The 72,089-nt window shown below is 41.7% G+C and overlaps 2 long non-coding RNA genes and 1 pseudogene across 2 annotated transcripts; 1 reads left to right on the top strand and 2 right to left on the bottom strand.

The window, feature by feature from the left end:
• The first annotated feature begins 14,930 nt into the window (after positions 1-14,930).
• Positions 14,931-50,053, top strand: LOC120574296 (annotated as a pseudogene).
• On the bottom strand, positions 43,182-44,043 carry LOC120574306. The gene is made up of 2 exons (XR_005641857.1): positions 43,576-44,043; positions 43,182-43,532 (listed from the first exon to the last, which is right to left on the bottom strand). It is a non-coding gene; the product is annotated as an uncharacterized LOC120574306 (long non-coding RNA).
• Positions 50,054-62,335: 12,282 nt separating the features above from the next.
• Positions 62,336-62,975, bottom strand: LOC120574305. Its single transcript, XR_005641856.1, has 3 exons — positions 62,848-62,975; positions 62,509-62,633; positions 62,336-62,395 (listed from the first exon to the last, which is right to left on the bottom strand). It is a non-coding gene; the product is annotated as an uncharacterized LOC120574305 (long non-coding RNA).
• Positions 62,976-72,089: the final 9,114 nt, after the last annotated feature.

A 72,089-nucleotide genomic window follows, 5' to 3' on the forward strand; every position in this document is an offset into this window, starting at 1 on the left:
CAAGCCTTGGTAGACAATAGCTCAGATGCTACTGGTACTGGAGGGTTAGTTAATCTATCGACAGTAGCAAACAAAGCACGTGAATTATTGTTTCTGGCGATAATGTCAGAGAAAAAGGACCACCTTGCATTCCTTAGTTCCAAATTATAAATGCAAAGTTTCTCTTTATAGGTGTTATAATGGACCTGGAGATTAGTTTTTCACCAACTGCGTTCAGCTTTTTGACACTCTCTTTTTTCTGTTCTCACCATTATTAAATTTCTCCATGGAGATCTTTTCTTACCAGAGACAGCTTTAATCTTAGTGGGAGCAATGGCATCAATAACATTTGTGATTTTACAGTTGAAATTATCTACAAGCTCAGTGACTGAGGCCCCAGTGAGGGTGGGTGTAGAAGAGAAAAGCTGAATGAATGATTCACTGGTGTTTTCAGTGATATACCGTTTTCTGATTAACTTTGTTTGAACACTTTTGGGCACCGAAATAGTGCCGTTAAAGAAAACACAGGAATGATCAGCGAGAGCAACATCAGTCACCACAACCTTGGAAATGTTTAGACCCTTGGAGATAATTAAGTCCAGTGTGTGCCCCTTATTGTGCGTGGGCTGTGTAACATGCTGAGTCAGTCCATAGCTCTCAAAAACACAACAGAGTTCTTTGGTCCCTCGGTCCTGGGGGTTGTCAACATGAATGTTAAAATCACCAGCAATAATTACACGGTCAAAGTTAATACAGATTATAGACAGCAGTTCAGTAAAGTCGTCAAAGAAGTTTGCACAGTATTTAGGTGGCCTGTAGATATTTAGAAGTATAGCTTGAGGGGAGGATCTTAGCTGAAGAGCCACATATTCAAAAGAAGCAAAATTTCCATAAGATAATTTCGTACATTGGAATGAGTCATTAAACAAAATGGCGACTCCACCTCCTTTCTTATTCACTCTATTCTCACTCATAAAACTGAAGTTAGGGGGGGCTGACTCAATGAGAACAGCAGCACTGTTATTATTGTCCAACCAGGTTTCAGTTAAAAACATAAAATCAAGATTGTGCTTAATAATAAAATCATTGATTTAAAATGATTTTCCTGCCAAAGACTTAACATTTAGTAGGGCTAGTGTTAGTGCGTTTTCATTTTTTGGGACAGACTGTGGCTGACGAGGAATGGATGCTAAAGAATCTAATACAATAATCTAATGCAAGATGGCGCCAGTGTGTAAGGCAAGCCGTCTGTCAGCATCACGCTGCGCTCATCATCTGTTTGCTGCTATTTTAATTCTGTGTCTTTGCTGCCGGGATGTAACAAGCCTTCTCGTATATGATCGCCAAAGTTTGTTTGACATTCGAGCGTCATGCGAAGCTTTGGGGCTTTCTAGAGATAGTTTGGGAGAACAGGCTGGAAGCCTACCTCCATGGTTGCATAACATCCCAGACCACCTGCGCTGTGTGCCGTGGGAATTTCCCCGAAAAAAGCGCCACAGGAGACGAGGAAGGCGTGCTGGAGTGCTTGTTCGCCTCAAGGCGTACCGGAGGTCTTCGGATGTGCCCGATCCCCGTTTTCCTCCCCCCGTTACCAGCGCTGGTGCTCGGAGGTCGCGCGTCTGCGATGGATCCGCCCCGTCTTCCCAGACAGTTTGGATTTAACTCTTTGTATGGCATTGATTAATGTCAGATCAATGGCCAACAAAACTTTTATACTAAATGACTTTTTTACATCTCATAAATTGGATTTTATGCTGCTAACCGAGACTTGGCTTCATGTTGGTGAGTCTGCATCCTTCTCTGAACTTCTCCCTCCAAACTGTACATTTTTTAACACTCCACGGACTACTGGTACAGGTGGAGGACTTGCCACTGTGTTTAAATCCACCTTCCAGTATCGGCTGTCTGTATTTGTTAATTACTCAAGCTTTGAGCTGCAGTTATTTGAACTAAGCGCCTCTTCTCCGATACTGTGTGCAGTTGTGTATCGCCCACCGAAATTCAACAAAGATTTTATGCAAGACTTTGCTGATTTTATAGCAGGTCTAAGGTTGAATTATGATCATTTTATAATCTGTGGTGATTTTAATTTACATGTGTGCTGTGAAAACAAACCCATGGTTAAAGACTTCTTAAATCTTCTAAACGCTTTTAATCTCACTCAGTCAGTGTCTGGCCCGACACATGAAAAGGGACATACATTAGATCTTGTGCTGTCTCATGGTTTGTGTGTTCATATAAATGAAATATGTAGTGCATGTATTTCGGACCACTTCCCTGTCTTGTTTACGATTACAGTTCCATGTTCTGTAATTAAGTCTCCTATTTCACAGTGCCGCCGTGTATTTAACAGTCAAACCCCGGCACAGTTCTCTGCTGTTTTTAAAGACTCTGTGCTTTATAAATTGGATGGAGGTGATGTTAATGGTGCTGATGGACTCATAACTCTTTTTAATTCAACCTGCACTCTCTCTTAGACTCTGTAGCTCCTTTGAAGGCGAAACGCACTAAACTGCTTTCAGAGCCTTGGTTAAATGACACTACCCGAGCGATCAGACGTGCATGTCGGCAAGCTGAGAGAAGGTGGAAGAAAGATAAACTCAGAGTGTCTTATGAAATTTTACAGCAATATCTATCTGATTATCAAAGTGCTTCAAAACTGGCAAAATCTGATTATTTTTCTAAACTGGTTGCAAATAACCATCACAAGCCACGAGTTCTGTTCAATATGTTTAACAATATTACAAATCCTCGCAAATCTTTTCCTGTTACACCTACACTGGACCTTTGTAATTCTTTTTTAGAATTTTTTGTTGAGAAGATTTCTGTTCTTCGATCTTCTGTAACCACATCCTGTGATCCTGATCCCTCTGCTCCTCCTGTATGCCTTGTGGTAGATTATATCCGTAGCTATCCGGTCCTTAAACATGCGGCCTACAAACTGTCCCTCAGATAGTATCCCCTCTCGTTTGATTAGAGAAGTCTTTTATACCGTTGGACCGTGTATTTTGTTATTGATAAATACTTGTCTTGTCTCTGGTCAGGTTCCGTCCATCTTTAAACATGCTTTTGTGCAACCGCTGCTAAAAAAGGAAAATCTTAATCCCGCTGTTCTTTCTAACTTCAGGCCCATTTCAAAACTGTCCTTCCTATCTAAAGTCTTGGAGAAAGTAGTTTCTATGCAGCTGCAAACCTTTTTAATTAGTAATAATATTTATGAAAAGTTTCAGTCCGGCTTTAGATCCCGTCATAGCACTGAAACTGCATTGTTGAGAGTTTTTAATGATTTGATTTTAACTGTCGATTCAGGAGCCTCTGCTGTCTTAGTGCTTTTAGACCTTACTGCGGCCTTTGAAACTGTGGACCACTTAATTCTCCTGGCACTTTTGGAGAGTTGTGTGGGAATCAAAGGTACTGCACTAAGGTGGTTTGAATCTTATCTAACTGACAGGAGCTTCTCTGTCCAACTCGGTGTTTTTTTATCTGAAACTGCTCCATTTACCTGCGGTGTCCCCAAGGTTCCGTCTTAGGCCCCATTTTATTTTCTTTGTATATGCTGCCCCTGGCCTCCATTATTGAAAGGCACGAGGTCTTCTTTCACTGTTATGCAGACGACATTCAAATTTATATGCCCCTGAACGTAAAAAATCTGCAGCCCCTGTTTGATTGTATGAAAGACATTAAAACATGGATGAATTTAAACTTTCTAAATTTAAATGGAGACAAGACAGAGATCATAGTATTTGGAAACCCTAAACCTCTTGATTTAAATTATCTTGGCCCCTTGGCTTCGAACAGTCGTTCAACTGTGAGGAGTCTTGGTGTTGTGTTAGATAGTGCATTTAAGCTTGATAAACAAATATCCGCCACTGTCAGATCATGTTTTTTCCAGTTGAGAACTATAGCCAAGGTAAAGGCATATCTCCATCCTAAAGATCTGGAAAGGGTGATAAATGCCCTTATAACCTCTCGCCTTGACTACTGTAACTCGTTGTACGTGGGCTTAGATAAGTCATCGCTTCAGCGTTTGCAGTTAGTCCAAAATGCGGCTGCACGTCTCTTGACAGGAAAGAGGAAGAGGGACCATATCACACCTGTGTTGCGTCACCTCCACTGGCTCCCTGTTCATTATAGGATCGATTTTAAAATTTTACTACTGACTTTTAAATGCTTAAATGGCCTGGCTCCATTATATTTAACAGAGCTTCTGCACGCTCATATCCCGGCTAGAGTGCTAAGATCCGCTAATCTCCTCCTCTTGGATGTACCGAGAAGCAGACTAAAAACCAGAGGTGATCGAGCCTTCAGTGTAGCTGCCCCTAACTTGTGGAACAACTTGCCAGTCCATATCAGAACCTGCCAAACTCTGGAATGCTTTAAATCATTGTTAAAAACTCATTACTTTTCTTTGGCTTTTCCTTCGAGTTAGGTTTGTTATTTCCTGGTAATTTTAATTTTATTTTAATTTCACTATACCTCGTATACTGTATATTACACATGTTTTATTGTTGTATAAAATGTATGAGCAGTAATTTGTTGTTGTTTTAACCTGTGAAGCACCTTGGTCAACCATGGTTGTTTTTAAGCGTGCTATATATAAATAAATTGATTGATTGAATTGATTAATACGCAGGGCCCAGGCTTGTCTTGGAAAGAGTCATGAGTGCTACTAGGCATGCAGCCTGGACCCGGCCCATATCAGTTCATGCTTGCTGCATTTTGCACACAAGCATCCTTATCAGTTTGGGGAGAAGGAGTTAACTGCCGTCCTTGAGGGGGCAGAGGTGCTGGTGTTTTACGATGGGATAAGGAAGGGGGGCATACTTGGTTCCAGCATTCACCAGCTGCCTCATCTGGTCAGTGAACTCCAACATGGGGATGGGGGAAAGAGGGGAGAGCGACGTATCCTCAAAGGCGTCCTCAAAGGTGTCGTGGTTGTCAAAGGGGTTTGAGGAGTGTTGGACGGGTGAGAAGGGGGGTTGAGATTTCTCATCTCCGCTCTTTGGTCTCCCATGGTCAAATCTTTGCTCAGGTGGGGGCTGTGGTGGGTCACTGCCACACTTTGTTGTGTCTTCCTCTTGTTTTGGTTCATCTTGTCTCGTGTCTCCTGGCTTATAAGGAAGAGTACATCTGCTTTAAAAAGATGTCTGCAGCCCCAGAAAATTTTAAAATTGTCAATGAACTGCAGAGAATGGTTGATACATGCAGATGAAACAGTCTGCCGAATCTCTCAGCTCCTCTTCTGACTGGCGGTATAGGGCCACTGATAAACACCTTATGCGTTTAGGGAGCTGACTGTGTTCAGCAGATTCATAAAGTCACGATTCAGCACTTCAGACTCTTGCTTTACAACATCCAGGGTACCCGCGGGGTCTTAAAAGCATTGAAAAAGTATTAAATTTGATAATATCAAATTAAGGCCTTAAAAGCCTTGAATTTGGTATACAAAGTCTTGGATTTTGTTACAAAGGTCTTATATTTTTCGCCTTTCCTAGGATTAAGTTCATACCGTAACAAAATGAACTGTTACTAATGTAGGCTAATTTAAAAACTTACCGGACCCCGTCTCTGGACGCACCGGAGGACCGAGACACAAAGTAAACACGCCTCTCTGACTGGTACGGGGGGGGGTTAGCGGTTAAACTGAGCGGCGGATGTGCGGAATGTTTCGGGTGTGTCGAGCCTGGCTGGCCACTCAGCGCCTTCAGACAAAGCTCAAGGTAACAGGCTAACGGCTTATTAGCTAGCCAAACACCGAGCGGCTCCATTAATCTGCTAGAACAAACGGAGCGAGCAGCCGCCGCGCTCTAACATCTGTTGATCCGTGCAGGACTTCACGGTGAGCGGACTGTTTAGAGACCATGTGACTACAGGTAACGTTAAAGGTTCGCTGCTACTGTAGCGGAGCTGCAAGTAAACCAGGGCTCTCAAGTGTCACACATTGAGCGTGACAGTCACCCATTTCGGTCTTTTGTCACGCAGTCCCGCCACACATTGTATTTCTCACGCGGAAAAACTATAATATATTTAATTAATTCAATTCATTAATAAATATATATTTAATATGCGCCGCCGCCAATATTTTTTCTGGCGCGCCGCTCTCACTATGAAACTGACAGGAATCCAGTGTGTGCTCCAGTGTGTGCTTGCCTGTCCTTAAAACTTAAGATCCCTGAGTAAACGCTGAACTGAGCTGTGTGTTTTCAGTGTTAAACACAGCTGCAGGTATTCATGCACGACTGTTGTTGGTGATACAGAGGTGGAAGACTTACTCAGATCGTGTATTGAAAGTAGAAAAAACAGTGTTGTAGAGTTACAAATTACTTGTCAGTTACAAGTCCTGCATTCAACATAACAACAAGTAAAAGTGCTCTTATGCAGTGTAATTATCTTATTTTATTGGATTATATTATAACCCAATAAATTGTATTAAATGACTGATACTTTAAATACAATGTGTTATTTAATTCAAGTAGCCTACTTGTACATAATTATTTTCTAGGTTTTGAAATTTATATAGATTTGACATTTTCCCCTCATACTTCTGTCGGAATGGGTACGAAGTTGGCATTGAATTTCATTTGAAATGGTATTAAAAAGGTCTTAAAAAGCCTTGAATTTAAGTTGGAGGATCCTGGGGGTACCCTGAACATCATTTGACCCTATATGCAGTATAATGTTCTTCACAGTTGGTGTGCTGCTATGATATCCTGGATTCTTTGGGCCAAGTCAGACACCATGTATTTGGGAAAACAGAGTATTTTGGTGTTTTTACTGCTTTTTATATCTTTCACAGCAGAGTCACGCACAGAGTTTGGGGCCCAGTCATTAGCTTTCCCTGTAGCTTTTTACTTTTAGAATTGCTCTCAGTCCTTACCCTGCTGTGTGACGATGAGACGCAATACAGGTCATATCCAGGGTGCTGCAGCAGAGGAGCAAATCTGTTCTTCACCTGCACACTCAGTTGTTGGGGAGGCATTTTGTTGGTGATTTTCCCTTTTGCAGTTGTCCACGGCTGTGTCCTGCTAAGTACAGGGGTTGAAGAGGCACTCTGCCTGGATGGTAATGCAGGCCAGCCGGTCGTATCACAAATCTCTGGGCGCTGTGCCCTGCCCGTTAGTCGTCCTCCCATTTCCCAAGAAAATGATTTACTCATAAGCTTTGCACCAAAAGAGTTCCAGGGAGGACTGCCACTTGTTGATTTATTATCCGTTCCACAGCCCTCCTGTTTCTTTGTGGTCTTGCTGGTGCTAGTTAGCCGTGTGTTAGCATGCTTTTGTCCATTGTTTTGGGTCACTGGTAAAGTGGTGTCATTTCCACATGATCCGTTCACTTCCACGTTTACTTCTAACCGGTAAATTTTGGTTACCAGAACTGCAATCTTCTGAAGGAGTTTGTAGTAGTCCTCCATGGAGAAGGGTGGCATCTTGCTGCTAATTAGCTTTAGCTACAGTCACATTAGGACAGGCTTGAGCTATTGGTAGGCCACGCTCACACAGAAAGATTTTCAAATATGACAATAGCCTACTATGTCTACAAAAAATGTTAAGTTTTATAAATTATCCAAGAGCCGCTGCTCATAGTTTCTCTCAGAGGAAAAGCAAGATTATCAGCAGAAATATGCAAGCAGAAGCAGGAGAAAGCAGTAGAGCGTCTGCACTGTAAGAAGCAGGAAGTAAAGGAGACAGACAGTATATGGTAATAATGGATATAGCTAATGGTTGTAATTCACCATGTGTTCTATTACGTCCATGGTATTATCTTATGAAGTTATGATACATCCGAGGGATGTATGTATGTTGTAAAGCCTGTGACGTGGATTTAACGTCATTAGCGTTTCACAAACTGGCGGGGCTATCGGCTAGCTAGTTGCTAACATCAGGGTTAGCTAGCATGGCTGTATTAAGATCATGCCTACATAACATTACTACAGACATAGTGATTACATGGCCTTGGTTCTCTCTTATGATACATCCGAGGGCTGTATGCTGTAAAGCTTGTAACGTGGATGAGAGATGAAGCCATGGATGAGCTCTGTTCACGAAACTGCAGGCTAACTGCTAGCACTAGCCCGTAGCTAGCTAGCTAGTAGCACGACATAATGATTAAATCTCCTTGGTTGTCTAGCTAAATACATCTATCGTTTATTTAGCTAAGCATGTAAACGATCGGGAACAACAAAAACGCAATGTTTAACGTTAATGAATATTTCAGACAATGAAAACGGCAAGTTCATGAGTTCGCCACTTTTAAGAGACGCGAGAGATAAGCTCATGAACGAGCATGTTGCTACCGGCTGCTAAGACAACACAAACAAATTGTTGCTAGTGCGCGTGTCCACCGTGACGTCATGGGCCAAGAATACGGAAAAGCCAAGCTCCATGTTGTCTTAATGCACTTTTGAGCACTCTCATTGGAACGTATGGGGCTTCCCGCCGAACACTGTATCCAGTTCTCTTAATACATCCATGGGCCAGGCCGGTCGCGTATGAAAAAAAAAAAAATATATATATATATATATACTTATTGACCACCGGCCATTTCGGCCTGAAATGGACAGGCCGTTCGGGATTGTTCCCGGTATTCCCGATGGCCAATCCGCCCCTGGACGTGACAGAGGCTGGTAGCACAGCCAAAGCAAAATTTTGAGAGCATTTTTAGCTTTGTGGCTTTTTGCTGGACGGCGCTCTGAGCCAGGCTGACGCAGAGTTGACAACCTCACAGATGGATGTGGTGGAGATAGCCTCATACATACACACAGCGGACCGCTGTGGACTTGTGTGGGTTGCAACTTGCTCGTTCATAATGAATCAGCCATCAAACTGTGAGTAGAGAATCCAGTCTGCAGTGTATTTCAGACACTTCATTGATAAAGAAGAGATTGGCTTTATGGTCAAAGATAGTAATGTAAAAGTAACGAGTAAAGTAAAACGTTACTTTTCCTACTAAGTAAAGTAATGGATTACTTTTTTAAGAAGTTACGAGTAATGAGCAAACACTACTTTTTAAAAGTAACTTCCCCAACACTGCATGTGGCACAAATGCCAGTATATGATAGAAAAATGGCATAATGTGAAAGACCGTCCAGTCTGACCCACCTGTAGCTGAGCCTGTCTGCTGGCTCTCCTTCTCACGTTCCTCCTCTTCCTCCGCAGAAGAGGGATCCTCTTTGTCCATAGAAGACATGTCTAGGGAGGCCAGGTGGGCCTTGCACATATTCTGGACAGCTGAAATACAAAACCGGATATAGAATAAAGGAGCACTGTGCCGATTTTACACATAAAAATCTGTTAATGGACAAATGATGGATGGATGGATGAATGTATGGAAAAGATAATTTATGTTTTTCTTTCGATATTCTTTTTTCTATTGAAATCTGCAAAGGTGGCGCAGGAAGAGCTGAACTGGAGTGTAGTGTCCTGGAGGAGGACTGGCAGACAGGACACTGCCTCGTACCTCAGCATCACCACAGGTTAGGGACAATCTCCTCCACATCAACAGATTCACACACTTTAACTGAAAATTATTTAAAAATGAAGCCATGGTACATGCAGTGACAGGGGCAAGCACGTTTGCGATGACACTTTATGAGAAAGAAATACAGTTTGCATGTAAGTTTGGCTTCTAACCATCTTACAGGCTGAGCTCTCAGGAAAACACTGGGAGATTCCTCTCGGGGGGCATCAGCAAGATCCCACACATCCCAAAACACAATCAACCAGACAACCCCATCAGCCTATGTCCGACCCCTCTGCCATGGGGCCGAAGGTGCAACGAGGCCCAGCTCATTTCCACAGTGACAGTCTGATGTGTGTGTGAATTTGTTTTTGTTTTTTTTCTTCATTTTGTTATGCCTGAGGCCTGTACTACGAAGCAGGATTTGGCGTTAACGAGCTAACTTCAGGTTCAACCCAGGGTTTTCTGTACTACGAAGGTGAATTAGTTGTTATTGGGTTCAATCACCGTGGTAACTCATGCTGAACACCTAACCTGGTCGGGAGCAGGTTAAATTGGAGATTAGAGATCAATCGTTCTTAGAAGATCAGGCGGAGCTCGGTAGAGAGAGAGAGAGAGAGAGAGAGAGAGAGAGAGAGAGAGAGATCGACAACCCTGTTAACATTCCCTGATTGGTATTTGTATGAAATATATATATATTTTAATGGGAGGGAATTACATATCGGCTTCTTGAGCCGTGTGTCGCCAATGCGCACATCGGTTTGAATTATGTTTTTATATTTTTTATTTGCTCTCACGGTCGCGTCCCACTGCCAGGGTTGCAACTGAAATTATAGGCTAAAGCAACGACAGTTTATGGAAAGCACAAGTGTAATTATGGTCAGATCTTGGTCCTGACTGATGAGGAAGTATTATTAATAAGCGTTGTGATTTAAACATCTACCGCGTCGGCTATTTTTTATTTTATTTTTTTGCCAGCTTTCCTTCCTGTTTTAGGAAGCAGTGACTGTATTGCGTTATGCCTGTAAAACTGTGTCTGTGTTCTTCATATTTATGTAGAATTATAGTTTGCTCTTCTTGTTTAAAATATGCTGCTCTGGTAGATGTTTCATTTCGATTGTTGTGCAAAACCCCGCCTCTTTTATGTGAGAGGGCCGCCTGGATTGGGAAACCCTGAGTTGACTGAACTAGTTGTTAACCAGCGTTGTAATACAGGTTATGCGGGACCGCGGTTGTTAGGTTAGGTGAAGCCGGATAACTTAAAGAAATCCAGGACATGTTGATCTTGCTTCGTAGTACAGGCCTCTGCTGTCTGATTGGTGTGTTTTGGTCTGTGTTCTGTGTTCACCTTTATTTTCCACAGTGTGTGGACTCGTCTCTAAAGGTGAAGTCACTTTCCCCAGGTGAAGTTTAAACACACATGTTTAACCTAAAGTTACATTTGTAATGAATGTAATGTATGCTAAAGACAATTCAGCATCAACAATAACAGCGACTCTATTACGTTAGCCAAAATCTCTCCCTCGTGATTTATAAGAGCACTCTGCCCTCTGATTAGTTTGAGTTTTAGTAAAGACAAGGACACCTTAATATAAAATATAAAATCTTGTTTGTATCCATAACGTTTACTGATGGTCACCGTTTCGCCGACATTACATTACAACATACAATACAGTGCCAGTTGGGAGAACGATCATTTTTATTTGATTACCTAAGCAGTCCTATAAAATCCACTTACTCTCACATATCACAGCAATAATGCTGCACAAATTAACCTAGGTTAAAACTGGGGAAATAACAAATACAAGGATTAAGTAGTCTAAACATAACTGTTGTGTACATGTGATCAATCTTTTCTGATTTTATATTTTTTATAGGCTACTACTACAGAGCCCTACAGTGTAATGTAATACAAGAATAACCAGAGCTTTTCACGTGTCGACTTTTGCAGGCCAGAGTAGCTGAAGAAATTAGCTGGAGCCTAACCATGAAAAGGAAGGCTAAAGGTGGGATATTGGCAGCTTTTTTGCTAAGAAAATTAAAAGAAGTACACAGGATGATGAGAATGAGGGAAAATGAAAGAGAAGGCAGTATACTGGAGGGACCATAGAGGGTCAGAAATAAGGAAATATGTGAAAGAGATGAGGAAAAAGAAGAATCAGTGAGGGATTAAGAGGATGCTACCGATTCAGAGAGAGGGACAGAGGCAGGGAGTGATCAGGAGGAGGAAGATGACAGAGAGGAAGAGGGTAGACCTGCAATTCCCCCTGGACCACATGGTATGTTTTTATTCTTCTTCCATATAAATTGCCGTACAGTAGGATAATATGTAATGTCACTTATATGCATTGGCTATGTCCATGTACTGTAAAATTGCATTATATAATTATATTTGCCACAATTGAAACATGCAATGGTTGCAACATTTCTACCATTGTCAAATCAAAAAGAACCAAACACACATCTAGGAGACTACATGACACTCTTGTAAGATCTACACTCGGACAGCAAACACATGTTGACAGCAAAGGTGCCTTTAGAATGCTGTAGGTTTGTTCATTCCCATCATAGACTCAATGATCAATGAGGTGGACAGGCGCTTTTGTAACTCTAGCAGCAAGATAATGAGGGATATACAAGCTTTAAACCCCCCTTAAAGAAATAATTGGTTTTGTTAGTGGCTGAGGAATGGCTCTGACTTGCAAGACTTGAAAACTGAGATACACCAGGCAAAAACAGAGCAAATGACAAAGTAAACCCGTCCAGTCTGACTGAGTTTGTGACGTTCTCGGCGCCTTTTAAGGAGGTTGTCTTGGAGCTTTTTGGCCTGTGCAAGATCGCTTTTGCAAGTTAGTACTACTAGGTGTGAGCAAAGCTTTTCAACTTTGAAGCTTGTATCACTTTAAATCACTTGCACTCAACCATGGCAGATGACCGTCTGAGAAATCTGGCTGTTCTCAGTATTACATTACATTAAATTACATGTCATTTAGCTGACGCTTTTATCCAAAGCGACTTACAATTAAGTGCATTCAACTGAGAAGGTCCAAACTCTAGACAACAAGTAGTAAGTGCAAGTACATTAGCTTTAAATAAGCTAAGCTACAAAGAAACAAAAGTGCAGGTTAAAGAGGTTTTTTTTTTTTAACGAGGTGTAGTCGGAAGAGATGTGTTTTTAGCCTTCGGGCGGAAGATGTGTAGGCTTTCTTTCAGCCATCCTGATGTCGATGGGGAGCTCATTCCACCATTTGGGAGCCAGGACAGTGAACAGTCTGGATTTGGTTGAGTGATTAGTTCTCCCTCGCTGTGGGGGACAGCAAGCAGTTTGGCTGATGCAGAGCGAAGTGGGGGTATATGGTTTGACCATGTCCTGGATGTAAGCTGGGGCTGATCCGTTCGTGGCCCTGTATGTAAGTACTAGTGTCTTGAAGCGGATGCGGGCAGCCACTGGTAACCAGTGAAGAGAAGCGGAGGAGAAGATGTTGTGGGAGAGAACGTGGGAGCTTGAAGACAAGTCAAGCTGCTGCGTTCTGAATGAGCTGCAGGGGTCGGATGGCACATGCAGGCAGGCCAATCAGCAGGGAGTTGCAGTAGTCTAGACGTGAGATGACTAGAGCCTGAACCAGAACCTGAGCCGCCTTCTGCGTTAGAAGTGGACTTATCCTTCTGATGTTATGCAGCATGTATCTGCCGCGATCGGGTGGTTGCAGCATTGTTGGCAGTGAAGGAGAGTTGGTCGTCAAGTGTCACACCCAGGTTTCTAGCAGTCTGGGTGGGGACTACCACAGAGTTGTCGATTGTTATAGTCAGGTTTTGGGTAGAGCGGCCTTTCCCTGGAAGGAAAAGGAGCTCAGTCTTGTCAAGGTTGAGTTTCAGATGGTTAGTGGACATCCAAGAAGAGATGTCGGTCAGACAGGCCGGAGTACGTGCTGCTACTTGAGTGTCAGACTCAGGAAAGGAAAGAATTAGTTGGGTGTCATCTGCGTAGCTGTGATAAGAAAAGCCGTCGCGACTGAATGACAGACCCAAGGGAGTTGGTGAGAGAGAGAAGAGGAGGGGACCCAGGACTGATCCCTGAGGAACCCCAGTTTTGAGTGGGCAAGGCTCTGAGCTAGATCCTCTCCAAGTTACCCGATAGGTTCGGTCTGACAGGTAAGATGTCAGCAAAGAGAGCGCAGAGCCTGTGACACCCAGATTCTGGAGTGTTGAAATGAGGATCTGGTGGTTCACTGTGTCAAAGGCAGCTGAAAGGTCTAGAAGGATGATGATGGAAGAGAGAGAGGTTGTTTTAGCAATGTGAAGCTGCTCAGTGACAGCAAGGAGGGCGGTTTCTGTTGAGTGACCAGCCTTGAAGCCAGACTGGTGGGGATCGAGAAGGTTGTTCTGGTTGAGATAAGTAGAGAGTTGATTATAAATGGCACGCTCAAGAGTTTTAGATAGAAAAGGAAGAAGGGAGACAGGTCTATAGTTATTTACATCAGAGGAGTCGAGTGTTGGTTTTTTGAGTAGTGGGGTCACTCTTGGAGAAACAGCATGCAAAAGCACTAGATTTAGATACGTTTGTGAAACATTTAGCTGGAAAGTACAAGAACTGTCGCCTTTCCTAAAAAAGATGGGTGATCATGGGTCATTTGGTGACTGTAATTATAAGTTTTAAATTACAATAAGTACTTGAGTATTGTCTGCTGTTTTATACTTGTAGTCCACTGCATCTTGGACACAATTATTGTACTTTTTATTTTATATTTTCATTTAGCTTTTTATGCTTGTACTTTTTAAAAGACGCACAGTTTTATTTTGTTTGAACACTGGGCTTATTCCTGTTGTGAATAAAAAAAAACGCTTGTAGTGTGTCAGGGCATTATTAAACAATAACTACTGTAGTTTAAAAGTATTTTTGTGTTTGTTAAAACATTCACATGTAGGGATTCCCACGTACCGTCTACCCATGCCACCCTGCCAAGACCTCTTGCCCCCCCCCCTCCCCTTTGCCACCCCATGTAACATTTTCTAGATCCGCCACTGCAAAGTCTGTTTTAATTACACAGCAGTGCAAATGTACATAAACATACTCAAACTGGATTATACCATTACCAAAACAAACCATGCGATGCACAGCTGGTCAGATGTTTTTCTTGGTGTTTAACTGGTTTCTCTGTTCTTTGTTTCCCTGCAGCAGAATGAGTTTGGCAGACTAGTTATGCAGTGTGCATAGCCAGTGTTTCTGGTCAGACCAGGTAGGCCCTGCTATCATTCAAAAAATGCGAAGAATGGGCCCATGTCTTAAATTGGAAAACAAAGAATTAAGCTACTGAAGAGGGTAAACTGGTTAGATAAGCTTGTTTTAGCGTTTTTAGGTGAACTAGCAAGCTTGTTCACGGATTAGACACAGTCTGGACAGTATTGCTCCCTGCAGTCCCTCTGCCCTTCAGTTGGAGTATATTTTTTGTTTTTCTCCGGTTTCCACATTTTTGTTCTTTCTGCGCCGCACCACAATGAGCGGTCACACCGGGGACGCTGGACCTGTGGAAGTGGAGCCCATGCCGGGATACTTGGACCTCATCACCAGAGCCTCCACTGTAATGCTGGGCGCATGGAGAGACTGCAGTCATTGTGGTTTGGAGCTCTCTAAACGGACTCTCCTGGATAATGCAAACATTACCTTGACCGAGATCACCCTGCTATTCTTTTGCGCCTTTTTGTGGACGCAAGTCAGGCGGGGACTGACAGAATGTCTGTTTCAGGTGGGTGACACACTAACATAATAATAAACAATACAGTACTTTTCCATTTCATACATTTGGAACATGGCAGCAAGGTCATTAATTAGAATTATGTCAAATACCAAATGATACAGACTTCCTTCTATCCCTTTCCCTTCCCCTCTGTCTCTTTCTCTCTCTATTTTACACACAAACTATGCTGAAATTAGGGGTGGGGAATGTGGATGAAATCAAGTTTTTCTAATTTTGTATCACAATATCCTAACATAATACATTTTCTAGAAAATGTATTAAACGGTTAAGAATATAATAATCAAAAGCAAGATGTGGATTTTGGCTAATCTAGTACCTAACCGTTCAAAGTGTTTCTTCACATTGATACAAAAATCATGTACAAATTAAACTGCCATCACTCATCGTCGTGCTCATTGATTTGCAACATTGCCCACAATGGCCAAATACACCAAGAGATGCTACATAAAGAAATGGCTAATATCTGTTTAAATGGATGACAAGATAACAAATCCTGAGCACACATACTTAATTAGTTTCTGAGATCATGAAACCTTATGGACATTTACACATTAGTGGACAAAGCATTGTGTAATCTGATGTGAGGAGTGCATGTTGGTTCTTCTGACATACTATGAAAACACATTTTGGACCTCAAATAATGTTGTGCTAAAGAAATGACATTAATATCAGGGCTTTTCCTTGCTCAGAATGGACCTTTGGGGGGCGGACTACGCACAGCAGTTAGCACGATTGGTCTGTGTAGTAAAGGCAATGAGTCTGTGTGACCTTAGTCACCTTGCTGTTGAATTTCAGAACACATCTGCCCCAAGAGCTGATGCGCGTAAAGGCACACAGCGTAAATGTATTATGTTAATGGGGACGCACTTGTCTGCTACAGCTCTGCTCTCTGTTACTTAATGAGTAATTGATATGACCCGACTGGCCCGATCCGCAGGTATAACTGCAATCCACATCACTACTTTGACTATAAAGTATATGTGTGACGGGTCACAACTGTATGTGATGAAATGCAGCTCCACACTACTGTCGCTTCTACACATCACAGGCGGCCAGGTGGACGTCTTTAATGCACTGTATTTTCCTTATCGTTCTGTAACACAGTACAGCAGTGGTATGTCAATCAGCATTGGTCTCAGGATAACAGTCACTGCGCTTCCTGTATCACTCTGTGTGATTTCATGACAAAAATACTAATAACACAACAGAAATTATCATAACTAGATGTGATCATACAGTGGATATTACCTAATATATTGTAATACATTACAATACCTTAGGCTACATTGTATTCACATTTGCACAATCAAATATATCTCCATATGCACTGACATTATACTGGTGAAAACACCACCCTGTAATCCATTTTATAATATAAAAAAAAGATAGAAAAATGACATTCACCATTTAGCATGAGGTGAGCATAAACACAGCACAGGTATACATCATACACACCTAATCGACAGACTGCTTCACTAAACTATGAGCTATCCAAACTAGCGTGAGCTACTTAAAGGGATACTTCACCGATTTAGCATTCAGCTTTGTATCAGTAGAAACCCGATAGTATTTCTGAATGACCGTGCCTCCCTCCCTCATGTCCCCCTGAGACGAGAGATTTCTGCATTTGGGGCCTGGAAAAAATCTTCCGATGACGTAAAATGACGATTTTTGCGTCATTGGAAGATTTTTGGGCCAGAGGCAAAGGACTACAGCCAGTAGTAGGATCTACTTCCGTATGTTTTCAACACGCCCACATGGGGGTTGGACTGCCGAGTCTGGCCAAGGTATTCCGAATGAAAACGACTGTCAGCCATCTTGAATCTTCGCTAAACAGGCTTTCGGTTTTCAGCAGAAAACATTTACAACAATTATCTGCATTCAAACTACCGGACGTGTGTACCACCGGGATACATCGGTACAGATCGGAGAATATGGAGGAAACGTTATTACAGACGCAATACTCGGCACACTACGCGAGCATCGCCTGCACGGAGACCAGCGGTGTCGCTCAATGCCGCTAGCCGGCTAGGGGACATCCTCATCGGCTAGGTGGAAAGCTAACGCTAGCTGTCCACCTGTCCCAGCCATCCTGCTTGCAAGTGTCTGCTCATTAAACAACAAGCTGGTCTACATCCTCCTTCAACGAAACTCCTGCTGTGTTTTTGTTGTTGTGGAAACATGCCTGAACAACAGTGTACCAGAACCGGGACTATCCAGCTACCAGGCTGCTCTCGCCGGCCCGTGGAGGTGGGCTGTGTTAAACGGACTGGTGTAGAAATAAAATCCAACTAGCTACTGCTAACTGCTGGTGGAGCTTGTGACTGTTAAATGCCGACCATTCGACATTCCACGCTAATTCACGGCTGTGTTTATACTCTGTTTAGCTACACCAATGCTAGTATGCGTTAGCTGAACTTTACGGATCCTGCTTGCAAGTGTCCGCTCATTTAGACCACAAACTGGACTACATCCAACTTCAACGACACTCCAAAACGACTGCAGTGTTTTTGTTGTTGTGGAAACCTGCCTGAATAGTGTACCGGACTGTCCAGCTACCAGGCTTGCTAGCCCTCCGAGCTAGAGATGCTCTGTCGCCAGGTAAAAGAGGTGGGCTGTGTTAACACCGAGTGGCGCAGAAATGTGGTGATTTGTATCCATTTAACTGCTAACTGCTGGTGGAGTTTGTGACTGTTAAATGCCGACCATTCTACATTACACACTAATTCACGGCTGTGTTTATGCTCGGTGTTTACAGCCCACCAAGCGCTAATGCTAGTATGCGTTAGCTGAACTTTACGGAGCCTATAAAGTGTGTGTACTAAATGTAGCCTGTTTCGTATGTTGTTTTTATATATGTTAAATGTGTAACACCACTTGAGTCACGATGAAACGTTGTTCCGTGTATATGGTTGAAATGACAATAAAACACGCTTGAGTTGAGTTGAATGCCTCTGTCGGTCTGTCAAGCGGTAGGCGTGGCTTGGGAGTGGACTCAAAGCAACGAAGCAGGTGCATTCTGGGATTTGGTGTTTTTCATCCATATAAGACCAAAACACATTTTCTGGCTTTTCTCGGCCTAGAAGGCACCAATTAAAATTTTCTTTTCACATTTCTACTACATAAGTGACCCAATTTAAAGATATATTCAGCTTTCCAGCGGTGAAATATTCCTTTAACTGAACAGTTAAAAAGAGCTGCTCACGCAGACAAACAATAATATGCAATTAAAGCTGCGAGCAGCGATGGACGGGCCCTCGTGCCTCGGCGTGCGTCGGGGTTACCGGCGGACGCCGCTCCGTGCGGCCGTGCATTTGCGCGGCACTCAGACGCCGCAAATCGTCAAAAATGAAAAGGGAACTCCCCGCCGAGTTCAACGACACCTCACACAAGACTCTACGTCATACGGTTCATTAGCTGTGAAAAGGGGCGTGGTAAAAGTATAGGGGGTGGGTCAAACCATCACCAATTAAAAAGGAAGTCTCTGCTGAGTTCAATGATACCTCACACAAGACTCTACCTTATGGGTCAGCATGTATGAATGGTGTAGGATTCTCGAAGGGTACAGATTTGATCATTGGCAAATTATCAAAGATGTTTTATCAATATTAATAAAGTTATGAATATGGTTATTAATAACTTTATCAAATCGACAAACAATCAAAACGGGGCACCACCCTGCTAGTCAGGGACCAATAATCAAACTGTGGAACAGTCTCATTTCTGTGGTAATCCTTTAGAAAGGAAATAAAGGAAGGGGTGAATCCAAGCAACGGACCTGATCGACCAGCAATTATTACAACAAGTACACAAATAATCACAAGCAACTGCTAATTAAGTATAATAAGATTTATTAACTTCACAATTATCAGTAGCTAAACAATAATCCTTCAATAATAAACTTATATACCTTTTTATAATATCACAACCAAAAACAAAGCAAAAAAAAGCAGCATGTGTCATAGACACGTCTGTGTGTTGTGTTTGTGAGTGTGTGTGAGAGAGAGTGAGTGACAAAGGGAGTGGTTGGCCGGTGTAGTTCTAAACACCAAAACAACTCCAAAGATGGCTACTTCTGTGAGCTGCACAAAACTATTTAGCCTCAAGGGGGCGGTAGTGGTGCTGCGTGCGCGAGAGGGCTGAAGAAGCCGGGGGTTGCTAGGCAACGAGAAGCGTAGCCGATCTGGTAGCTAGTTCCTGTTTTAGCTCTGTACCGAACGTAGGGAGATCCCGATGTGAAGCTACAGCGTTAGCTTGGTAATTCGGCGCGTCTAGCCTGTGGCGGTGTTGTGTGTGTGTGTTAGTAAAGGAAGAAAGAGAAGGAGAGTAAAGAAAAGGGCACTTCTGATCTTAAGATATTGATAACGGCCAGCTCAGTGGCTTAACAGCGGATTCATCGCGATTATCTCGCGGACAGTAACTAAAACTCCGGAAAGGAGTTAGCAGATAGCAATTACGGTTTTAACCCAGCTACTTTAACACAACCAGAATCAAACGATATAATGATCAGTTATATATTCACAGAACAGATTAATAACCAGATATGGCCCATACATGATTACAATCAGATCACATTCATGGCAACAGCGGTAGCGAGCCCTTTGCTCATTAGTAACAAACCAAAACGCACTAGTTCTAATATCTGCCCAGAACTGTGTAAGCCTCTTACTGTACATGCGTTGTTTGTCAGTTAAGTCTCTCGCCAGAGCTTAACGATCCGTTTCGTCCGAAGCAGAGGGGACGAACGTAAATCCAGGTCGACCAAACAAGAAACAGAGCGTAGTCCTTTTCTTGAATCCAGGCTGATTAAGCCCGCTGCAGATGAAGGAATACTTCTGCCAGTATTCCCTCGGATCCCCTTTGTATATCAGGCCGATATAAAGTTTGTACCAGCTCGAAACTCGACCAGCGAGGGTGATGCTGGTTAGCTAGCTAGTCCGAACTAGTGCTAACCGGGGTTACCGTGGAAAACGAAGAAACACACAGTGCCGACAGCTTTTATCCTCCCTCCGCCTCCTAGTGGCGGGGTGGTGCATTCAAGGACCCGACGACCAATGGGAAAACTGCAACCTGGTCACAGGTGTGAAGCAGTTCTTTGTCTCACCACCAGTCTGCCTTGTCCCACACTTTCTCCATCTTGCGAAGTGCTTCCAAGTAGCCTATAGCAGTTTCGTGAAACTGGCTTTGGAATTCACATGTAGGCCAAGATCCTTTGTCCTGCCTCTTCTGTGTCTCTGCAGTCAACTCAATCTGAGCCAAATCACTGTTTAACCAGCTTCTTGGTCCCCAACAATGGGGGCGTGGCTTAAACATGAAAAAAGAAGTCTGTGCTGAGTTCAATGATACCTCACATAAGACTCTACCTTAAACGGGTCACCAGTTATGAAAGGGGGCGTGGCTTAAGTATAAGGGGGCGGGCCAAACCATCACCAATGAATAAGGCAGTCTCTGCTCAGTTCAATGACACCTCACACAAGGGTATACCTTAAACGGTTCAAATGTTATGAATGGGGGCGTGGCCTGAGTAAGTGGGCGTGGCCATATTATAGGGGGCGGCTCACTATCACATGTAGACCATACATTCTGAGTTTCATGCATATCGGATGATGTTTGTCATATAAGGCGCATTTCATGTTGCCAGCGCTATGACCAAAAGTCAATTTTGGCCTGTAGGTGTCCTTAGGCCTGGGGCCTCATTTATAAAACCTGTTACGCAAGAAAAAGTTGCGTGAAGCAGGGTGAAATTTGTCGTCGCAACATTCCTCGCAATAGTCGGGATTTATAAAGACTTTCCATGCTTTCCAAAAAATGTTTACAGTTTTCCGCAAACTTTTGACCACACGTGTGATCGTGCGTAATGCTCCCAAGGTTTTGTAGACTGCGTTTTAGTGAACTCCGATGGTATGCCCGTTTTCCGAACCTAACTCAGTTTTTGTTTTCCTGAACCCAACAATCCCGTTCTTGCTAAACCGACCCAGAGCCGGTCGCGGCGCCCGGCGAGGGGCTGCCAGCAACGGGGAGAGGCAGGGGATCCTCCCACACCGTGCAGCGGAAGAAATGCGCTTTTCCTCCGCTGCTCTCCCCTGCATCTCCCCGGGAAATGCGTTGTTTGTTTGATGTGTATCTGTGTGTGTGTGTGTGTGTATGTGTGTGTGTGTGTGTGTGTGTGTGTGTGTGTGTGTGTGTGTGTGTCTGTCTGTGTCTGTGTCTGTGCGTCTTTATGTGGTCGTGTCTGATTGTAGGTGTCTGTGTGTGGGAATGTTGTCTTTCTGCACCTGCTATTCCCACACAGTTACCATACAAGTTACCAAATTGTCACATTTCAAGCACTTTCACCTGTTTTGCACCAATAATGATCCAAAATCTTGTTTCTATTTTTTTACCTTTTTAATAATTGAATTTCCTTTCTCACAAAAAACGAAAATGATCATATGATCATAAATGTGATCTCACAGGGGTAAATGGCAAATAGGAACAATAAATGATGAATATCATTGGTAATTGAGCTAAATCTGTTAAGTATTAAGGCTGTGTAACAACAATATGAACACTACACAAGGGTTACGGCTTCCAAACAGGATTTTGTTTCGCTGTTCTACCTCTGTTAGGAGCACATCGATCTCACGATCACTGAATCGTGTTTTTTCCCCATTTTTCCGTTTCGTGATTGGTGATCAAGGGCTCCTTTCAGGGCTGGAATATTCATTGATTGATTAACATGGACCTTATTAGGACAAATATGGGATGACCTTGGGAGAAGCGTGAGGCTCGTGCACGACCGCATAAGGTAACGCACGTCCATATTTATAACGAGAAGAGTGCGTACTGGTGTGCGCCGCAAGGTGTTATAAATCAGAATATTGTTTTTGCGTACGAAAATTCTGACTTTTTTGCGCACAAAATCTTTCAGAATAGAATCTACGCACAGTTTTATAAATGAGGCCCCTGGACCCAATTCATTTGACAGGAAAAGAATAGAAAGAAACAATAATTCCTTCAGTTTCAATAGGGCCTTCGCCGCTCGGGCCCTAATAATTCCTTCAGTTTCAATAGGGCCTTCGCCGCTGTCGGCGCTCGGGCCCTAATAAAACATGGAACAGATGCAAATAATTATGCTAGGCTAACACTGACAATGTACGTTTCAGTAAGTCTCTAAAATATCATTTAAAAGACTAGATAGCTTATAGTCTGGGCTCAAGACAGTTAGCTAAAGTCAATATATGTACATTACACGGTAAAATACAAAGTATGAACATTTGGAATCTCACGAAATTATGAATTATCCCGGATCATGCAGGAGAACGTGACCTACCACTGCGCTTCCCGTATCACTCTGTGTAGTTCCGTAAACACCAACCCACAATGTCATAGCTACCACCGTGCCAATATGTGGGACTGTTGCCCCGCTTTTGCCATAATTAAACCAAGTATATTCAACTCCGTTACATATGCATACCCCCACACCCTCTCTCTTTCTCTGTCACACATCTTTGTTTACATGCCATGGGGAAAGGCTCAAGGCAGACTGGTCAAGCCCTCCTAGCTGCAGCAGTTTAAAACCACTCTCATAAATGCCTCCCATGGCCACACACACACACACACACACACACACACACACACAAACGTGATAACTAACAGGGATCTTTCAGTACAATACTATATTGGATCTTAATTGACAATTTGATTTGTAATTCAGTATCACAATTTGTGATTTATGATTACTTTTTACTGACGTTTTATGATTACTGATTTATTTAGTTTTTACATTCCATGATACACCTTTTTATGTATATTGTTTTTTAATGAATAGGATGGACCTTACAGGCAGCTTTTCAGACTCTAATGGCGTTTTCACACATGAAAGTCCGAACCAGGGTCCGGACCAAAGTTTATGTTTTTGTTAAATTGTCTACATTTGATCCGGTAAGTTTTGGTTTCACACTGCAGTTATGCAAGCGCACTAAAGATCTCTATGTGACAAAACTACGTCCTGCCATCATCACATACATGAGCTGCGTCTCCAGATACTTATAACTGACTGGTTTGTTGACGGGCTTCCCTGTCCTCTCGTATCTCTCTCTGTGTCTGAGTTTTTTCACCTGACTGCAGCTCTCCTCTACTGACTGCTGCTCTCCCCTACTGACTGCCGCTCTCCCCTACTGCCTGCTGCTCTCCCCTACTGACTGCTGCTCTCCCCTACTGCCTGCTGCTCTCCCCTACTGCCTGCTGCTCTCCCCTACTGACTGCTGCTCTCCCCTACTGACTGCTGCTCTCCCCTACTGACTGCTGCTCTCCCCTACTGACTGCTGCTCTCCCCTACTGACTGCTGCTCTCCCCTACTGACTGCTGCTCTCCCCTACTGACTGCTGCTCTCCCCTACTGACTGCTGCTCTCCCCTACTGACTGCTGCTCTCCCCTACTGCCTGCTGCTCTCCCCTACTGACTGCTGCTCTCCCCTACTGCCACGGCTCTTTTTGTTTTGTTGAGATGTTGAGAAGCAAGACATGGGAACTTTCTTTCTGGAGAATTTATTCAGAGACAAACGGAAACCTACACTGTACATTTACTACCACTTAACAAATAAACTGTATTCTCTGCTCTGATAGCCGACACCTGTCTGCTCTGAGCGCATTCACCTTCACTCTCTCATGTAGCCTACATACTTAGCACCGAGCTATTCCTTAAAGGAGCTTCCCTTGTCTTGTAACATAAGGAGAGCCTGCCAGAGCTTCTTGTATTTGGTCCGAAAGTCCAAACCATCCAAAAAATGCTTTCGCAATATAAACAAACCGGACCATGTTTGGTCCGTACTGAGACCACCACTGTTTAGCAGACCAAAATTTGGTCTTTTGATCCGGACCGTGGTCCAGGGGAGGTTTCACACCTGTAATTTTGGTTCAAATCAAACTAAAAAGTCAGAAAGTCCGGACCAAGTGAGGTATGTGTGAAAACGCCCTAATAGCCAGTTTTGTATTTATTATTTAGCTCCATATGGTGTCAAGCAAGATGTATCTTTGTGTTGGTTACATCACGAAAATATGTGACTTTGTCATGACAAGGTTAAAAAACAACTTTGAATTGAGTGAAATCCACAACAAAAAAGCACCAGAACTTGCATTTAGCATGCCCCCTTTATCACCATACTCCATATTTGTTTACAATTTTTGTTGTTGTGTAATGCACAAAAAAACCAAACAAGATAAGTCATTGAGTGCCGATCTCTAACAGTTAACATTGCTGTCTGTCTATGAATGTGTGTGCATGTGTGTGTTTTAAGATTGTGTCTGTGGGTGGATGATTATGGTGAGCTCATGAACCATTGGCCTGTTGATGCATACATATAAACCACTATATAAACTAGAGGATGTTGACTTGAGTTAATCTTTCCTGCAAAAATCTACCATTGGTTTGAACTTTGTGCACAATAGCATGGTATTTCACATAATGCATGTGTGGTAGTTCAACTGTTTATTATAAAGACACAGTGTACACTAACCTCTTAATGTCTTCATTCTAGCTTCCTTTTGGCATTTCTTTTCTGCAGCCAGAGTTTATTAGGTCAGAAAAATTAGCCTAAGGTTGTTGCAATCCCTCTAAAAACATCTGTGTTCCAACCGGCCAAAATATTTAATTCATCAGCCTTTACATCATGGAACAACATAAATGGTTCTTTGCAATAAAACAAATAAAGACAAATGATTTCAACTCAGAAGCCACACTAGTGCATTAAAAGACTTTAAAGAACCCATGTGGTGAATTCTTTGCTTCACCACACATTGACTTAAGAGCCATTGTATTGAAGTTCACAAGTCTGTAAAAGAACACCATCTAAATGAATCAGTTGTGTTTAGAGAACCACCCAGCAGCTCACCCAGCTGCATGCTTAAAGAAGCAGCTAAATTAATTTGTGACTTCCTCACACCTCCTCTCCTCTGTCTGACTGTGGGTCTTCTCTCTGCTCTGTCCCTGCAGCCTCCAGCACAGTGGTGCAGGCTGCAGCCCAAAGATGCTGCCAAGATGCCAGAGAGCTCATGGAAGCTGGTCTTCTACACCATGTCCTGGTCATACAGCACCTACCTTCTCTTCTTCACCTCCTACTCCTTTTTCCATGACCCACCCTCTATCTTCTACAGTAAGATACACAACAGTGTGAACACATAACGTCATGAGGTCATTTATTTAGCAGTTTGTGCACTAGTCCTCTTAGCGATCTGTTAATTGAATGACTCTACTCCTGATCATGTTAAAAGAAAAGAGCTTTTAATGGTTTAAATACTTTGTCAATATTCAATATGTTGAATTGAAATTAGATTGCTGAATTTACTGCTTTTAATTCCTTTTCAGGTTTTGAAGCAAGTACATACTAGATCAAAATTGACCTCAGAAAAAGTATGTTTAATAGTACTGTAGCTGAGCCATTATCTCATTGGAAGTTGCTTTGGGTAAAAGTGTCAGTCAAATGACATGTAATGTAATGTAATGTAATTTTCCTACCTAACCTCTCAAGGAGCTGAAGTCATTTTAATCTAATGAAACAGCAAGCAGCACATCTTAATCCTCTAAAGACTCTGTGGGGGTTAAATGTCACTCTAAGTATTCAAATAGGGAGATTTATAGCAGTGCATAGTGGATCTCCATGCATATTCTGAGCCTTGAATTGAATCACTTATTATCCAATCATCAGTGATTCAGTTTTATTCATAAAAAAAAGAAATCCAAACTTCTTTTAGTTATATATATATATATATATATATATATATATATATATATATATATATATATATATAATAGTTTATTATCAAAAGGACAGAAATTATATACCAAAAATCCTTAATAGAGCAACGTTTTATGATAGAATATGATAATAGCACCTAATGGATGACTATCACTGCTAATGTAGGATAGGTATGTAAGGTGGATTCCACTTAAAATCCAGCAAAGTCTGTTATAGTCTCTCTGCCTCCTCCATCAGACACAGAAGTGTCAGGGCTCCGATTGAACTCCATCGCTATGAGTGGAGCTAGCAAAGACTGGCTGACAGTGCCAGGTTCATCTTCAATAGCTGCATCACCTCTAATAGCTGCCAGCCTGAGATGTAATGACGGAAGGTCCGATCAATAGACATTACACACAGCCCGAACATAACCCCATCCCACCAGTGACATACCTTATACAAACATCGGAGCAGAACAGTGCATGTGTGTATAAAACAATGATCCTGCTGTATCTACAACATATTTATCATCTACACCAGATCAATCTTCTATTATTTTTCTGTGGGTTAACTCATCATTAAAACACAGAATAATGAAATAGAATAATTAGCACATTTAACGTTAAATGATTTTATTTATTGGATCAGTTTAATGCAAATGAATTCACATCAATGATTATATGATTAAAGTGATGGTTCAGAGTAATTCACCGTAGGGTCCTTTGCACCATGACCTCGAGCCAAACGCCCCCTCAGAAGCTTTTTTCACCTGGGTCTAACATTGGGAGAGTTAGCTAGAGTAGCGTTATCAGCTGAATAGCTTAGCACAGGGCTTATCGGACCCACGTTTGTATTTTTGTAAGTTACCCCACTAATAATGCCCAAAATGATACCAACGTTTACAAGTTGTACAAATAGGTTATGCTCTCATAAAACGATGGATTGGAAAGTTTGTAAGTACACCAGAAGTTTATGAACACTTGCCTGCTCTCTTCAGCTCTCTGTTGCTGTTGCTGCTACCTGCAGTTAGACGAGTGCTTAGGGCCGTCAACAAATTACTACACCGAAAAGAGATACAACAAAAATATTTATTAATTTAATGATTAAATAAAGGTAATGTCTCCAAACTTACCTCAATTATTACTTGTCTCCTGCTAGTTATACTAGAGCACTTACTTTAAAAAAAAAAGTTAAATAAAAAAATATTTTTGTTGCATCTCTTTTCGGTGTTGTAATTTGTAGACGGCCCTAAGCATTCGTCTTACAGCAGCAACAACAGCAGAGAGCAGAAGCCAGCAGGCAAGTGTTATTTACATAACCTTCTGGTGTACTTACAAACCTTCCAGTCCCTCATTTTATGAGAGCATAACCTATTTGTACTACTTGTAGACGTTTGGTATCACTTCGGGCATTATTAGTGGGGTAACTTACGAGATACAAACGTGGGTCCATTAGCCCCTGCGCTAAGCTATTCAGCTGATAACGCTACTCTACGCTAACTCTCCCAATGTTAGACCCAGGTGAAAAAAGCTTCTGGGGGGGTGTTTGGCTTGAGGTCATGGTGCAAAGGACCCTAGGATGAATTTCTCCGAACCATCATTAAATCATCTGTAATCTAAAATGTGTTGGAAATGAATTTAATCCACAATGAGTCTTGTCGTCTACACACTATTGCACTAGTGAGTAGTGAGTCTGCAGTAACTACTTCTGTAGGCATCAACTGTTTTCAAATGTGATAGTTGTGATACAATCACCACCTTCTGTTTTACCGTGTGAGCCAAAATTCTGAGACACTCAGCTAGAAACAACAAGAAAAAGAAGAAAGATGCAATTACAATACATATGAGAAAGCTCACAGGGTGCACACCTCTCTGCCAAAAGGCTACATAACACTCTACATGAATTTTAATACATGTTTCATTTCTAATCTGCATCTGGTTTTAAAGTAAAAGCTGGCATCCTTATTGTGCTCTCAGTGAGTCTCAGCCTGTGACCTCTCCTCACTTTTCCTCCAGACTGGAAGAGTGATATGTCAGTGCCTACAGACATCGCCATAGCCTACCTGATCCAGGGCAGCTTCTACGGCCACTCCATCTATGCTACGGTCTACATGGACGTCTGGAGGAAGGACTCAGCTGCCATGGTGGTGCACCACATACTCACGCTGGCACTCATTAGTTTTTCCTACGCCTTTAGATACCTTTGTTAAGTCTTAAAGGGGTGATAGAATGATTATATAGGGTATTTCACACTGTTCCTTATGGTCTGGGGTATGTAACATTGGTTGGGCTGAAAATGGCCTGGTTGATATTTTATTGGCCCTTATGCATCCCTGTGTTTTGGCCCTATTTGTAACAAGAGCTTTTCTTCCAAATATGGTATGGTCATGAATATTTAGATGAGCTGCGCGCTGATTGGTTGAGCGACTTGCCATACGCACACATTAGAGACGCGCGCTGATTGGTTGAGCGAATCCCCAATACACACACATTAGAGAAGTGACAGAATCTCATATTCCAGACACTGCAATGTTTCATTACCAAATTCACTTCTGAGACTTTTTTAAGTGAGAAATCAACTATATAAAGCTGAAATATGGGCCGTTTTACAAAAATTGATGGCTGATTGCAAACTTGGTAAGACGTGTCAGACTCTAGGAGCTCCACACAGTCTGACGAGAAAGTGGCAGCCTGCTGGGCTCCATACCCAGCGCAAAGTCACCCTTTGTGGATTACTGCACTATCGGGGCTCCGCGGCTGGCTGCCAGCATAACTATAATATATTTACGGTTTGAATTTCGTCACGCCACTTATATAACATCATTCCCCAATGTCTTATAAAGCTAACCGTTGTGTCCGATTTGATTTTAAGGCATTTTTATGAACGCAAGGCGTCTTTGTAGGATGAGCAGCTGCTTGCTATATGTCCCATTCATTACAATGGGGAAATATCCCAGCTAGCTAGTTACACTGTCAGCATAACTAAAGTATATTTACAGTTTGAATTTCGTCTCGCCACTTATATAACATCATTCCTAAATGTCTTATAAAGCTAACAGTTGTGTCCGATTTGATTTTAAGGAATTTTTATGAACGCAAGGCGTCTTTGTAGGACGAGCAGCTGCTAGCTATATGTCCCATTCATTACAATGGGGAAATATCGCAGCTTGCTCACTTTCGCATAACTAAAGTATATTTACAGTTTGAATTTCGTCACGGCATGAATATTTAATTTTTTTTTTTTTTAAAGGTCTCAAGGTGTTACAAAGCTTAGGAAAAAAAAAAAAAAAAGCACTAGCTGCTCATTGATGGATCAATGAGACTCGCGGACAACAGGCGTTTATTTCCCCGATTGTTTGTTTAAATAACTCAACACACATACCCATTATAAGATTAACTGGAACCTGCGGGCTGCGGTAAAAGATTGCGGGCGTAACAAGCTCGCTGACTGCGCTCTCATTCACTCACCAGCCGGCCGGTAGCAGGAAGAGGGGAGGGAGAACAGCGAGCTGCAGGCCCTGGAGCTCTGTCAGGGCAGCGGCATGTAGTAGTCCAGTTACCCAGAAAAGGGTGAGTTTGCGTGGGTATTGAGCACCGGGCTGCCGGCCGTGCTCAATCTAGCTCACAGCAGGCCGGGGACTGTGACAGAGGACAGGCAGTCTGGCGATGTAGCAACCCAGGCAGCACCGGCGCTAAACTCCGACACACAATCGGACAACATTTGCAATTAGATATCCATTTTCGTAAAACGGCCCATATTTGAGCTTTATATGGTTGATTTCTCGCATGAAAAAGTTTCAGAAGAGAATTTTGTAATGGAATAGCAGAGATCTGCGTGACCTAGACTCAGAAGACTACCTGATCTCAGGTCAGTTGTGTAGCCTATGTAAATGTTGGGGCGTGACTGTTCTCTTAATACACCCACGGCTCTGACAAAGGTTCCGGATTTTGAGATGTTTACGTAAGCAACTAGCTTTGTTGAGATTTTCAGCGGCAGTTTCAAAAAATGAGATTTTCATAGTAAAGGGGTGTCAATGGGATTTTGAGCTTCTCCTATTTAACCACCGAACCGATCGTTATTCAACTATGACAGGGTAAAATCGGTTTTGCATTCTATCACCCCTTTAAAAGATCTATTGTTGAACCTTTTAGTTTTTGTATGAGCATAAAGTGTCCTAAAAGGCCATTCAGTTTATGTTATATTACCACATCATCAGCATAGATGTAGTCATATGTGTGATGAATTAAACTTTGCTCAGTGTAGTCCATTAATATGCTTTCAGCTCCCAAATGACAAATGCAAAATAGATCCAAAATAAATTGACTTGGTTGGTTTATTGTAAATGTTTCTGGTTGGAACACCCAAACATTTGCATTGGCAGATGCCTGCTTGTAATGGACTTGTATTAGAAATAAGCTGAAATATATACACATACTGTACCGTGTGTTCCCTGGCCATCAGATACCACAATGGAGGGATTCTGGTGTTGTTCCTCCATGACATCAATGACATCCAGCTGGAGTTCACCAAGCTCAACATCTACCTGAAGTCCAGAGGAGAAGGCTATCACTTGCTCAACGACGTGCTGTCCAACATGGGCTCTGTCAGCTTTAGCATCACCTGGTGAGGTTCAACACATACACACACGCACACAAACATACACAGCAGGGCCGTGGAGAGACCTTTGGAGGGGCAGGTGCTCAAAGTATAAAAGGGGTACATGGAACAAGGCTTTAAATAGGGCTGTGCTCAGAATATCAATACATCAATATATTGTGACACATTCCTTTCTGATACGTGTATCGATACGAATGCTTCTGTATTTATATGGCAGCAAATGTTATGCAGTTTTGAAAAAGAAAAGACCATTTTAAGGTCAAAAGTTTAAAAAACTATTTTCTTTGCACCTATTAATAACTCTGTAATTACAAACTGAAGTGTCTTAAATTGACCCAATCTGAAGGTTTTTTCTTCTCTGTTATACAGAATAGTAAAGAATAGCTGTTATAGTAAACTCTGTCTAGGACATCGTCATTATTCAAAATCAATGTCCGTAACGTTCGTACAGTACAGTATAGTTTTATTTAATGCCTTATCAGCATATGTGGCTATTTTCATGGCAAAAACTGAATTACAAATAAATGAGTTACATTTACACAATAAAAATATAAAGTTATTAATATTATACAACATTTTTAACATTCATGTCTAAAACTTTTTCTGGTAAAATCCTAAATAAATCTTAAGTGCATTTGCTGCTGTTATTGCTGCTGATACTGCTGGAGTTTATCTGAGAATAGAAATTAAAGCAAGCATATGAGATATATTAGCTGATTAAACGACTGTTATGACCATGACAAGCTGTAAAGATTGCTGAAAGTGTTTGTAACTGGCTCACAGTGACTGACCTGCTGTGCTGCAACTGCTGCCAAGGCTGACTGCTACAAGAAAATAAGAGTATGCTCACAGAGGCTGCTGCACACCAAGAGCTGCAGGTAGAGAAAATAAGATTCCAGATTCAAAAAAGCATGGGAAATAATTTTAGAAAAAAACATTAATAGGGGGAAAGGATGAGGGTGGCCATGGCAGGGGTAAGAGTGGGACAGAAAAATCTATACAGACAGAGATGTGTGTGTGTGTGTGTGTGTGTGTGTGTGTGTGTGTGTGTGTGTGTGTGTGTGTGTGTGTGTGTGTGTGGGAGGGTGTGTGTGTGTACAGTATGCGCTATTGTGATCATGATTTCATATATTGCATTGTGACTCTAAGATTTTGATTGATTATATGTCTAATCAAAAATCTAAATAAAGACACTTAAATGTGTGTGTGTGTGTGTGTGTGTGTGTGTGTGTGTGTGTGTGTGTGTGTGTGTGTGTGTGTGTTCATTCTGTTGGCACCTACTAAAAATCACAGAGTAGCAATAATCTTACCAATTAGTGGAGGATGAGTTGTAGGCATTTATAACAGCAATTTCCTGTTGACCATGTCCCTAAAAATGTCAATGACATCATTGTCATTTATTGGAATGTCCTTCTCAATGGCCAAAAGAAGAAGGTCAGACTATCTCTCCTCTTTGCAAAGGCTGCGAAGTTTGGTTTTCACCAGCTTCAGTTTTGAGAAGGAACGTTCCACAGTTGCTGTGGAGACCGGAAGTGTACCATATGTCTTCAGCAGCTCAGTCATGTTGGGGAAAACTAGATGTGCATTGTTTTCCTTGACCACTAAAAGAATACATGACAAATTGACTTGGTGGTGGGCATGAGTATGAAGTATGGAAGACCTTCAGTTCTGTCTGCAATTTGTCTTCCTCTTTAATGTTATAGAACTGGCACAGTTTCTTCACAGCTTGGAGTGCTGCAGTTGGAATGCTTGCTGTTTTCCAGTTCTCTGGGACTGCCAGGCAATGGAAGGCATGCAAGATTTCCCATATGGAAATATCTCCTCCTTTAAAGTGTCTCTGAAACTCTTGTATCATTGTGTCCACAAAAACGTAATACACTTTAACACGGTAGTACTCCTGCAATGTTGGGAAAGCATGGTCAGTCGTAGCGGATGTGGCAGAAAACTTGAACTTTTCTGGCACTTTCCTCCTCCTAGCTTGTCCAGGGACCTCAGATGGAGGATCCAGGCCCACTGATGCAGCCTTCTCTGTAGCCTGTTTATAAATGTTCTCAAACTCTTCTTCTGTTCTGCTGTAGGCCAGCCTCTTTAAAACTCCATCAACAATGCTGTATGCTGCAGCCAGGTCCATGTCTTGCAATGGATCCGATGCAACTGCAGTCACCTGGAAGATTGGACAGGTGATCTCCAGACACAAGAAGAACTCAAAATGTATGCTTTTTAGAAGGATCATTGCATCACCAGCTGAGGAGTCTGGGGGATATTGCTGTGTCATTTCCTCAAGGAACTGCATGAAAGATGGGAGGACCTTCACCAGAGTTTTAAGTGCACTCTCTCTACAGGCCTACCGAGTATCTGACAGTTTCTTCAGCTCCAGTGGACGGTGATCGGGGTGCTTCCTCTTCTGCATTTCAATAAATGCAGAGTGCCGTTTTGATAAGTTGGCCATAAAAGTGTACATTTTTTCAACTAGATTGAAAAAGTCGACAAAACAGATGTTTGACTTTGCACTTTCTACCAATACCAGATTAAGGCAGTGTGCCTGACAGTGCCTTGACCCCGGATGTTTTTTATTTCAGGTCATTTTCTTCCAGTAGAGCCATGACGAGATTTTCAAGAGCATCTCCACTTGTTGAATGCACATTGCACACCTGAATGAATCGCTCCTTTATTTTCATGTTGTGTACTGTCGTGCTTCCAAGGTGCACTCCCAGGTGAGGACTTCTTCACTGCAATAGATAGTAATAACTTCACAAACACAAGTTAAAGTTCACACAATAGGCTCCTATAGGAGGAGAGCATCACTCCGTAGGCAGACTCCGCAGTCTGTCTCTCACCAGTGAGCTCTGACTCTCTTCCTCTTTTGCCTGTCTTTTATTGAAGTTTAACAAGGGCAGTTACATATCACACACGAACATCTGTCTCTACAAAGTGGGCTGTTGCTTTTGATGGATTGTGGCTGTGCCAGGTCTTGGTGTCCTCCATCCTTGCTTACTCCATCCCACAGAGGAACATGTCCTCCCTTGCACGATGCAGGCCACCTGTGTGCAGCCTTGGCTCTGTTCTCGTGCAGCATACTTTTAGCTCGTTAAGTCTAGGCAGCTTGCTGTAATAATTAGGCAGTATATTATAGGAACATAAGTCATTTGGTCAGCAAAGCGTGTGTATCTATATCCCACAATTCCCCCTTTTGAACTCTACTAGAGTTCAACATACCAAAAGAGAAGAGAGGTCAGAGAACGAGATATTCCAAAAAACAAAAATAGAGTCAGAACATGGCACGTCTAGGTAAAGGCACTTCTAGGTAAAAATCACTTCTAGATAAATTGTAAAACACTTCAGTAGAAAATGTAAAAGATGGTTAAAAAAAAAAATGTAGAAAATGGAAAAACACTTCTAATATTAAGAGCATACTTCTGTTAACTTTTTATGGAATAAGAAGTTCCCACACCCCCTTTTGGACTCACCTAAGTGAGTCCACACAATTAATAGTCTCTACATTGCAACTCCACACTCTCCTCCCTGTCCACAGCGGCCTCCCCTTCTACCAGCAATGGCAACATATGATGCTGGTCCTGGGGGCCTACTGCGCGAGTGATCAATCTTTGGGACAGTTCCCTAAGGCAGGGAATGCAACAACATCCACACAATGTGAGAAGAGCTGCAAATACAGCGATTGAAAGCAAAACAGATGAAACTAGGGACTTATATTTACCAAAAACATCCATCCATTTATCCCACATTGAGGTGTCAACACCAGAATGTTCTTTCATTTTTCTGTTGAGGGTCCTTAGTCCATCTATGGCTCGGGTCAGTCTACCATCAGGGGCGGTGTTATTAGGGATAAATGTGCAACATTGGTCCCCAAAAATAGCACAAACCCCTCCCTTTTCAGAGAGGAGCATGTCTCTATTGCAATCGTTTTGCAAAAGCCATAAGAGAGGAGGCCCCTCAGCTGCTCATGAACGGCTTCAAACCCTTCCTGTGTCCAATTTCCTAGCTTCTGCACATTATAATGCACATAGTTGACTCGATCTACATTTTTATTAATGGTACACCAGGGGCAGAGGGAAGATTCAAATCCTCCTGCAATTTGGTCCGCTTATTTTGTACTTGCTCTGGAACCCCTCTGGGTACTCCTATGGCGGGCAATATAGGTGGGATCACCCTTACCTAACCATTCGTATTTGGGCTGGACAGCTCTTTTGGTCCTACTGAAACGTTGAAGGAATTGGCTCTGTAAGTGAAGGGCAGTCTCTGGGTCCGGCCAATGTCCATCTCTTACCTCAAACAGGGATGCCGGAATAATTAGCGATATCAGGGCGCACAGCCCTCTTTTGGGTTTACTGGTGGTTTGTCAAACAGCCTAGGTCCCCACACCACCACCACGAGGTCAGCTCTGGGGACAAATTTGGTGGTATTGGGGAGGATAAGTATGTCCGCACACAGGTCACTACGTTGGCTACATGGCAGGAGTGCCTAGGGGCCGCGCTTAGATATTAACACAAATGAAATTACCCGGGGCCACAGTACGTAGCGGAAGATGGGATGGGGTCCTGGTGTCTTTGCCAGAGGAAAGGCTAGGTCATACTCAGAGCAGGATGGATTCAAATTGTCATTGGTCATTAGTTCTGTAACACAGGAGACATTAACTGCAGCTGGGACTATTCTGAGTAGTGGTCTGGGTCCCATACAGACTATGCATGAGCTTGTGGTGGTATTAGCAGCACGTTCTGCCAACAGCAGCCAGTTGTTTCCTGTTCCTGAAACTCCAGTGTCGCAACCTTTAATCTGGCCGTCAACTGTTCGTGGTGGAGGATGAGAAATCACTACTACCTTGGCCTTGGAATGTGGGGATTTAGCTATTGTCTCGACAGGTTGTGTAGTATTGGGAGGTGAGTAAGGGCAGAGACCAATGTACACTCGGGGATGGGCCTGTTGCAGAAAGCCTCTCCCCTTTGTAAACACCTAGTTCCACTATTGTGTGCACCATGGGCCCTTGCGCTTCGACCTGCGTATTCCCTCCCTCCTTGAATCATTCCCCTACAAACGGGGACCTGTCCTTGGATGGATATTGTGATAACTCCCCTACTTTGGGTGAGAGAGACCTTCCCTTTCCATGACCCTGCTATACTTTCCCACCCATACGGCAAGTGTCAGTCCACCCACCTGTCTGAGCAATGACCCTCCCCAACCCATAGTGGGATGGCCCAAGAACCACACATAGTCGCTCCATTCCCCTGCTTGATAACCTCCTATGTTAAATCCTGAGAGGGTAACTATCCGGGTCCCATTGGCCCTCTGATCATAACACAGAGCCATTTTCCGAGACCCTCTGGTGTAGTTCCCCACACAATCGGGATACACCCCCCTTCCTGCACGTGCAGTCCACCGTTATCACCCTAAGAGGGTAATAAGTGCTACTACAACCCATTTCATTTTTTCTGGCAACTATAGATGATTGTGATATTTACTGAGAATAGGATGAAGAAGAGGACAAAAAGTAACACGGTGATTAATGCTGCCAGAAGGAGGATAATTGTCCAATTGGTATCCCCCTTTCCTACTTCGCGCATTGCTGTTTAGGGAGCTCACAAAACCACCAGAGGATGAGAGTCACAATGCAGAGACTTAACAATCCCAAAACTACTGTAACACACATGAGTAAAAAGAAAAATGTAAGGCAAGCAATCCTTCCTAACTTGAACCCCTCTTTTCCACGTTCTCATAGTAGTGACACTTTATGAGGAGATTACAACTCTCTTATCTAGGTTCTTAGTTACAACTCCAGCTATTTTGCACAGTTTTTTAAAAATACTTACGGCGGCGATCGGTTACACAGGTGTTAAAGAGAACCTGTGGCTATTAATGGCGGTAAGGTTACAGAATATAAAAAGATTCTGAGATACGGCAGGCGGTGAACAGGTGTGAAATAGGACCTGTTACTGGTAAGGTGGTAGCTTGGCACGCTACTTTTAGGTAGAGAAAAAAAAGTTGTTTCACCTCTCTTCCTGGTGATTCTCTTCTTCAGGTCACAGGGGTGGACTACCCTGGACCTCGTTGGACACTGGAGAGGATTATTCTGCCTCTTTTTCCCTAGTGTCTGGCGGAGAGCCCTCCGCGCTGGCAGCCAGATCTCTGGCTACTTCCTTGGTGGAGCGGCCTGGCTCCTGGGCAGCAGCACACTGGCTCCAGTGGTACCACTGTTTACCTTTTCCCTCGAGCTGTACTGCGTGGGATGTTCTCGCCGCACTCTGAAGGGGCCCCGCCAGCGCAGGTTCAGACCACTTCCTCTTGATTGCTTTCAGGAGCACCCACTCAGCGTCTGGAGGATTTTTGTTTTCTGCGTCTGGGTGTGCTGCGGTCACCTGTTTAGAAAACAAAGAGACTGTGCCCTGTAGCTGGCGGAAAAAGGCTTTGTGAGAAATGGTTACAGGTGAAGGCTCAGTAAGTGGAAGCTGAGACCAGGGCCCCGGGAAACACCTCCCTGTTTGTAGCTCATATGGTGAGAGGCCTGTCCTACTGTTTACTGACATTCTTATCGACATGAGAGCCAGGGGGAGGGCTTGCAGCCAATTCATCCCTGTTTGGTTGCATATTTTAGACATTTTGTTTTTAAGGTCAGGTTCATCCTTTCTACCTTGCCTTGAGATTCAGGGTGGTATACGGAGCCAAATTTATGCTTTAGCCCCAACATGAGTTCCACCTTTTGCAAATCTTTTTTTGAAATGGGAACCATTATCTGACTTTATCCTTTCGGGGAACCCATGCTGGGGAATGTATTGGTTGATTAGAAATTTAATTACGGTCTGAGCGTCTTCATTTTTTTGCGGGCATGGCCTCTGGCCATCCAGTGTAGGAATCCACACACACCAGCAAATACCTGCAACCCTGTACCCTGTCCGTCATGTCAGTGTAGTCAATCACAATCTCTTTCCCTGCCACTGTCTCAAGGGGTACTGTCCCCGTCCTGGTTTCACTGTAGGCTTAGGGTTGAATGCTTGGCATTGGGGACAGGTCTTGGTTACCTGCTCTACCATTGGTTTCATGAATGGATGCCACCAATGTTGTAGGTTTCTCAACATCTGACTGACCCCTACATGTCCCACCCCATGAGCTTCTTCTAGGGCCGTCTCCGTACCCCTGGTGGCAGAATAGGTCTACCATCCGGGCCCCGCCACAACCCCTCACTTTGCATAGCTCCCCTGCTTTTCCAAACTGTTTTTTTCTTGGGGGGAAGCTCGTGCTTGTAACTCAATGATTGTTTCTTTGCTAAGCTCGGCCCTGGTTTCTAGGTCTGCAGTCATCATTAGATGGTGTGCCAAATCTCCTGCTGCGGCGCTGTCTGCTGCTTCATTTCCCTTACTCACTCTAACTTGAGTATTGCTGTGGCCCTTACATTTGACTATAGCTACCTTGGCTGGTAGGAGAATAGCTTTTGCTAATCTTTTCATTTCTTCCTCATGTTTAATAGGTTTTCCTCCTGCTGTCAAAAACCCTGCCCTCTGCCACTGTGGTAATTTGAGGTGAGCTGCTCCTGTTGCATAGGCTGAGTCAGAGTATACAGTTACTGCTTGATTTTTTCCTAGCTCTAAGGCTCTGATGAGTGCTTCCACTTCTGCTTTCTGTGCTGACTGCGCACCTTGCATCCTTTCTGCTTCTAATGTTACCACTTCCCCTCCTGTGTCTTCAACCACTGCATATGCTGCTTTCAGTCCCTCAGTCTCATGTCTAAAACAACACCCATCTGTGAATAGCACTCTTCCTTCCCCTAGTGGTTGTGCAGCTAAGTCTGGTCTGACTTTTTCCACTTTTCTTGTCCTGTCCTCACACTCATGTGGTTCCCCCTCCCCCATCTGGTCTGCCATGTTAATGCCTTCATGTGTAAAGGTCAGGTTTGGGGCCTGCAAAACTTTACTGATTCGCCTTTGTCTGGTTGGTGTGAGTGAAAACATGGCTGAGTTAACAAAGGACACTATGCTGTGGGAGGTCAAAACTATCAGGGGTGTGCCGCAACTATGTGTGATGATTTCTGAATGCATTTTGCCACCCCTGCAGCATGTTGTGTGCAGGCGGGCTGGCGTTTTTCAATTTGTTCAAATGGGATGCTCATGTAGTTCAACACTACTCTGTCACCCCCTTTTTTCTGAAACAAAACCCCATTAGTTGCTTGTTTTGTTTCAGAAACATCCAAGTGGAAGGGCAGGGAGTAGTTTGGGCAGGCCAGATTTGCTGCTGCAGCAAGGGATTGTTTAAGTTTAATGAATGCCTCATTGCCTTCAAATGTCCAGTCTAAGGCTGAGGACAAATTGCGCATGCCCTGTTGGCGTACCATAGCCCGGAGGGGATCTGTAAGGTCGACATAGCCTGGAACATAGGATTTGCTGTAGCCTGTCAAGCCCAAAAATGACAACATGTCTTTCACAGTACATGGTATCGGGTGGGCCAAAATAACTGATCTGTGTGCAGGGGAAACACCTACACCACTGCCTGAAAGGATTCTGCCCAGAAAGGTAACTTCTCTTCTACAGACTTGTATTTTCTTCCTGCTTACTTTGTAACCCTCCCTAGCCAGGGTGGTCAAAACATCTTTGGTAGCCTGCAGACAGGCAATTGCGGTGGGTGCAGCTATCAGAAGATCATCTACATATTGTACCAGAACGGTGTCAGGTGGTAGGATACAATCTGCCAGTGAGTTTTTCAGAACTTTGTTAAACAGGCCTGGGGAGAGGTTAAACCCTTGTGGTAGGCGTGTGTATCGCATGGGGCGACCCATGTATGTGAATGAGAAAATATCTCGCAGATGTTCGGCCAGAGGGAGGCAGAAAAATGCATTTGAGAGGTCTAAAACTGTGTACCAGTGGTGTTGTGGTCCTATGTCAGCGAGAGCAACATGTGGGTTAGGTACAGTGAGTGTGGTGTCTACAATGAGATCATTTATGGCGCGCAGGTCATGAACCATCCTATATTTACCTGTTTCTGCTTTCAAAACTGGGAGGATAGGTGTGTTCCACTGGGGGACGAGAGGGTTCTAACACCCTGCCTCAATCAATCCTGTGACTGTATCTGAAATGCCTAGCTGCTTTTCCCTAGAGCATGAGTATTGTGGTATCCATACAGGCGGAGATGGCCTAAGGTGAAAGGTCAGCGGGGCACAATGCACTAAACCTACATCAGTCGGTGTTTGTGACCAGAGAGTGGTGGGAAGACCATCTAACATGGCTTTAGCATCTTGATGGTCAGTCCTTTCCCTACCATGGTGCCTAGCAATTAAGTCATGTTGGAGAAAAGCTGTGTCTCGACCCTCACAGAGAATGCGGAAGGTTTTGGTGGAGGGAGAGTATTGAACCTTGGGGAGAGGAGTGAGTGTCCAGTCGGTGGCAGTCAGGGCTGTCTTGACCATGGGACCTAATGATTTGGCCTCATACCCTGGGTGCAGGGCAAGTGAAACATGTGGGGCAGATTCCTCAGTCATAACAAACCATGGCAACTGATCAGGGGTTAGCTGGACCGAGGCGGCTACGCCTTCAGGTCCCACAAAGATGTTTTGAGAGTGGATGTCCCATCTGGTGTCCGCTATCGTGTCAAAAGCGTCTTGATAACAGAGATCAGAGTGGACATCATAATTTAGGGTGACATGTGGGGGATCTGGGGGAGGGACAAAGGGTGCAACTTGCGAGATCCAGGGCTTCCAGAGGAAGAACTGTTTCAGGATACCCCCGGAGCCCGGGCCTTCTGGAGACAACATAGCCCAGTAAATGTCAGCATAGGAGTCAGAGGTGGGGGAAAGGATGTATTGTCCGTGGCCCTGGTTTCCTTCAGAACAGGTCATTTGACGGCCGTCAGGGAAAGTCAGTAATATTCCATCAGCACAACACAGGATAGACACGCCCAGTTTTATGAGGAGATCTCTGCCAAGGAGGTTCATAGGAACCGTGGGAGAAACAACATATGGATGGAGGACGCATTGGTTCCCTATAGCTGTATGCAGTGGTTTTGTTATTGGCAGTTTTTGCTTTTCCCCAGAGAAACCCATCACCGTAATGTGACTTGGTGAAATGTGTTGTGATGGACAATGTCTGATTGTTGAGCAAGTAGCTCCTGTGTCAACTAAGAAGGGCTGAACAGTTCCTTCTACTCTCATGGACACCATGGGATCTGCCGTGGTCCCTGGGTCCTGTTGCTCTGCTGGGGAGTGTCATTGTGGCTGTTGTTGACCTGGCTCCCAGCCAGCCCAGTTCCATTCAGCCATCTGGAATTGTGCTTGGGGTGGCCCTGTCGGTGGTCCCTGCAGTGGCTGGTATGGACCCCTTTGCTGGTAACCCCTTCCCCCTTGGTGACCCCCTCGCTGTGGACACTCCTTAGACCAATGTCCCATTTGACCGCAGACAAAGCAGGCTCCTGGAATTCCCCCTCGGGCGGGCCCTCCCCCCCCTCCTGGTCTCCCTCCTCCTCCCCATATACCCTCCCACTATTTTGTTGCCATTGGGGAGGACCCCGCCTATAGGGTGGGGGTTGGGGCATAGGATTGTGGTTGTGTGTGTGGGGGGGGCTGGGATCCAGTCAGGAATGGGGAAAAGGTCAGGAGTGGGGGGCCCTGCAGTTAAAGCCATGACATGTCTGCCTTTTTTGTCCTTGTCTTTCTTTCCCTCATTAATCTTTTGCCTAGCCTCAGCTAATTGCATTTTGAGCAGTTTAGCCTGAAGCTCTTTAAAGCCAGATTCCTCTGTGTCTTGGTTGTCTTGAGCGCGTGTCATGTGAAAAATTATATGGTGCTCCCACTTAGTGGAGTCTGCACCAATCATGTCTGGATTTTCCTCAATAGCCTGTTTAACTGGTTCTGGAACTCCCTTAAGCACACCGCAGTTCTGTACCACTCTTGCTGTACTCCTGGTTTGCCAGGGTGACAGCCTGTCTGATTTATCCATTTTTCCTTACAGCAGTCTAGGAAGTCTCTAGGACTTTGTTTGGCATCCCACTTGAACTTGGGGATGGCTGCAGCATTGGAAATAGGGTATCTGTCCCTCAGGTGTCTACCTATGGCGGTAGAGACAAGGTAGAATGGAGTAGAGTCTGGTTGTACACTGGTACCGGCCTCTAGCTCAAGCTCTCTCACGTCTGTGGCCAACATACAGCGGTGAGTTATAGCCCTAAAGTCCCCCAAAGCTAATTTGTGGCCTGCTGTTAGCCCTTCCAATTTACCTAGCCAGTTGCCCCGCCCTCAGTTATGGGTGGAAGTTTGTCTACCAGCCCCTGTAGATCGCCCATGGTAAATGGTCTGTACTTGTCCTGTATTCCCACTCTAAAAAGAGGTTAATAAGTACTACGCGCTCCCGGGTTCTTCTTTCATCTTCATTTTCCTCCTCTACTTCCTCCTCCTGTTTCCTTCCTTTCTTCTTTCTACCCTTTCCCTGATGTTCTAGGTCAACCTTGCGTGAACGCAGGTGGTAAGGGAGGCTCATCTGACCAATGCCCGGTGAGGGACATGGTGATTTCCCGGGCCCTGAGTCGGGCTTGGATCTGACTGTCCCTTCACCTTGGGCTTGGCTCCCTGAAAGTTCTCCTTCTAGCGCATCCGTTAGGATACGGTCTAGCCTAAAAATGTCTTCTGCAGTCAACCCCTGCTTCCGTTCGTCCCCATCCCTGTCCCTGTCCTGTCCTGCCCCGGCACCGTCGGTAAGACTGCCTTTCCTGCTGTCCTTCCCACTGCTGCCTTGGCCGCGGTTTTCAAATTCATCTCTGAGTCTCTGTAGTTGCCACTCATCAGTTGGTTGCCTAATCTTTCCCCTGTGGGTTTGGTCCTGGCCTGCAAACGGGGCTGAGGGGACACATCTGCCAAGCCCTGTAACTTCCACTGCTCCTTCCTTAACATCAAACACTGGGTACAACCCTGTAGTGGGCTGAGGTGGTGAGTACGATGGAGGTTTATGTGGTTGTGTATGACCTGTATTATCAACCATTAGATGCCTCACTCCCTGCCAAAATAGCGCCCATAGTGCCCACTTTTTCCTATCTTGACTTGCTTTATCTCTCCTATCCTTGGCTTCTCCCTTTTTTAGCCAACTGCCTGTTTTCACATCTTTCTGTGCTTCTTCCTGATCCTGACCTGCTCTCTTTTCCTGTCTCCAAAATGTTGCTAGCAGTGGATCTGTGCATTTAGCAATTTCCCCCTGATCGGTCAGTATCTGATTAACATCTTTCCTCATTTGTATTATCATATCCTCTGCCTCCTTCCCTGTCCCATAGGCCGCTTTCACTGCTTTTTCCATTACTTCTAACTGCTCCCCAACTGGCTTATATGGTCCTTTAATTCCCCAACCCCCATCGTCTATCTCTCTGTCGAATTCCCCGTCCATTTTATTTAATTAGTGACACTAGTGTTTATGAATTTGCCAAGGTATGTTTATTAATTTTGCCAGAAATATTTATCCAAAACTGCCACACACTTAATATTTCCTAAATTGCCACACAGAAAATCCCTTGATCTAAATATCCACAATTTACTTCAACAGGCCACTGCTTTATGTTAACACCGTCAGGTTTCAGGCAGTGCTGCTGCTTCAATTGCTTCTATTTAGCATTCATACACATTGATCATTCATGCATTACCCTTAATTTGGATGAGTCAATTTTTCATCATTTTTTTTTTTTTTTTTTTTAATCCTTGATTGTGGCCAGTTGAGATTTATGGGACACTATGTCCCTGGTTCTCAACCCTTAAACAGGAAAGTAATATTCCTATTTGACACCAAAATCAAGTTTCCCTATGATTTTGGCCAGCTGAGATCTATGGCTCGCTATACCCTGGTTCTCAGCCTTTGGACAATCGAACTAGCTCAATTGTCTGACACCAAAACCAACAAGTCATGTGAACATTGAATTATTTTGTCATATCACCTAAATAGTGTGAAATGGTTCAATAATACAATCGTTCACCAGTCATACCTAGGAGACTTCAACTCCTTTGGGGACTTACCTCTACTGTGGAGGACTTACCCCAGGGGACTTACCTCTACTATGGAGGACTTACCCCTACAATTACCTGGGACTTACCTCTACTATGGAGGACTTACCCCGGGGGACTTACCTCTACTATGGAGGACTTACCCCTACAATTACCTGGGACTTACCTCTACTATGGAGGACTTACCCTTATTAACCTTAACTTAACCTTTTTGTTTTTAAGATGTCTCAATTCTCGGGTGTTTCAACCCAGCCAAAACCGCTCCTCGTCAGGACACGGGTGGAGTTGCCAAACTCAGACTTTCACAAATATTTCCTCATATTTGTTCCATAAACCATACCATATTTCCTGTACCTTTATAGAAATGGAAGTTGTCACTATGTATTTAATTAATTAATTTTAGCGGTCTGTGGGTTAATAAGGCGTTGAACACCCTTGATTTAGAATAGTCAATGCAGAATAATGGTCTGCTTACCTTATTTATGGCGCCAGATGTTCAACGCGACTTTTCACCCTTGGACCGAACCTTTGTCAATCAATTTGAAGAATCCTCTTTTCCTCTCATCCCGGCGAGCCCCCCAATTGTCGGTGCTTCCAAGGTGCACTCCCAGGTGAGGACTTCTTCACGCAATAGATAGTAATAACTTCACAAACACAAGTTAAAGTTCACACAATAAGGCGCCTATAAGGAGGAGAGCGATCCTCCGTAAGCGGAACTCCGCAGTCTGTCTCTCACCAGTGAGCTCTGACTCTCTCCTCTTTTGCCTGTCTTTTATTGAAGTTTAACAAGGGCAGTTACATATCACACACGAACATCTGTCTCTACAAAGTGGGCTGTTGCTTTTGATGGATTGTGGCTGTGCCAGGTCTTGGTGTCCTCCGTCCTTGCTTACTCCATCCCACAGAGGAACATGTCCTCCCTTGCACGATGCAGGCCACCTGTGTGCAGCCTTGGCTCTGTTCTCGTGCAGCATACTTTTAGCTCGTTAAGTCTAGGCAGCTTGCTGTAATAATTAGGCAGTATATTATAGGAACATAAGTCATTTGGTCAGCAAAGCGTGTGTATCTATATCCCACAGTACATATCTCACAACGAAGGAAACCTGTTCAGTGTGGGACACATCTGTCGTTTCATCCAGAACTATCGAAAAGATTTTGCTCTCTTGAATTTCTTCTCTGATGACACGTTTTACAGATATAGCCAAAGCTTTGTTTATGTCATTCTGGATTCTGTTCGAGAGGAGCGAGACAAGAGGTCTTTTTTAGGTTCCCTGCTTCTCTTTTACGTCATACTTGCTGAACTAACTCCAAGAAATTCCCTTGATTTTGGCTTGATGAAGTCTCGTCATCTCCCCTAAAAGACATGCCCTGTCTTGCCAGGAAAAGAGTAACGGCAATTAAACGAGACAACACTTCTCTGTTCCTCTCCCTCTCTTTGTCTTTTGCAGCTTGTGACTCAAGGTCACCCACTTCAAAAGCTGCCTCCAGTAGTTTTTTCTTGAAGGAGTTCCACCTCACCATACCACACATGTGAGCCTCTGAGGCACTGTGCTCTTTAATTTTTTCCAAAGCCTTCCTCCAGCGATTTAACCCTACAGTTTTCCAGTTAGTGTGACTCTTGTATCTTTCATCATTTAAAAAAAGACGGCAGCTGAAACAAAACATGGCATCAGTGCTAGGAGAATATTCTAGCCATGCGTTATTCTCATACCACTTCTTCTGAAATGACCGTCCCTCTACATTCTTTGGAAATTAAAGTGCTAGTTGGCAGGGTCCAATATTATCACACATTCGGATAAAGGCCTCATTGTACTTTATGTTGAATTGTAGGACGTGGGCAGGGTCAGTTGGGTGTAGTAGTCCAAGTAGGTTAGAGAATAGCCCCTCTCTGGCTTCTGTCTCCTTCTCCTGGTTTGCTGTTCCCTGCACTGTTTCTGTCTCTACGTTTCCCTCTTTCTCTCCAGTCTCTGTCTCCTGGCTTGTTGTTCCCTGCTCTGTTTCTGTCTCTTGTGCCTCTACATTTCCCTCTTTCTCTCCAGCCTCTATCTCCATCTCTTCATCTGATCTATTACTTTCCACTCTCTCTCCATCTAAGAACAAGGCACAATTTCAACATTAATCATTAACAATCACTACTACTCTTGCACCTAATCAATAATACCTTCAGTATTGATACAAAACATTAAATAACTGATACACTGCAATATCGTAATTATTATTACTGTTGTAGTTGATGTCTAAAATACCTATGCAGTGTAAACAAATGGTAGGCTACATGTGGTATTCTTACCTGTTGTGCTGTTCATAAACCAGCTGGATAGGGATCCACTGCCTTTTGTTGCCTCAAGCAGCTCCTTTTTTTGTTTTATTCTCCTCTCTTTGCGAGGCATCTTTGCACTGCAGAACACACACAAACAAAGGGACATTTCATACCTTCATACCTGAAATCTATTAGGGCCATATCTCCTTCACTCTGTACTTTGGTGTCAAGTCAGTTATATTGTTCATTTTATATTGACATTGATATTTTTACATTTATTATTTCCAGACATATATTATTGAGTTTACAGGCTATGGAGATGTTGCTGTTGTAAACACTACTGTTGCTGTTGTAGAAAAAATATATTTTTGTCATATAAAATATAATTCTATTTTAATCCTGTTCTGAATTTATACATTTTTTGAATGGTAAGGATAATAAAGGATTGATAGGCTAAGTATAGGCTAATTTGGAGGATGAGAATGAGAAAATCAGTATAAGCCTTTACCAGTGTTGTGATAATTATTTTTACGTTTTTTAAATAAATACTGGAATAATAATAATAGTTCAAAGTATAAATAGTTTTTAGTCAAATAAAATAAAAAGACAAGACCCCTCTACGCCCATGAAACTTTTCTCCCTCAAAAAACAGCAAACTAAACATTACTTCTAGGCTACACACACACACACGCACACACACAGCAATATAAACAACAGCTCCATGCTCTCTTCACGTCGTTCTTGTAAAATAATAATAATAATCATCAGTAAACGTTACAAACACACTGCTTCGCTGAGAACAGCACTTACCAGCAGCCGCGGTATTGAAGATCCTCTCCTTCTGGTAGTAGTGCGCGTGCATGATATTGAAAAACGTGCGTGCGGCAAATTGTCCCGGTCTGGATGAGGTCGTCAGGTGAAAGGTCATCATGTGGTTCATTTTATTTACGAATAAATTATTATTCATTAATTTACTAATAGTTGATTTGGGCAGGCCTTCACAAAAGGGCCTTTAATTACATTTTTATTTTTTGCCTTGACAAAAGGGCACTTTGGGCATCAAGGGGCAAAGGGGCAGGTGCTCAAGCACCCCCCCCTTCTGCACATGCCTGATACACAGAGAGAGTTGATCTGCAGATGAATAGTCATTCATTTCTATTGTGTTCTCTCAGGTTCTGGTTCCGTCTCTACTGGTTCCCTCTCAAAGTGCTGTACGCCACATGTGTGTCCAGCCTCCAGTCGGTCCCCAACTTCCCCTTCTACTTCTTCTTCAGCACTCTTCTCCTGGCACTGCTGCTCATTAACATCTACTGGTTCTTGGTGAGGAGGACACACAGGTTTCTTAATTCAAACCCAAAAAGCATTTATGGGCAATGTTTTTAGTTTTGTCTTAAACTGCCACAACAATGACACAATCTGACCTCTTTTGTGTATCCTGTTTTTCCCTTGTTCTGTGTGTAGTTCATTGTTGTTTTTGTAGTGAAGGTGCTAAAAGTGAAGGAGGTGAACGACATCAGGGAGTACGAGGACTAGGAAGGCAACAACACGGCAGCTGGCCTGCTCAGGGAACCTCAGGCAGAAAACCACGATGATGACGATGATGATGATGATGCTGGACATCATAACTCTGCCCAGGGGTGAGCTTACACCAACAGACAAGCGTGTCATTTGAGACCTCAGCGCAGGTTTTCATTTTCATCTGAGGAATGTCCACATCAATAAGTCATTAGTTGTAAGACAGGTCACTATGGAGATATGAACATTAAGCAGTAGTGTAGTTAGACACCAGTGTAGGTGGTTCTAATCAGGGTTTCGGTGGGGTCTTAAAAGGTCTAAAATTTCTAAATCTAAATTTTAGGCCTTAAAAAAGTTGTAAATTCTATTCTTCAAGTATTGTGTTCTAGGTCTTAAATCATTTTGAAGATGCCTTAATTTCCCTACATCCATGTAACTCCTCTAATTGGTATGTTGTTTTTATTCCATGGTGTTGTAGTTCTTTCTTTCGATAGTCCACATATAATTTGCTGTATACAGATTATTGTTACTCTGTGTTGCTTTTATTCAATTTGTTGTTTACTTTGCAAGTACTTTTGTTACTCTGCATTTCATTGTACTTTAATGTCGTGATATAGGTCTTACATCTCATTCATAAAGGTCTTAAAAAGTCTCAAAAGTGACTTGTTGAAACCTGTAGAAACCCTGTCTTATACCAATGGCTGACCTAATGCCACAAGACAGAGAAGTTTGTCAAAATACAGTACAGGCCAAAAGTTTGGACACACCTTCTGATTCAATGCATTTCCTTTATTTTCATGACTATTTACATTGTAGATTCTCACTGAAGGCATCAAAACTATGAATGAACACATATGGAATTATGTACTTAACAAAAAATTGTGAAATAACTGAAAACATGTCTTATATTTTAGATTCTTCAAAGTAGCCACCCTTTGCTTTTTTATTAATAAGGGAAAAAATTCAACTAATTAACCCTGACAAGGCACACCTTTTGATAGCGCTGCAAACCCTTGGTGTTCTCTCAGTGAGCTTCCTGAGGTAGTCACCTGAAATGGTTTTCACTTTACAGGTGTGCCTTGTCAGGGTTAATTAGTTGAATTTTTTCCCTTATTAATAAAAAAGCAAAGGGTGGCTACTTTGAAGAATCTAAAATATAAGACATGTTTTCAGTTATTTCACACTTGTTGTTAAGTACATAATTCCATATGTGTTCATTCATAGTTTTGATGCATTCAGTAAGAATCTACAATGTAAATAGTCATGAAAATAAATAAAATAACGCATTGAATGAGAAGGTGTGTCCAAACTTTTGGCCTGTACTGTAAATATTTCATGAATACATTTCAAATTTTATTTTATATGAACACTTAACCAGGTGTATTGTAATATTCTTAATAAACAAGATACTTTAGCCATGCTAGCAGGTCTATGAGACTATACACAGGCACAGCGGTGCTTTGAGCTAAATGTTAACGCCAGCTTGCTACCATGCTCACAATGACAATACTAACATGCTGATGTTCAGCAGGAATACTATTTACCTTGTTCACCATCTTAGTTTAGTGTGTTAAAATGCTAAAATTTGCTTATTAGCACTGACTGAACAAAACACAGCTGATGTTAACAGAAATAAATATTAGCTGCTGGTGTGGCTGGTATAACCATGGTCTAACAAGATAATTCAACACGCCAGCGTAGGCTCCAAAAAATAATAAACACAGGCCTCAAACCAATTTACTTACAAAGAGAGATGGTTTCTACATAATATCACGACATGACACAGTCTTCTTTCTGTTGTCAACCAAATTCTGCGTTATATAAAAGCCATGATTCTACATAAAAAGCAGCTTTTATTGGGAATTATGGCATTCATTAGGAATTGGCTGTCAATGCCACTGCCATGAGTTTGATACCCCTTAATCATTCCATCTGTATTACCACTGCTTACAGACCATACATTTATGTTGTAAAATGTTACACACACACAGCACTTTTCAAAGGCAGTTTTGGCAGTTTTGTAGCCAAACAAGTCAGTGTCCTTTTTATACCCAACTTAGCAGTTAATGTAATAATTACTATGCCTCTATAAAAGGTTTAAGTAGATTGTCTAGAATGATATGGATTTTTATGAAATTTACACATAGTTTAATGTATGTGTTACATAATGGGGGTCTCTTCTAATGTGACAAAAAGTACTCAGCACTTTGCAATATTGAGCTTAAAACAAGAAAACGCTAACTTGACTAAAAACAAAGTTTGTGGCTTTTTATCTGAACTTATGGATTCATCTCTTTATCTAAGGAGTTGCCTTAGTGTCATGTCATGTGCACCTCTATCATCTGCTGCTGATTATCATGGTAGCCTTTGGCCAGTTTGGAATACTCACAGAAAAAAACTGACCCTGTCTCTAAACTGTTGTGTTGTGGTACAATCCAAAGATTTGATAACTCAAGCAGACATTTGCTCCTGAAGTTGAGGTGTAGATGCAGAGAGAGCAGGTCTCCCACTGAGCTTGTGTAACTAGCGGCCCTCACAGGTAGATAGGATCAAAGAGCCTGAGACCGTATGGAGATGTGACACTCCTTATCTACCTGTCCACTGCTGATATCCTCTCTGCCTGCTAATGCCTCACATCTGCTGATCACCTCTTCTGACAAGCTTATTCTTTCCTTTCCCATCCTGTCATTTTCTCTCATTACACTGACTCTCTGTTGTCTGAACGTCTCTCTGTTGTAGAAAGCATTTGCACAATGGGATCAACAAAAAGAAGCATCTATAACAGCGCGCTCATTAACCCACCTGGCTCTAGGCTGCAACTACAACCACAAAAACGCCACAACGCCCCCCCTTGAACAGGACCCAGCTTAAAAACATGGCTGAAGGGAAGAGGGTCACCAAAAGAAAAAAAGGAAGGAAAATAGCAAGTTTTTACTCTTTTTAAAATTTGTTTTACAACATTTAATTTCATCGCTGTCATTTTGTTTTGTTATTTCAGGGGACTTTTTGTCTTATTGTTGCTAACTTTACATTTGATAGATTCAGTAGAAAGAAAAAAAAACATTCCAGGATGGATGTAGCCGAATCTTTTAAACTCAAAATCCTTCACAACATTTTGCCTCTCAGTTTGATTTCTTTTTACATTTTATCTCTTGCAGTGATGATCAACAGGCATTGGAAACATTTAATTGTATGGAAAAAGCTTTTTTTTTTTGCAAAGCATCTGTTACTGCTCTGACATGAGGGCATACAAACTGGTTGCTGGTTTAATGACAGCAAATAGCTAGAATTGATTGACTGGGTTTCAGTATCATCGTCATTTAATTTGTTTAAACAATATGTTTGATTAACATTTATAACCAGTTTCGTGAGTGGTGATGGCAGCTATCGGGTTCACAGAAAATGTAATAATATCCCAGAACAGATCAGTATGATTAAAACAAAATAAAAAAAACGGTAACACTTTACTTGAAGTTTTCTACATTAGAGTGACATGACACTGTCATGAACACATGACACTCACATGACACAGTCATGACACATGAACCCTAACCCTAACCATAACTTGTCATGACAAAACCGAATGACAGTTACTAAAAAAGCGTTTTTTATGACTTGTTTATAATGTTTTATGTCACGTTCATGAGAATGGCATGTCACTCTTATGTAGAAAACTTCAAGTAAAGTGTAAACAAAAAAACATTATGTATGCATACATTGAATGATTTTGGAAATATGCTATGAAATTGTCTTACAAACAATGAAGAAAAAAGTCCTCTGGCTATGTAATCATAATGTCTTTATTAATGTCTAAAATAAATGTTGCTTCCTCTGAGAGCACTGTTGGAATCCCAGTTTTAGTTGTCTTCTGGTGTGTATGAGTCGGTGATCAGATATTTTCTGGGAGAGTTATTTTGTTCATCTACATTACAAACATCTGGATTAATATCAGATCTTTTCCTTTTAATCTAAATGCTGGCATGCTGGCTCACACTCATTTTACTGTATTCTGATCATTATGCATCTGTACTGTAAAAGTAACAGTTCATCAAACATTTTGCTGTATGTTAATATATCAGACGTCCTTTAGCATGGTGTTCTGGCAGGAAGTTACCTCTGCGGTCTTGACTATTCAACTGAGAGACTATAGGATCTATAGTTTGCTGATATTTGTGTGATATGATGACATATGTGAAGTTTGCAGTGAACCCACAAAGACCTGTAATCTGGATTAGGTGTGATTTATCCATCAAGTCTGGTATAGTACTGTGTGTGAAAAGGTGAACCTTCAATCTTTCTCCCAACTGTGTCTTGCTACAAACAGTCCTGTGATGTCAGACTGAATAACTATTACTAGTGGTGGGCAATATAAATGTGAAATGCACCGTCAGACAATATTAATTTGATGTACTGTTTACACTGTGGTGTCAATGTTTTAAATTAATGAGCTGTTTTATGGAAATATTGGATTTGATAATTTTGCATCTGAAGTACTTTGTCTTTTCAGGAATTTACATTGATGGATTACCAAAAAACAACTGCAGCAACTACCAGGTGTACATTACATAATGGTCAACAGATTTTTCTGAAAGTTTATTAAATCATCACGTATGTCAGTATTAAACCTATTTGAGTAGTGATTCACTCGGATCTTTAACCCGATTCTTTAAATTGAGTCTCTGGTATCATTAACTCGGATCAGTTGAGTCCTACTTCAATTCAATCTAAAATGATAACAGCGCAACAAATAAACCTTTTGTAACATTAGCTACTACTAGTATTAGCCATCTTAGCTGCAAAAAGCTTTTTAACAATTTCGTCGGCAACAACAACTCCACAAGTCAACTCAAGCGACTGAGTGAGCAGAGAGACAGTCCGAGACATGTTATCCGACCCGCAGACTCAGATTCACTCGAGAACTCACGAGCCCTGGATGACTCGTGAGTTGTCGATGCTCATGCGAGTCAGTCAATCCCGCGCTTCAGCCGGCTACGTTGTCATGAGGGGATCTGATTCAGATGAGCGAGGGAAGTCTCTCCTCGAGTCAGGGTAAAGCAAATCCACAACAAAAGCCATTCTTTCAATTCTGAAATAACATACAATGTTCTGCACGAAGCCTAGCTAGGCCTACTGTAGGTCTGGTGTATAAATGTAGCATGTTAAAATACAATTAGGTCGAGCACACAGTCGATTTAAACAAATAATAATAATGTATTCACTACGGGCATTTCTCCGTTCCTGTTTCTATGTCTACATTGAAAGACTATATATTGCTTAGGCTACACTAAGTTAAGACAATAAATAAACAGTCTGGCTCAAAACTTGTGAGCAGCAGCATGAGGTGGCGAGTGGTTGTGCGCAGCAGGACTGAGTTTCCATTAGCGATTTAGTGATTCAAGTGACTCGCACAACCATTAGACTCAGAATAACCCGAATCCTTAAAGTTTGCCAGGCCTAGCTACGATGCCTGTGTGTTTGGTAGCGGGATGTAACGTTACTCACACGAGCAAAGGATTTCTTTCTCTGGGTATCAGGCAGCAAAGGTGGAAGAAGACCCAGACTCAACGGGAACCTTTGAAAAGGTAAGAAACAAACATTTATTCTCTTGTCTTAGAATGTTTTCATGAGTTTGTATTTTTCTTAGAAGAACATTCAACACAGACTGACAACAGATATTCCAGTGCACCCCCCACATCATATGCAATAATAAAATAAAATAGTCTTTCACTTCTTACTCACTTGTTCTCACTTGGGGGGCATCATCATCTTCTACCTCGTCAACGAGGGAGGAGGTGGAACCTCCCATGATGCCGCTGGCTCAGGAGAAAGCGCCCTGAAGGAGAAGGAGGCAGACAGTCGGCATCTACTGGAGGAATCAACTATTGTAAAAAGTAATTCACTTGTTTAAATCACTTCTTTAACTGCATAGTGGATGGACCTGGGAGAATGTGCTGAAAATAATGCAACATTATGTTATTCCAATATGGTAATGGTATCACATTTATTAGTCATGTCAGTGGAATATAAAACCAGGTTTTACTCTCTAAGTTGGAGACAGTAGTTTTAGTTTTGCTTTGGCCAAACACACTAAATGTTTCAGAGTTTCCCCAGAGATAGAAACCAGAATTTAAGTCTTTCATTTTCTATGGAGGTTTATAAAAAAGATGTGTGATCTCCTCCTTTCTCCCGTGAAGTTTCTGAATGTTAATTTGCTCTTTTGTTTAGAAGAACAACTTCCAGAACATAGATGGTAGTGTCGAGGAAAGGAAATGATCAGACAGAGACACATTTTTATTGACTCGCTTTTATGTTATGCTGTCTTTTTATCTCCTTTTTTATTGTCCTTTTACCCTATTGCCTGCTAATTTCATTTTATTTATTGAATTGTAACTTTTTCTGTCCTTTAAAACTGCCCCATCTTCTGTTTTACTATTACAGTGGTGTGTGTGTTGATGTGTATTTGCTTTTGTTTCTTCTGTCAAAGCACTTTTTTAAACTATTGTTTTTAAAGGTGCTATACAAATAAAGTTATTTTACTGTTTAAAAAAAATCCCAAATATTCTCTGATTCCAGGTTCTCAAACTGTGAGGATTTTTCTTTGTCATATATAATAATAATCTGAATATATTTGAGATGTAATCAGTGATGAGAGAGACTAATTAGCATCAGCGTCCTCCAAAAGAACAGATATTCAGAGCTCCATTAGTGCGTGACATTGCTCAGACCAGGGACATTGTTAGGTTATTTTAGGGGGGCTGAAGCTACCCCAAAATGTTCCTAAACTCCCCTAAATAATTATAAGAACAACAATAACAATTCAATTTATCCTCATTAAATGATATATACAGTATATAGCTAAAAAAAAATAGCCGAGAAGTCGGAAGTTAGACAGAAGTACAAAGAGTCGTTGTGCTATCAAGATCTCTTGTTGCATTGGTGTGAACTGGCAGCTTTCAGAGCGTTGCGAGCAACTGGGGGATTCATCTCGTCTCGTCGCTACTCTTTGGTCTGAACTCACTACGCACCCTCCCCCCCACACATACACACATCGATACACACGTTAATGGTGAAAGGAAGATTGATTACACGTAGTGATACAGAGTGAAATTGTAAGTTGTTTTTAATGACCTATTTACCTTTAGCTACGTCTTGAGGTAAAGGAAAGGGGATATTTTGGTTTGCTATGGAAAACTAAAGTCTAGCTAGAGTGAACGAGCGAAATACATGGAATGGTTAACTTAGCAAGCTAATCACAACTCTTTATTCATTGCCAATAATATAGCCTATCTCTATAGTAGGCATATTCTAAAACCATATCAATCCCCATAGAATCTTGTTGTCACTGAAATGTAAAAGTCACAGGTTCCCTGTTAATGCTATTGTATCGTATCCTTCAATTCACTGAGCAGAAGAATGAATGAATGCCTTTATTGTCATTGCATTTACGTACAATGAGATTGTAGAGCCACTCTAGTAAGGTGCATCATTATAAAACATACAGTATATATGTAAAACTGATATTGCGACACATTCATTGCGCACGCAAACACACACACACATACACACACACACACACACACACACCAAATACATCTCACCCATCATTCATACCATCACGTCTTTCATGCCAGCACATCCTAACCATAACACAAAAGCATAAGAACACAACTTGCCCACTCCACACTAAGTGGTTAATAAATATTCTAATGTGATAAAGCGCTGAGTAACTGTGCAAACCGCATCATTAAAAAATGTTAAGAAGTTTAGCTTCATAATTTAAGACTGTTATTGCTTCGGGAAAGAAGCTATTCCTAAATCTACTAGTCCCTATAAGAGTTGTGAGATGGATATTGGAAGATATTTCAGCAGAGAGAAAGAGAAGCAGGAGATTGGCAGAGCAGTTGATTCTGAGGGAGCCGGCATGATTGAGGTCAGTAGTGGTCTATAGGTCTAAGGATTGTTTTGTTTTCTTCTAACAATAAGCAGTAGTTGGCAGGTCTAGGTAATATGCATAGCCTAAACTAAATTATTTCATTATATTTATTATATATGCTAGCTAACTTTCTGCATTCATTGGCTGTGATAAATTAAACAAATATGTAGATGTTGCCTAAATGTAGGCTAGGCTAAAGATGAGCACATGCCCACAGATACACATGTGAAAATAAAATGAAAACAACCCTACATACAGTACATACAGTATATAAAGTAATATATATATATAAGTAATATACAAATATTTTATTCCTTCCGCCATCAGATTATTGTATTTAGACAGTAGCCACTTCAAACAGGATCCGTATTAATATCTTACATGATAAAGTATGCAGTGATGCTTATTTTTTTTTTTTTTTCTTTTACTGCTATTTGTCATATTTGTTTAACTTACCAACTTATTAGCTTTCTGGCCTCTGTTTGTCTGTTTTTGGACATTTTGGATGTTGTTACATGTGACCAATTTGCATTTCGAAGTCATTAGAATTAGCATCAGGGTTTTTTTTATCTTAAAGGATAAGACAGAAGGAACAGAGTAGAAATAGAAGAAGAGGATATGTCTGTCCCTTTTTACTTGTTAACATATTGGTTTCTCGACTGGCTGTTGACATAAGTGTAGCTCTAATACAGTAATGAAAGATGTGAGTGCAAAGTGTTTGCAAATGCATGTTACAAATACCCTGGGGGCTAAGCCCCACCCTGTTTTTCAATCTTAGTGACGTCCCTGGCTCAGACTGTTGAAAATACAGATGTCATGTTCTGCTTCAGCTCCTCCACAGTTTGGTCCTTAAACAAGGACTTTAAATCTGTATGACCACCTCAGGAACTCCAGCTTCAGATGTGTGTGATACAGACACACACACACACACACACACACACACACACACACACACACACACACACACACACACACACACACACACACACACACACACACACACACACACACATCTGGACACACATGTTCTCTATCTCTATCAAAGATCACTTCTTGTATTGATATAAAATCAAATCTCAAAGCATGTGTCTGCTTCTGTGTCTGGTTTGTCTTTTATCTGTCTTTGAAAGAGAAAATAAAACATTATCATCAATACATTAAACTAATTCCAGGGATAAAAAGTGAATGAATACTCTGTGTGTGGTTTGAAGAATGCATGCAGCCAGAGGGAAGTCCTCTCTCTGTACCTCAATGCAGATGCCTCCTGCTGATAGTGAAGTTAGACTTTAGGTAAGCTGCACCAAGAATTTGAAGTTGGAAAAAAAGGTAATAAATTGTAATATATTCCAGAATATTGCAATATGTTTAAAACCGCAATAACATCGTATCGTGACATAAGTCGTATCGTGAAGAGATTCCCACCGCTACTAGTTAATACATAGAACATTAATCAGCAACTATTTAGTTAATACATGAATGATGTAAGATAAACACTGAAACATGTCTGTTTAGTTCCATCTCTCTCCCACCAAACTCCATTATAAATCTAACAGTATAATGTTGCTGGACTTTCAGGCATGTGTAAACATTGTTAAACATGACAAAGGAGGTAGAATAAAGACCAAGAAAATCATGAAAAAATCAAGTCCAGGCACTCAAGGTTGGTTACAAAAAGTGATAAAAAGGTCTTTATTAAATAGGGCAATACATTAAAAAATACACCAATGTCGGCTTGAGCCTTCCCCAGGGTGTAGTGACACAATGGGAACATCAGAGTGATTCTAGCTTGCAGGTGTGTATAGGTGAGAGCATGATATGCTCACCCTTGTCTCCAGGGGCATAACACCAAAAACCAATACACAACACATGGTACAAAATGCAGCACTTAGGCCCCCATCTTCAATCAAGCAAAATGCAGAGTACAGCCAGCAAAACATGGCAACATATACTTCAGTGTTTTTAGAAACATATAAAGAGGATGGATGAATTACGAAAAAATTTTAAACATGAATTTAAGTTTTTCTTATGAATCGTTGCTGCTTTCTGATTAATTCAGCATAGCTTTATTTAAATAACACTTTTCACAGATAGAATCATAATGTGCTTTACATAAAAACATACAAGATAATACATATTAAAAACTAAGTAACACAAGTGAAGCACAAGTAAAAAGTAATTCATGAAGTGAATACTTCTTTACTTCCCCAGATGTTGTCTTTATAATCTTTATTTTTTTTGTCAAAGAGGACACTATGCTGTGAGATCTAATGGATCGATACCCACATTGTTGTGTGACAGTATGAACAGATTGACGTCTGAGAGAATGTATTGATTGCATTAAACAAAAGTCATTTAATTGGTTGGCTTGTTTTTAATCGGCATCCGAAATCTGCAGAAACCTAAACAGTTGTGGAAGACGAAACAAGTAAATGTTTCGGAGTGAAAAGGAGCACAGAGATAGATGGGCTTGAATGTTTATATTGACATGTGATTTATTGGAACAAATTATTCATGTTTGGTAGTGTGTGATGGTGAACAGACTGAACTTTGATTTCAGCAGCTGATCTTCAGTCAGTGTTCCTGTCCACAGGAGAGACTCTCAGTCCTGCAGAGGACACAGAGACACTGAGGAACCAGCTGACCAGACCACAAACCCAGGATAAAGAGTTTGAGTGAATGTGGTGTTGAAGGTGTGGAGGTGGAGTCAGAGGAGACTGTGTAGAAGGACAGAGTGCCAGCAGGAAAGTCCACATACACTGCTACTCTGTTAAAGACAGAGGAGGAAGTGAGGACTGTTTCTCTTATTGTGCCTGACAGAGGAACCATCATCAGAGCACCTCAGACTCCAGGACTGATCATTCCCTCCAAACAAACAGTCACCACTGTCTCCTCTCCTTCTGATTCCTCTGTAACTCACTAATCTATAAACCCCTGCTGTCCTCTTGACCTCCCAGTAACAGCCAGCAGTCCCCCCCAACCCCCACCCCAAATTCTTCTTGCACACAAATGGAAATAGAAAGGGAGAGGAGTGACCAGCTCAGTGTGTCAAAGGAAGGAATTCCCCCGGCAGTCTAGAACTATAACAGCGTAACTAAGAGAGACAGGTCAAAGGAGAGGTAGCCTGTTCGGGCTTGGAACTCTCCCCTGCCGGATCGGGCCGTGCTGGCCTGCCTCCCTCTACTTTTGCTATATTATTAATCTGACGACTATGAAGAGAAGCAGATGGGCCTGATTAGGCGGACGCTGCAACTCCTCACCCCCTAACTATAAGCTTTATCAAATAGGAGAGTTTTAAGTTCATTCTTGAATGCGGTGACAGTTTCTGCCCCCCGAACCCAGATTAGGAGCTGGTTCCATAGGAGAGGAGCCTGATAACTGAACGCTCTGGCTCCCATTCTACTTTTAGAGACTCTAGGTACCACAAGTAACTCTGCATTCTGGGAGCGCAGTGCTCTAGTGGGACAATAAGGTATTAGGAGCTCATCTAGATATGATGGTGCTTGACCATTTAGAGCTTTGTAGGTCAGGAGAAGGATTTTAAATTCAATCCTGGATTTTACTGGAAGCCAATGCAGAGCAGCTAATACAGGAGAAATATGATCTCTTTTCTTTGTTCTTGTGAGAACACGCGCTGCAGCATTTTCGATCAGATGGAGAGTCTTAAGGGACTTCCCAGCTAACAGGGAACGTTCCCAGAACTTTCACTAACGTTCCTCAAAAGTTGTGTAAATGTTAGTACAAAACGTTATTAAAATAATGTTTTCGGAACGTTCATGTAACGTTATAACGTTCATGTAACGTTATAACGTTCCTGTAACGTTGGGAAAAAAACGTTCTTAGAACAACGTTATCGGAACGTCTTCATCACGTTATTTGTGAATGATGAAAGTTCCCACAATGTTGATAGAAAACGTTCTTAGAACATTATCGGAACGTCTTTATCACGTTATTTGTGAATGATGAAAGTTCCCACAATGTTGATAGAAAACGTTCTTAGAACAACGTTATTGGAACGTCTTTATCACCTTTTTTGTGATGGATGAACGTTCTGCAAAGAATGGGACCAACCCAGCTAACAAAAAATTGTTCTAAGAACATTGTAGGAACGTTGATTTGAAATGTCCTAAATACGTTGAAATGTCCAGTTTGCTTAACGTTGCTGGTTAACGGTATCTCAAGGTTAGAAAAACGTTGCTGGAACGTCATCTTAAAGTAATGGTTTGGAGTAATTTCACCCTAGGGTCCTTTGCACCATGACCTCGAGCCAAACACGCCCCCAGAAGCTTTTTTCACCTGGGTCTAACATTGGACGAGTTAGCGTAGCGTAGCGTTATCAGCTGAATAGCGCAGGGGCTAATGGATCCGAAGTGTCTCTTAACATTACCCAACTAATAATGCCCGAAATGATACCAAATGTCTACAGTAGTACAAATAGGTTATGTACATATAAAACGATGGATTGTAAAGTTTGTAAGTACACCAGAAGTGTATGTAAATAACACTTGCCTGCTGGCTTCTCGTCTCTGCTGCTGCTGCTGCTGCTGTTACTACCGGGCAGTAAGAGTGCTTAGGGCTGTCTACAAATTCCAACACCGAAAAGAGATGCAACAAAAATATTTATTCATTTAATGATTAAATAAGGTAATGTCTCCAAACTTACCTCAATTATAACTTGTCTCCTGCTAGTTATACTACAGCACTTACTTTAAAAAAATAAGTTAAATTAATAAATATTTTTGTTGCATCTCTTTTCGGTGTTGGAATTTGTAGACGTCCCTAAGCACCCGTCTTACAGCAGCAACAACAACAGCAGCCCAGTCAGCACACATACGTTGCGGCGACGTATTGGCGATGTAATCAGAATGCATCGGGGATACGTAGTATTTTGGTAGTTTGCTCACTGGCACGACGTCCCCGCGACGTCGCTGCGCTACGTTTCAGCGACATATAGCCGCTCTCTCCGCGACGTATACATATATACATCGTTCTAACGTATGCCATACGTCGTAGAGATGCAGGCAATATACATCGTTCTAATGTATGCCATACGTCGTAGAGATGCAGGCAATATACATCGTTCTAACGTATGCAATACATCGTAGAGATGTATGCTTATATACGTCGTTCTAACGTATGCAATACATCGTAGAGATGCAGGCTTATATACATCGTTCTAACATCTGCTATACATCTTACAGATGCAGTCTCAGGTACATCTTCCTGACATCTGTTATACGTAGTACAGATGTCAGGAAAATGTGCAGATCAATTGATCCTGCATTAATCCATTTAACAAAACTGGTCAGTATAGGTCACACACAATTACTTTAAATATCTTTACTAAATTGAATTGCTAAAGTAAGATAGATAAACCATACACAATTACTTATAATACATTTTATTTATAAAGCGCTTTTCAGGGTACTCAAAGACAATTTACACAAGTTAAAATCATTATAGAAAATAGCACACTGTAACACATTAAAATATATTCTTGTATGTAGCTAGATTTGGGGATAATTATCCTACTGTGGTCTATACTAAGGGCTAATGTACAAAAACATTACCTTTAGTTGTCTTCCCGTCAACCTTGAAAAGAAAATTATTAAACTTTTCTTCTACACATTTTCAGCGCTTGTTTCTACGTCCCATATTTTCTGATAGAAAACAAAAGTTGAAAACAGGTCAATTTGACCCGAAGTCAACACAAGGGTTAAAAGCTTAAACCAGGTTTTTTTTTTAAAGTCTGAGACTGTAGGCTTCCCCTCAGGCAAAAAGCTGGGGCACGCACGTTTCCTGGGAACGGGGTGCAACGGCTTGAGTTATGTTTTCTCTCGTTTGGTGGGTGTGTCTCTCGATTATTGGCTGTGTTCCAGGTGATACCCAATTATTAGAGACTGTCCGTAAACCCGTGGTAATAAAAGGGGTTTGCACACACAACAGGATGTCAAACACCTTGTTTCAGTTTTAAAAACGTCACTTTCTCAATTTTTGGATGCCTATGGGATCATGGTAATGTTATTTGAACCCAAACACTTAACAATTGAGCCAAGAATAACATTTATTTATTAACAAAATTAATCATTTTTCTTAATCTGTAGGAGCGCGTGAAATATACAGTATTTCTCTCTTTTGACTACACACTCGTGAGACTGTATATCACTGCTTCACAACAGCAGTGTGTACATGTTGGAGAACAAAAATAATTGTCACACTATATTGTCCACTTTCTATCATAATGTAAATTATTTCAGTAGCAAAAAAAATGCTCTGTCCCTGCTACAGCCTCTGCTCCAGTCTGTTGCCAGTCGGGGAACTCCTTGATGGCCGGCCCGTACTTCGAGGAAAGTAGGGTCCCACAGTGGTGCTGCTGCAGTGACAAGAACAAAAGATTTGGGTTTTGTGCGTTATTCGAAGAAGTATCTTTTAATACATTTTGTTTCATCTCCCTTTGTTTTTTTTAAGAAGTGGTTGAGTAATATTTTTTTTTGCAGATGTGAATAGAAGAATATGGCAAGTAGAATATGGCAAGCCAAATGTTGTTAACGTAGTTAAATTCTCTGCTAAATTTTCCTCAGAAGCCCAAATTCAGCCTTTAAATATAATTGAACAGTAAGGACATTTGGTCAGTAGGGGGTGCTGCAGTCTGTGCAGTTTCACTTTGGATGAAGTTCAAGGTGGGCTGTTTACGGTAGAAGGGATACAGCTACGGCCAAAAGTTACGCAAAAATCTAGACTAATATAATAATATATTTGTTATACTTTCACCCAGGAAAACTTGTTTCATTCCTCTAGAGTTTTTTATTCAAACCACGATCTGTTTCCTGAACTTAACAAGTCTGTGTTTTGTGTGCTAACTGTAACTGTTCCCCATCTAGCCTCAACCGCTGTTAAAGCCGCATTCTGACAATATGTATTTAGATCACTTTGTAAATTAAAGCTTTAAATAGCATGTTATAAATCGTCCCATAAAAAATACCATAACTTTCTCTCTAAAAAGGCTAACATCAAGGTTTCATAGTAATCACAATTATTTAAAAAGTATTTACTTTTGAAACCAAAGGTGTCATTTTATGCTGCCCTCTCTTTACTTCCTACTCCCGTGAGTAAATTGTCAGATAGGGTGCGTGTGGTCTAGTTGGAGCAGTGTTGATTATAAAGTCTGGCAGCAGCAGGAAGGACGTGTGGTATATCTCCTTCACTGCACATTAGGGTTACATTTGAATACAAAATGTAACTTAAGTACAACTTCCAAAGGGTTAAAATATTTACTGTTGATAGATGGATATGATTTAATAATAGTTTATTACCTACCCATTTCAAAGTCTGTGTAGGTCTTCTTCTTTGGCTTCCTGTTCTGGAATCATTAGTGCCTTTTCCTCTTAGCAGGCCAATTCAGCAGTGGTCGTTAAATCAGTTTTCAAACTCTTTCCTCTTATCTGAAAGAGATTAATATACAGAGGTAATTAATAATTCAAGTACAATGTAATAGATAGAGAAAGTCTAGGATCCCTTGAACACACAGGGGGTTAAAAAAATAGAGCAACACATAAGAATCATGAGTGGCACTGCGCCTGCCCCAAATACTAGATAGATTCAGATTACAGGTGTGTAATTTGCATCTTGCAACAAACTAATATGACAATAACATACCTGACTCTTTTCACTTGTTGATCAGGCTTATACACACAACTATTATTGTGGTATGATGTCCTTCATCTCTGCATTGCCTTCTCTCCCACCTCCTGCCCACGTTTTCTGATCTTCCACTATACATCATACCAACATAAAAAGACACCCCACTATGTGAAAGCTACTATCAAAAAATACTGCTCTTTAGTCAGGATGCAGTATTTTTAGTATTGTAACTACTGTTTCGCAATGAACACAGTGTATTCCTGACATTTTGTAGAAGATGGTGATATTCTTAGCAAGAATCCCCTTTTTAATGAGGGATAACTAGTGAAACAAACAAGCAAACAAACATCAACTAACAGTTTACCAAAGTTACCCTTGCTATAAACATTATAGCACACATACGCCCACGATGTATTGGCGATGTAATCCAAATTCATCGGGGGATAGTAGTAGATTGCTCGTTTGCTCACTGTACGACGTCCCGGAACGTCGCGCTGTACGTGCTTTCAAACGACATGTAGCCGCTCTCTCCGCGACATATATATATATATATATGTATATACATCGTTCCAACGTATTTCATACATCTTACAGATGCACACATATAGCTACATCGTTCTAACGGAAAAACGGGGGAAAAAAGCAATATACCAATTAAATTATTGTGATATTGATAATTGTATTGCTCTCAAAGTCAAATTTGATTCAATATGTCCATCGAACGTGTTTAGTTCCTGTTAAAGCCGATTATAAACCGCTAATGTCAGTTAGGCTTATGGTCAATTTAGCTTCAACAAAAAGTAAAACTTAAAGTTAAGTGACTGGACAGTAACTACATTAAGCTAACGCTAGCTTGCTAGGTAAATTGTTTTTATTTTAATTAATCAACGTTAGTGATATATCAGCAAGAAAATCATGGTAACAGGTGACGATGCTCATTAGTGTTTTGAAGGCTAACGTTAGCCCACGAAAATGGGCACCATCTAGGTAATAACTGATGTTTTATGACCGTTGGCACTCCCAACCCCATTTTCAAAATCAGTTGTTAACCAGATTTAATGCCGAGTGTACAGAAACGAACCACAGTCTTACTAGCTAAATGGTCCTAAACTAATTTTACATAGTGTCATTTAAGCAGGGTAAAATAAAATATTACAATCACAATGTAATAAGTACGAACGTTAGCCTGCCATTAGACGGCCCCTGAACCTCTTCACCTTTTTTAAATGATTTAACGTTAGTTGGCAGATTAGCTAGCTAGCTAGCTACCGCTACATGCCGAATTTACCTTTAGCTAGCTAGCTACATTTTGATTATATAACAAGTCTTCAGCTTTAAATGTTCCCTGTTGAGATTTCAGTTCCATTAAAGCCAAAACAAAAATCTAATTAACCGATATGAGCAAAGTATGACTGAGGTGCGGCACAGTTACTGTTAGCTAGCTAGCTAAAATTAACGTTAAGGGATATCGGGTAGCTAACGTTCAATTAGCTATAGCTAGCAGCCTCACGTTAGCTAATGTTACTGGCATGTACTGCAACTGACATAGCAGCTAACGTTAACTTTACATTCAAATTCAGTCAGATTAGTACATATAGCAAGCTAACTAACTAGAGCACGGATATTTTAAGTTTAAATGAATGTGAAAAAGGGCGGCTAGTGCGATGTGAGCCTGATTTAACGGCTCTAAAGTTACTTTAAACCATGACATGGCGTAACTTACTAACATATCTTGTTATTAGTCCAATGAACACCAACTTCCACATGAGAAATATTTGTATTAACGTTTGGTTAAGATGAAATAGTGCTTACCATGGTATTTGACAGCAGCAAAGAAGCAGTCTCCATCCTAACCATTCGTAGACTGGCAACTTTTTTTCCCCTTCCTTTATCGACTGTGGTGCGAATATGTTGCTGGGCAGAATTCAGATTCACTGTCCATCACATCAACAGTGTGTGTGTACAGTAAAGACGTCCAGACGCTCAATAAACAATGCTTCCAAATGACCCGCGAACAACTGAGGAACCGTTAATGCATTTCACCGACATAGTTAATACGTCGCTGCGATGTATAGATTGTGATCATAATAAGACGTCCAGACGCTCAATAAACGATTCTTCATTATGACCCGCGAACAACTGAGGAACTGTTAATGCATCTCACCGACATAGTTAATACGTTGCTGCGATGTATAGATTGCGATCATAATAAGACGTCCAGACGCTCAATAAACGATGCTTCCAAATGACACGTGAACAACTGAGGAACTTTTAATACATCTCACCGACATAGTTAATACGTCGCTGCAATGTATAGATTGCGATCATAATAAGACGTCCAGACGCTCAATAAACGATGCTTCATTATTCTTCTTTATGACCCGCGATCAATTGCAGACGAAACGATCAATTGCAGACGAAGCGATCAATTGCATACGTCGTGCCGACGTATGTGTGCTTACTGGGAGAGAGCAGAAGCCAGCAGGCAAGTGTTATTTACATAAACTTCTGGTGTACTTACAAACTTTACAATCCATCATTTTATGAGTGCATAACCTATTTGTACTACTGTAGACGTTTGGTATCATTTCGGGCATTATTAGTTGGGTAATGTTAAGAGACACTTCGGATCCATTAGCCCCTGAGCTAAGCTATTCAGCTGATAACGCTACGCTACGCTAACTCGTCCAATGTTAGACCCAGGTGAAAAAAGCTTCTGGGGGCGTGTTTGGCTCGAGGTCATGGTGCAAAGGACCCTAGGGTGAAACTACTCCGAACCATCACTTTAAGGTTTGAAAGACGTTGCTGGAACGTTAGCATAACGTTGCCGGAACATTATCTTAAGGTTAGCATAACGTTGCCGGAACGTTATCTTAAGGTTAGCATAATATTGCTGGTACATTATCTTATGGTTAGCAAAATGTTGCTAGAATATTGTCTTAAGGTTAGCATACTGTTGCTGGAACATTATCTTAAGGCTCCATATATGTATCTCGTAAATTACCCCACTGATAATGCCCAGAATGGGACCAAACTTCTACAGTAGAACAGTAGGTTTTGTATCAGAAACGACCCATCTAAGAAAAATATGTTCTAACGTTGTAGGAATGTTGATTTGAAATGTCCTAAAAACGTTGAAATGTCCAGTTTGCTTAACGTTGTTGGAACAGGATCTTAAGGTTAGAAAAACGTTGCTGGAACGTTAGCATAGCGTTGCTGGAACATCATTTTAAGGTTAGAAAAACTTTGCTGGAACGTTAGCCTAACGTTGCTAGAACGTTAGCCTAATGTTGCTGGAACGTCATCTTAAGGTTAGAAAAATGTTGCTGGAACGTTAGCATAACATTGCTGGTACAAAATGTTAGCAAAATGTTGCTAGAATATTACCCTAAGGTTAGCATACTGTTGCTGGAACATTATCTTAAGGCTAGCATTGTGTTGCTGGAACGTTATATTAAGGTTAGTATAAAGTTCAGGAACGTTCATTCCCCAAAATTTTTATTAACAATAAAACATTCAAATAACGTTTATTTGGAACATTTCAAGAACATAAAAATGTGCACTTTCTGTTATCATGTTATTTTAAGGTTAGAATATTAAGAATAATGTTTCTACATCAGTCTTTCAACTATATTTCTTAACACAACCATGTGAATTACAAGTGCCCACTTTTAATTATAACTGCACACTTTTACAGCACATCAAAAAGTTGAAAATGTACGTAAAAGCCCTGTGATATATATGTCAATGGTGAAAACATTGAGGCCACAATAACAAAAGATTTTCTGCATGGATAATGTGTTGTTGTGTTTTTTATACATGGGCCTTTTTATGAATGATTATAATATGATAACATAACAGAAAGTACACATTTTTATGTTCTTGAAATGTTCCAAATAAATGTTATCCCAGTGGGCATTTTATGTCAATTTAACATCAATATGACGTCAAAATTACGTCCAAAAAAGGAAAACAAAAAATAAAAAGACAAATTGACGTCACATCATCAATCAACGTTGATTTAATGTCAGTGATATAACATGTCAGATTGATACCTTTGTTGGGCCTTTTTACAACCACAAGGAAATAATTACAAAATATAATGGCATCATGCATTCGCGTCATACATGGTGGTCAAAATCTTGACTATTTGTTGATGTCAAATTGACGTCAAGGTGCCCGCTGGGATGTCATGGTGCTGTCTGTTTTCCCTCTCCCCTCTCCCTTGTTGTTAGTCTTGTCTGTCCTGTGCTGAGTGGGTGTGGCGCTCCTGGCTCTCTCTCCCTCCTCGTCAGGACACCTGTGGCTTCCTGCTCACCTGAGTCACATCCAGCAATCACCTCTCCTATCTTAAACCCCGGCCTTCCAACCAGTCTTTGCCAGATTGTCTGTTCACCCAAGTGGTAACACTCGCTACGGCCAGCCTTGGTGGGTATGAAAGACTGGTTTTTATTGTACTTCTGTTGCAAGCCTTGTTTTTGACTTTTTGTGTTTTCTTTTGTGTCCAGATTCCTGCTTCAGCCCTGGAAGCCCAGTCTGCCTGCCTGAGCCAACTTGTTTTTTTTGTTGAACCTGCCTCTCACCTGTCTGCCCGCTCTCAGCCCCAGAGGATTTCAAGAACCTGCATTACTCATTGTGTTCAATAAACCTGTTCCGACCTTTTTCTCTTTGTCTGCGCTTGAATCCGGACAGTCTAACACATTATTTGAACGTTGTATTGTTAATAAAATGTTTGGGGAACGAATGTTCCTGAACTCTATAATAACCTTAATATAATGTTCCAGCAACAGTATGCTAACCTTAGGATAATGTTCTAGCAACATTTTGCTAACCTTAAGATAATGTACCAGGAATGTTATGCTGACCTTAGGATGACGTTCCGGCAATGTTATGCTAACGGGGGTGCAGTCTTATTTCAGCAGTCTCTGCCTATGCCAAAATAAGACTGCAACTCAGGATTGTAAAGTCTAACAATGACCCAATTAGCTTTCCTTACATGTCATGATCTCTACTAAAAGTCCTGAAAAAATTGCAACCTGATCTCACAGAATTCCGTGAAATGAACACGGGCCCTTAACTCAAAATCCGTGGCAGTTTCACGGAACGCGAGAAGAACGGAGCGGTTGGTTTCAGGAAAAGGTCGTGGGTGGGCTTACGGTTCAGTGACACGCGACAAGAACGGGACGGTTGGGTTCAGGAAAAGGTCGTGGGTGGGCTTATGGTTCCGTGCCATACGCGGGACATGCTTAAAAAAAAAAAAATAAACACAACTGACAAACGCACGCCACACAAACTCCGCTCTCTTGGGTGAAAGTCCTGTGTTTTACCCATCCGCCACCCTAATCAACCTCCTTGTGCGGAATTCCGGCCTTGCATACTACTCACTACCGTGCTACGTCATCTTGTCATTGACTTTACATTGGTATTGTTTTCCGTGGTGGCAACACGGAATTTTCACACATTCCGTACCACCACCACGGAATGAGCTGTTACCAGTCCGTGCCCATTTTTCGGAATTCAGTGAGACCAGGCTGAAAAATTGCCATCGTCAGCCTTTGCAATCCTGAGTTTTTCACATTAAAGAGATACATATATATCTGAATTATTTTTATTGACAAGTATGTTTGCACAGACGAGTGGATTTGGTGGAAAGAAATGTATTGCTCCGGCTCTGTGTACCAGCTGGCTGTGTATGTTAGGTTGTAGTACTTGCAACCTGTGTTGGTGAATAGTAGTTTTATTTAGAATATTCTGACAGGAAGTGTGTTTTATTCCCAGCAGCTTGACAGTGATGGTGAGAGGAGAGCGGTGGTGACTCTGCACATCGGGGCTTAAATGAAAGAGGATGCATGGAGATCTCAGACAGCTGGCAGGATTATTCATCCCCTTCTTCCACAGAGGGTCCTGTCTGCAGTCAGGTGAGTCCAACTGTCCCCTGTCCTGCTGCTGTTTGTTTAAATGTCCTCATGCTGCTCTGCAGTTTCTCATTCAGCCAGCAGCTGTACTGCAGGTGCAGCTTACCTAAAGTCTAACTTCACTATCAGCAGGAAGCATCTGCATTGAGGTACAGAGAGAGGAATTCCCTCTGGCTGCATGCATTCTTCAAACCACACACAGAGTATTCATTCACTTTGAATCCCTGGAATTAGTTTAATGTGTTGATGATAATGTTTTATTTTGTCATTCAAGGACAGATAAAAGACAAACCAGACACAGAAAGAGACACATGCTTTGAGATTTGATATTAATACAAGAAGTGATCTTTGATAGAGATAGAAAACATGTGTCTCCAGATGTCTGTGTGTGTGTGTGTGTGTGTGTGTGTGTGTGTCTGTATCACACACACATCTGCAGCTGGAGCTCCTGAGATGGTCACACAGATTTAAAGTCCTTGTTCAAGGACCAAACTGTGGAGGAGCTGAAGCAGAACATGACATCTGTATGTTCAACAGTCTGAGCAATGTCACGCACTAATGGAGCTCTGAATATCTGTTCCTTTTGAGGACGCTGATGCTACAGTGCCTTGCGAAAGTATTCGGCCCCCTTGAACTTTTCGACCTTTTGCCACATTTCAGGCCTCAAACATAAAGATATAAAACTGTAATTTTTTGTGAAGAATAAACAACAAGTGGGACACAATCATGAAGTGGAACGAAATTTATTGGATATTTCAAACCTTTTAAACAAATAAAAAACTGAAATATTGGGTGCAAAATTATTCAGCCCCCTTAAGTTAATACTTTGTAGCGCCACCTTTTGCTTGCGATTACAGCTGTAAGTCGCTTAGGTATGTCTCTATCAGTTTTGCGCACATCGAGAGACTGACATTTTTGCCCATTCCTCCTTGCAAAACAGCTCAAGCTCAGTGAGGTTGGATGGAGAGCGTTTGTGAACAGCAGTTTTCCGTTCTTTCCACAGATTCTCGATTGGATTCAGGTCTGGACTTTGACTTGGCCATTCTAACACCTGGATATGTTTATTTGTGAACCATTCCATTGTAGATTTTGCTTTATGTTTTGGATCATTGTCTTGTTGGAAGACAAATCTCCGTCCCAGTCTCAGGTCTTTTGCAGACTCCATCAGGTTTTCTTCCAGAATGGTCCTGTATTTGGCTCCATCCATCTTCCCATCAATTTTAACCATCTTCCCTGTCCCTGCTGAAGAAAAGCAGGCCCAAACCATGATGCTGCCACCACCATGTTTGACAGTGGGGATGGTGTTGGTCGGTGATGAGCTGTGTTGCTTTTACCGCCAAACATAACGTTTTGCATTGTTGCCAAAAAGTTCGATTTTGGTTTCATCTGACCACAGCACCTTCTTCCACATGTTTGGTGTGTCTCCCAGGTGGCTTTTGGCAAACTTTAAACGACACTTTTTATGGATATCTTTAAGAAATGGCTTTCTTCTTGCCACTCTTCCATAAAGGCCAGATTTGTGCAGTATACGACTGATTGTTGTCCTATGGACAGAGTCTCCCACCTCAGCTGTAGATCTCTGCAGTTCATCCAGAGTGATCATGGGCCTCTTGGCTGCATCTCTGATCAGTCTTCTCATTGTATGAGCTGAAAGTTTAGAGGGACGGCCGGGTCTACGTAGATTTGTAGTGGTCTGATACTCCTTCCATTTCAATATTATCGCTTGCACAGTGCTCCTTTGGATGCTTAAAGCTTGGGAAATCTTTTGTATCCAAATCCGGCTTTAAACTTCTCCAAAACAGTATCTCGGACCTGCCTGGTGTGTTCCTTGTTCTTCATGATGCTCTCGCGCTTTACACGGACCTCTGAGACTATCACAGAGCAGGTGCATTTATACGGAGACTTGATTACACACAACTGGATTCTATTTATCATCATTAGTCATTTAGGTCAACATTGGATCATTCAGAGATCCTCACTGAACTTCTGGAGAGAGTTTGCTGCACTGAAAGTAAAGGGGCTGAATAATTTTGCACGCCACTTTTTCAGTTTTTTATTTGTTAAAAAAGTTTGAAATAGCCAATGAATTTCGTTCCACTTCATAATTGGGACCCACTTGTTGTTGATTCTTCACAAAAAATTACAGTTTTATATCTTTATGTTTGAGGCCTGAAATGTGGCAAAAGGTCGAAACGTTCAAGGGGGCCGAATACTTTCGCAAGGCACTGTAATTAGTCTCTGTCAACACTGATTACATCTCAAATATATTCAGTTTAATATTATATATGACAAAGAAAAATCCTCACAGTTTGAGAACCTGGAATCAGAGAATATTTGGGATTTTGTTTAAACAATAAAATAACTTTATTTGTATAGCACCTTTAAAACAATAATTTACAAAGTGCTTTGACAGAAGAAAAAAGCAAATACAAATCAACACACATTATGTACACACCATTGTAATAGTAAAACAAAAGATGGGGCAGCTTTTAAGGACAGAAAAAGTTACAATTCAATAAACAAAATGAAATTAGACAATAAAAAAGATATTAAAAGACGGCATAACATAAAAGTCAGTAAAAATGTGTCTCTGTCTGATAATTTCCTTTCCTCCATCTCTTATTAATCAATGTCTGTGATGTCTGTCCCACACTACCATCTATGTTCTGGAAGTTGTTCTTCTAAACAAAAGAGCAAATTAACATTCAGAAACTTCACGGGAGAAAGGACGAGATCACACATCTTTTTTATAAACCTCCATAGAAAATGAAAGACTTAAATTCTGGTTTCTATCTCTGGGGAAACTCTGAAACAGTTTGGCCGAAGCAAAACCAAAACTACTCTCTCACTTAGAGAGTAAAACCTGATTTCATATTCCACTAACATGACTAATAAATGGGATACCATAACCATATTGGAATAACATAATGTTGCATTATTTTCAGCACATTCTCCCAGGTCCATCCACTATGCAGTTAAAGAAGTGACTTAAACAAGAGAATTACTTTTTAAAATCGTTGATTCCTCCAGTAGATGCTGACTCTCCGTCTGCCTCCTCCTTCAGGGCGCTTCCTCCTGAGCCAGCGGCATCATGGGAGGTTCCACGTCCTCCGTCGTCGACGAGGCCGAGGGTGATGATGCCCGCCCCACAGGATTTATAAAACTATAAAAGGACAAAATAGGAAAAACTTAATGAGTGTCTGACTAATTATAGGGAACTAAAGTAGCATTTCAAAGACAAAATAGGAAAATGTAAATCAAGTAGATACTTACGTGACAGGTGGATTGTGAAATAAACCTGAAAGAAAAAGGGAACAAGTGAGTAAGAATTGAGAGTATTTT

Source organism: Perca fluviatilis, chromosome 15, assembly GCF_010015445.1.
Source record: "Perca fluviatilis chromosome 15, GENO_Pfluv_1.0, whole genome shotgun sequence".
NCBI lineage: Eukaryota > Metazoa > Chordata > Actinopteri > Perciformes > Percidae > Perca > Perca fluviatilis.